The sequence below is a fragment of the Medicago truncatula genome, chromosome 4 (assembly GCF_003473485.1).
Source record: "Medicago truncatula cultivar Jemalong A17 chromosome 4, MtrunA17r5.0-ANR, whole genome shotgun sequence".
NCBI classification, from domain to species: Eukaryota; Viridiplantae; Streptophyta; class Magnoliopsida; order Fabales; family Fabaceae; genus Medicago; species Medicago truncatula.
The window spans coordinates 58,382,243-58,439,920 of record NC_053045.1 but is presented as its reverse complement, the minus strand read 5'-3'; the positions used below and the strand labels follow the sequence as shown (position 1 = coordinate 58,439,920).

Sequence of the window (57,678 nt, the reverse complement as noted above, 5' to 3'; positions counted from 1 at the left end):
CAAACATGGATGTTATTTTATTTCCATCTAATATTCCCAGGACTAAGTTTGGAATCTCCGAAACAAACACCCCCAAGAGATTGAGAGAGAAGGGGGGATTGGCGTTGGTTCTGTTTTTAAAAATTTGTCATTTATTACTATTTAACCTCATAAATTTAAAAAATTGTCATTTAATTACTTATTTAACATCATAAATTTATGCATTACAAATTTCCAACAAAATAACTATAAGGGTTGCATTCAATTTTAAACTATTAGACTTAACCAATAACCATCACATTTTCTTCCTTTATGATATATTAACCAATAATCGCCCAAATAAAGGAAACTCCAATTATAGACGGAAGCAAATGATATGATATTGTATCAAAACCTACCAAGTTCTTTTTTGATTCTTGAGAGGTTGTGGGAGATTTTAACCTAGCAAACAACTCCTGGATAAATGTATTGTCATCCTTCAACATAGCAATAACCTAGAAAAGGGAAGGAAAAAAAAAACAGATCACTCAACAATAAAAGACAAAACTAAATTAAATGATGTAATTTCTTTATCTGATAATCATAGCTTACAAAGGCATTGTTTGCATGTATTATGGAGTTAACGGTTGCACAAGTAGCGTCATCTAAGACTCTGGCCAAAACAACATCCTGAAAATGAGAAAAGAAAGTTAGTTCACATTGAAGAAAAGGGGTCAGCAATCGAAGTCTCAAAAAGGAGTCAAACCTTCAAATAACCAACTCTATATGTCTGATGTATCTTCGCTAGTGCATTGGGATCTTTTATAGGTATAGCCTACAAGAGAAAATAGACAATATACAAATAAGGTAAAAAAATCTTCCACATCTTTAGATCTACACACAGAGTGATAAATGGAACATAGAGTGATAAATACCTCCTTAAAAACAACATGGTCCTTTAAGAATTTACGATGATGCTGAACACAAGTAATGTCCGGATCATCTGCATATTGCTAAAACAGGCGGTTCAGCAATCCAAATAAGAAGCGGAAAAAGAATGAAGACATTAAAATGAAACCATCTAAATCAGTGATATCACCTTAACTGAAACCACTATGAGCAGTTAAGGACTGTTATAACACAATAAAGATATATTTTAAATTTAAAAGAAAAACAGGCAGAGAACAGAAATATATTATCATGGATGATCACTGAATGAGAAAAAGTATAACTCATTGGGAAATTAATTTCGGAAGAATGCACTTACACTCAAGGGCACCGATGATGTCCACTATAAACTCTTCCTTAAAAATTCTCTCAAGAATTGTTGGACTATTAAGTAAAACTGCAAGAGTACAGATTACAGGAATAAATAAAAACGATAACGATAAAATGGGATTCAAAATTAATATCATGCAAAAATTAATACTGACTGATCCCTTTGACGATTTTGAAAATCATGTGAAGGCCATCCATGTTTTCCAAGTCTTCACAGACTCTAAATAACCCCATCAGCTTTCGAAAAAATTCTTGCTACAATATAAAACACAGACGAAAAAGGATGAATATTAAAATATATATACACAGAGAGTACCTATTATGCATAGTCATACAGATGATTGATGTGATATAGACTTTAAAACACAGACAAAAAAGAAAACACAAAGCACTATGTAACCAAACGTATGATGCACATACAATAGACATTAGCAATCCACAGTAAGGCTTCAGGCTTATAATGCCATATGCCCCAAGTGCTATGCCATATAAAGCCGTGGCATGACCAGACACAACATCTTCAGGAAATATGATTCTTTTCCTAACACCTTATATTTTCTATGATAACAGGTAACAACTTCATCCGTAATTATTTGTAGATAAGAATTTCTTACAGCACAAAATCAAAAATCAACATCTTATACAAAGAAATCTGGAACTCTTTAGCCTTAGATCACTTGCATACAATACCATCATACAAAGATAACTGAAAACTTTACTGCATGCATTTAATGCCCTCCATGCAAAGAACAGAGAGTGAGTTTGCCAATACACGAGAAACTGAGATGAAAAAAGTCATATCCTAGTTTACCATATGAATCACTATAGCATAGCATACTCAAGAGCAAAGAATGTTAACAAATATTGCCATCATTACTATAACAGGGGAAGGTTTGCAATCAAAAAATATAAACTTAAATGACTAACAAATATATAGCAACAGTGAGGCAACAACAAATTATGCAGTGAAAGGTATAAAGACGTATGCACAAATACCCAAAGTTAACGGCAGCTTACATTACTTGATAGTAGCTCTGTTAGTCGTATTTGATCTGAAATGCTGCTGTCAACAACGGTCTGCAAACAAAACCAAAAATGATCAAAATGAAATTGAAGTTTCATTGATAAAAGCAAATTGTTACTTGCACAAAAAAAATCTTAAATAAGGAGCACGGTATTCAAATTAAAATCACTCCCTGGCTGCTGTATTACAATCAACAGTACAAAGACTATGATTATTATTGGATAAGAATGAAGAGAAAATCAGTATCTCAGAAGCAACAGCATGGTGTTAAAATCCCTGTGCAGAGTCACCAACAAACCTTTTTGATAACACCATACTATAGAAGTCATGGTAGTCAAAATCGGGATTTTAATTGTATGATCGTACGACTGTACGATTATCGTAGCCCTGAAGGATCACGACTACGCCCAGAATTGTAATTTAGTGAAATCGTGTATAATCAATTCTGTTAATCGTAAAATCCACAATCTTTGAATGGATTCTGCGATTCTGTTTCCAGTGGTAGAACTCGCGACCACACTCTAGGGTTGGGAAAATGGAGTGTTTTCAATCGTGGGTCAGAGGAACATGTTTCAGTAACTCAGGTTAAGATGACCCTTTTAGTAGGATTAGAAACAATGTATTCTAGAAAGTAAACAAACACATATAAAGCAGAGCTCATCTTTGAGATTGATAGAAGTGTGTAATCCCTTTCGTATGTCTCACACAAAGCTGAGCACTATAGCTTTGCTTAGCTCACAGTTTGTAAGGCCGGTTATAATTCAATTAGAAGCAGTTGCATGCTTGCAGCTGCCGGTAACTGCCTTCATCGAACAGTGTCACTATATATACATGTACTATATATCTCTGTTGTCAAAGCGGAAACGTGTCGCGGCCACCGCGGCGCGACGCGGGCGCTATTACATGACGCGGACACTAAAACTAAAAATTATATTATTAATAAAGGACTACTAAAATATGGAAAAAAAATGTATTTAGTATTAGTATAAATGAAAGATTAAAGATTATTAATTGTTTTTAGTATTAAATACTATTATACTTAAATACTTTTAATTTTAAAATATCATATTGTTCAAAAAGAAATATTAAAATACCTTAAATAACATGCTTAAACATTATACTTAAATACCATAATGCTAAAAAAAAAATACTAAAATACCTTAAACAATATAGTTAAGAAACAAATTAATTGTATATACTTAATAATTTAATAAATATACTATATTTTTTTGATAAAGACAAAGGTAATATATCATGCCATAATTTAAAAACAATATACTATACTATGTATTATTTACTATTCCTTTAAAAAAAGTTTTATTACTATTAATTTAGTAAAACAAATTATTATTATATGAGTATGACTTTTTTAAATCACATTAGTAATTAAATTAATATTTAATAGGGAGTGGTGCCTTCTCAAAAGACAAACAGGGAGTAGAGTAGTGGCTAGTGGGTTACAGCTGTCCTCTGTCCAGCCACTCACATGCTAAAACGTGTGTTTTTTCAAATAGGGAGTCAAAAATAAAACTAAAGAGATAAACAAAAGGTGGGTTACAGCTGCTCTCTTCAGCCATTCATGTGCTAAAACGTGTCTTTTTTCAAAATAATAAACAAAAAACTGCATCTTCTTCCTCTTGTCTCTCTCTCTCCTCCAACTCGCCGCAAAACAACCTCGAAAATACCAAAACTCGCCGGAAACAACCTTCAAACACCAAAACTTGGAGAAAGCGGACGCTTTGACCCGCTCCGCCTCACAGAAACGCGGCCGCGAAACCCGCATTTCACAAACGCGTGACTCGGTGGCGTTGTGACGTGGTACCTTGATTTTGGCCGCGATAGCGCCGGGAGCGGACGCTATTGACAACAGAGCTATATATAATTTTCATTTCATAATGTCAGGGCACAAATATTCAGATCTATTCCTCGCTTCAGTTTTCAGAGTTTCCGAAACTTCGATAAAGATAGTTTTTTAAATTTAATAATTAATATTTATTCAGATCTATTTCTCCCTTCAGTTTTCTGAGTTTCTGAAACTCTGATAGAGATAGTTTTCTGAGTTTCTGAAGCATGCATTACAGACCAAGTTGATGGATTGTAATAGGAGGGACGGAGGGCATGGAGATATTGCTGCTATAAGAAAATGTTGGTCGAGAAATCAAGTCTCTTTGGGAACTTAAGAAACTAAGGGCTTGTTTGGTTTGGGAAAACATCATAATGTTTTCTGTTTCTATCTTCATTAATGAAACCACCATTTGTTTTCACTTAAGTTTCCCAATTTTCAAATATCTATGCAAGAAATAAGAAATGGTTTCTCCAACCAAATAGACTCTAAATCAATTGAACTCTTAATTAGAAAAATACCACCTTGTTTTCCCTTTGTTTCCAGTTTTCAAAGATTTATTCAAGAAACACGATGAGATAAGATATAGTTTAGCAAAACAAACAGGTCATAAATCAACGGAATTCCCAATGTTGCTTCAGATTTCATGTATGGTAGGCTAAAAGCAAACAAAGCCAATCTTGACTAAAATAATTGTTGGTAATGAAAAGACAAATTGAAGAGAGATGTGATGGACATGACATTTAGTATTAAAAATCCACAAAAATAAACAAGGAGAATAAAACAAAGCCCAAACCTTAAGAATCAATGGGAGTGTTGTTAGTTCAACAGCAGGCAACTCCCTTAACTCACTGTTGGTGCTCTGAAATGACTCATCTGATAAACAACAGAAAATTACAGTCACTACAGTTAGATATAGGCTATAAATAGTAAATAATCTGATTTGGCAAATAAAGCAAAACCAACAGTAAAACACTATAGGAACAATGGTAAATTCTTCAACATAACTTTTTTGGTCGAAGAAGCAGCAATACCAAAAAATATGTAACATAAAATAGTTCTTTTCGGAAGACAGACACACGAGCACATCCTACCAACAGAGCTAGTAATGAAATTACAAATCTACATCACTTACTATTTAAAGTATTGAATTGCATATTCCTCTGCACATTGCAAATATGGTCCCTGAATGAAACAAGCATAGTAAGTAAGCTCAACCCACAGCAGTGACAAACAAAACCCAAAGAAAAAAGGTTAAAATCACCAGTTACTCTGTTACCATATGTAAGAGCATCCGCTAGGCTCTTGAAAGCTGAGTGCCAATTCTGTGGCATATTCGGGATCTCTCCATGAGATAATTGAATCTGAAGAGCAAAAGCATCCAATAACAGATAAATGCAATGAAGTATAAATGTACACATGCATAAATGAATTGCAATAGGCATTATTGGTGTGTGTGTGTAAGAGAGAGAGAGCATATAAAGTAGCAAATTACCTTCTTGCTTCCTATAAATATCATCAGCACTGATGCGATGCAAAAGTATGGTCTCGTTGTCTTCTTCGTCATAAACAAATAAGCCCAGATCCTCTGATCGCTGCATTAATATATGATATTTTATATAGTTTGAATGCAGGAAATCTCAAGGTTGTCCATTTGAAAAATAAAAACCAGCTACTCAATCATGTCAAAATCAATTTTACGTTTCTTGAAACACTTTTTCCTCTCACGAAATGGATTCCAAACTATTAGAGTTTTAGTAACAATAGTTAATTTTCCAGCTCTTAATTAGCTTTTCACAGCTGTTATATGTTACAGCTCTTAGTTAGCTTTTCACAGCTGTTATACATCAGCTGCTCTGCTATAAGCCTCTTGCCTATATATAAGCAAGAGCCTCTATTGTAACCAAGTGAAGAATATTAAATACAACATCAGAAACAATATTTCTTCTCTTTCAATTTTCCTTTTCTGTTTTCAATACAAACATGCACAGAAACAAACATTGTAGTGTGTTTTTTCCAGACATGTAAAACTATTCTTATAAAATTGAGATAAAGAATGTAAGGCCCCATTTACTTTGTAAATACATTATCTATTTTCATTTTCTAAAGTCTATGTTAATTTTACTTGCTAACAAGGCGACAAGTTAAAAGAAATTAACACTTTAAGAGTCTCAAATCATCTTATTAGAGACTTAAAATGAACACACATGTAACGTAACATATTATAAAAAAACTCGTCGAGTCTATGAAGCACGGACTCTGACACGGACACTTCGACACTGCTAGTGTAAAAAACATAGGACGCCGACACCAATCATATGTGTGTATACATATATATTATAAGTATAACTTAATAAAATAAAAATAAGAACATCATTTGTAAAATATCTCAATCTAAATTGAGAACGAAAATTTATATATACATCTAAATTGAGCAATTTTCTTAATTACAAAAAGAAAATAAAACAAGATACGCTAGTATTCATGCTTGTGGAATGTAATAAAAGATTAAGATGATTGTATGTGAATGAGTCGTCCGACACGTGCCGTACGGGTGTCATATGTGTGTTGGATACCAATGTGTGTACAACACCGGACACGCCTAATCCGAAGATTATATGTGCTTCATAGGCATTATTGACTCCCAAAAATGTTTTTTTACATCACACTACCAAAAATGTTTTTTTACATCAGACTACCAAAAATGTTATTTACCCATGTTTTTCTCATTTTTACTCCCATGTTAAAGGATGAGAATCTTACATTCCCATGAGAATAAAATATACTTTGTAATTAAACCATTACAACTTCCCAGTCCTACCTCATTCTACCACAATTTTTGTATTTTGTACTTTGTATATTTTAAAATGGGTTAATTAAGTTTTTAGTCCCTATAAATATTCACAGTTTTGTTTTTAGTCCCTACAAAATAAAATCACACTTTAGTCCCTATAAAAGTTTCCGTTAGCATTTTTAGTCCCTATAAATTTTTCCATCAGCACTTTTTAATCCCTGTAAAAAAAAATTATCAACAGTTTTGGTCCCTAAAATGCTTAAGGAAAATGTCACAGGGACTAAAAAGTGTGATTTTATTTTGTAGGGACTAAAAATAAAACTGTGAATATTTGTAAGGACTAAAAATTTAATTAACCCTTTTAAAATTAAATTAATATTCCTGGGATTACTAAGTACTTACTAAACACTGTGAACTATAACTACAAATGATTTTACACCTTGAAACAAACACTTCCAAAGGGAAAGCCAAGCGTATACATTAAGTACTCATGTTAGGAACAGATGAAAACTACAACCATAGAAACTGTTCTCTGCTAAATAAATCAAATGGCATCACTGTATTTTGTGGGTTCCATCATAAACTGATTAACTAAGTCATTATGTCACATATGAAAGTACGCTAAAAAAGATTTACAAACCTCCAAATAATCAATAGTTACATGCCCTGTACCCTGGTCATCCCATTTTCCATCATCATTCAGACGGTACACCTTGACACGCTGAAATCCAATTAGAAGAGAGACTAAGTAAACAGTATTCTTTGATATATAAGCCTCTCAACCACAGAAAATACTTATTCGCATATATCTATCAAACACTGACAATATCAATATAGAAGCAATAAAAACATACTCCATGTAAGAAATTCAAAACACCTAAAATTGTAATATTGGGAATGTGATCAGACTAACTGCTTACTCTTGTCAAGACAGCTGAAATCTAAATCATGATGACTTTGCTAAGCCATCTTTTCTTTTTACTTCAAAAAAACAACTAAGAGGAACAGGACAACGAAACTAGCAGTTGCAAACAAAAACAAAAGAGAAAAAGATAAAGGATTATATGAGCCAAATTGAACAAGAATGTCCTAACTTCTAATTTCTCTTACAATATCATAGGTGGAAACAAAACCAAGGGTACAAAAATACAAAAAGAAAAATAAACAGAATTTACACAGCAGAAAAAAGAAAAGTTAATTGATAAACAGGAAAAAATGAGAAACGGAACTACATAATTATCATGCATCCTCAAGACAAAATTATTCTGGTCCTTTCACTTTCAGTTATGAATACCATACAGAACCTGTCTAGTGAGGGGATACTGACACCAGATAGGATAACTACTACCCTTACTTGTAATTACATATTTACGGATGTTTTAGTGCAAATGCTTAGTATTGCTTAGTATTGAATAGATACCAAGTCCCACATAGAAAAGAGATGAGGCCTGAAATGAATTTATATAGAGAGATACGGATACCCCTCACCTTACAAGCCAGCTTTGTAAGGATGAGTTAAGCTCAATATAAAAACCCAATATGATATCAAAGCCTATCAATCCGGGTCACCCGCCATTTATGTCCACGCATCAAACCCGATAGTGATGGGGGTAACCTGTTATGGAATCAAAGCTTATCGATTTGGACCACCCACCATTCATATCCGCGCACCAAGATCAATAGTGATGGGTGTGAAGGTGAATTGTAATTCGCTTAATTTGCAGTATGTGAATTTTGACTACTGATAAATGGTTAAAAACAATAAATGACCAGCCTATACAAGAAGTAAGGACGGTTAAAAAGGTGGTGACAAATGAGGCAAAAAGTACAATTTAATCCTTAAGAGTGTTGGCAAATGTAGCCCATATAGTGGAAAACAGTCAATTAAGGACAATAAGTAAATAAGACATCCTATCGTTCAAGTAACGCAAAATATAACATGATACTCGCCACAAAACAAGAAAAGAAAATGGTGTGTACATTAAGTTACCGCCAAGCCTTACAGTATGGTAAGACTATAAATTGAACAATAACTGGTGCATGCCAAACATCAACAGTAACAGATAAAAGTTTCAAAAAGAGATCAAATCTCGAGTATTTTCCAACCAAATTGAATTGATGTGTTGGGATATGTCATCGAGAAATTCATCTATAGCTCAAACGGACTGTTTATCCAAAATTCACAAACTAAATGTTCAATATTTGAAGTGAATGTGGGGTAAAATTTCCACAAAATCAAATACATCTACCACAACAATAAGCATGTTTATCAATGTCCTAGATTCTATGGCGTAAGCATACCAACGCAATTGCCACTCAAACTTTTAAAGAAACAAACAGGCTCATTATGAATGTTGCAATTAACACATGTTGAAATTTGGGGCCTAACTCATGATACTCATCCTTACAAAACTGGTTCATAAGGTGAGGAGTGCCTCCGCTTTATAAACTCTTGTCAAGAGTCTTATCTATCCGATGTGGGACTTGGGTTTTTCCTGATAATTCAGAAGTTGGTTAAGTACTAGTGACTTAGTCCTTGAATTTTAAGTTAATTCCTATCATATACCAAGCAACAAATGATGGAAGTACCCTTATTAAAGGGTATGTGCATGTGCCGCTACTGGGAATGGAGGGAACAATACTATATATGTGACTGACTTATTACCACAAAATCTAAGCGGGTTCTTTTTTTGACAAAAGCAAAGCAAACTCAACTCATTTCATTAATAAGAATATCATCAATACAAGTGGAAGGAAAATAAAAAAAACTGGTTACTAGCCCGATAATTGGCTGCCCTTGCTAAAGTATGAGCAACTGAATTCGCTTACTGACTAGTAAGCTCTACCACAAAGTTTGAACTAATTGGCCGCCCTTACTAAAGTTTGAACTGGCATTAATAAGCACACTTGAGACAATTTCAAAAGAGCGATGCTAAACGGTGCGAATAGTATTAAATTTGCCGAACAAAGAAAACAACTTACAATAAATGGACAATGTTATGGTATAAAAAATGGCAAAGGGTAAAATTGACAATCTGAAACAATGAGCATATAAATATGTGAGCTTCTTCATTTTTAGTCAAAAAAAATTTGCACAATCCATTTCAAAATACATAAAATTTTCTCAGGTGGAATGAAATTATTTTGCCTCTACGATTCTACATATTTATGGGACCAACATCACTGAATAGAAAACAGAGAAATTACACACACAAAGTTTAACAAACCACGTAATCAAACTATAACAATATACATGTGAGAGTCAAAGTAAAATAAACAACTCCTAATGAATATTAACTACATCAAAATCATTCAACAAACAAAATTGAAGTTCGAACTTGAAACAAAATCGAATAGTAAAAATAAGCATCAATTATAAATTAGGGCAAGGTTGAAGGTTTGGAATTAGAATAGAAGTAACTTGCCTGCATGGAACTAGCGTTGGTTTGAGATTAAAAATAAAAATAAAAAACTGGTGACTGGCCCGATAATTGGCTGCCCTTACTAAAGTATGAGCAACTGAATTCCCTTATTGCCTAGTAAGCTCTACCACAAAGTTTGAACTAATTGGCAGCCCTTGCTAAAGTTTGAACTGACATTAATAAGCACACTTGATATCACAATTTCAAAAGAGCGATGCTAAACGGTGCAAATAGTATTAAATTTGCCGAACAAAGAAAACAACTTACAATACAAATGGCAGAGAGTAAAATTGACAATCTCAAACAATGAGCATATAAATATGTGAGCTTGTTCATTTTTTATCAAAAAAATTTCGCACAATCCATTTCAAAATACATCAAATTTTCTCAGGTGGAATAAAATTATTTGCCTCCACAATTCTACATATTTGCGGGACCTCCATCACTGAATAGAAAACATAGAAATTACACACACAAGTTTAACAAACCACGCAATCAAACTATAACAATATACATGTGAAAGTCAAAGTAAAGTAAACAACTCCTAATGAATATTAACTACATCAAAATCATTCAACAAACAAAATTGAAGTTCGAACTTGAAACAAAATCGAATAGTAAGAATAAGCATCAATTATAACTTAGGGCAAGGTTGAAGGTTTGGAATTAGAATAAAAGTAACTTGCCTGCATGGAACTAGCGTTGGTTTGAGATTTCTCTGGCGCTCCCATCACAGCTCCTCAAAATTGAAAGCAATAAAAAGCATACCCAATATCGGAGAAAGTAAATTAGGGTTTTGAGAGGAAGAGGAATGAAGGAGAAAACAATTGGAGTGAAGGGATTGAGTTTCGTTGGATCAATTAGAAACCCTAAACGGCCATTGACGTAACAGCGCGAAGCTTCTCTTCTATTCTCTCTCTCCTCTTTTGATATTTTTCTCTCTCTCTCTGCGCAAGTCTCAACCCGACCTACGCGATTAGCACAAAATGAAGTAGAAATTACTTAGCACAGGTGTATTAATATGTGGAATGTCGTTGCTACCCTTTGGTTTCGGTTCAAATTATGAAATGGCCATTTACACTCGCCTGATCCATGCATGCCACACAGCGACACAACACATTATTGTCTGTTTTTTAATAAATAAAGTATTTATACAACTATTTTTCTGTAAAAATAATTTTACAACTATTTTATGACAATTTTGAAAATAATTTCTTGCTTTTTATTAAAAAAATAATAATAATCTCTTACTTTCTTCTTCCTGTTTTAGAACATAAACAATTGAAAGGAAAGGAAAAAGTAAGAACACAGTGAGGTGATAAATGATATTCATATATCTATTTTGTGATAATATTTTGCACATTTTTTTTTTATACTTTCATTGTATTTTTACTCTCTTTTACTATCTTTATTGTTTTTGTCCAAAAAAATAGATATAAAGAAGATTGTCTCAGAAGTTGTCATGAAATAGTTGTACAAATATCATTACACAATGAGACAGAGAGAGTTGTTCCAAAATAATTGTACAAATTTCATTTTTTTTTTAGGTTATCATTATTGATATCGTTCCTTTGATGTCGCGTGAAAGTTTAAAAAAAATAAGAAAAGAAAAAAATGGAGAATGAAATTTGTTGATTAATTAAAGTTGCACAGCTCTTTTGTACTTGCCCGTGTACAAAATGGATGTACTTTCTAAATAAGGGTGATTCTCCTCTGACGGTGGTTGGAGCCACTGTGACTGGTCATACACTTCTTCTTCAAACGGAGTCGTGTGTTTGCAAAAGGCACTTCGACGTCAAAGTAAGTATACGTACAAGCATGTAGTAAAACGATTGATCAATAAGATTGTTGGGTTATTAGGCGAGCATACCTGGTGGATCTCCATGTGTAATGGTTGTGGATTCAGTGATAAGTTTCCTTGTTGTTGTTATATTCTCCCCTCCGATTTAATGTGGTTAGTACAAGGTGCTCTAGTCATTTTAGGGCAGCCGTATCTGAAATAGGTGGAAACATGTATTTGATTCAAGTGAGCCCCGTGTAAGTATGAATGACTTAGTGCATATGTGATAGTCTATTTAGTATGATTGGACCCAAGATATGTGAGGGGTCTATCCATTTCAGACGAGGTCCCTGTAAATAGAAAGGGTTGGGTAATTATTCGAAAGTTGGTTATGTTTCAGTCCAATGAAGCCCCATATGCATTACTCTAACACACATAATAGAACGAGGTGGTTCCTAAGATGTCGTGGAATGATATATCATGTTCTGCATGTCGTTATGGTATGAAGTATTTCATGAGGTGGTATAGCAGGTCATCTCATAGGTTACACGCACTTGCTGAGGTGGTCACCTTGGTAGATCTTGACTTGACTCACCTATTGGGCCCTGCCATGTTCTTATAATGGGTTTTGATAGCCTAAATACCACAACGTTTAGATTCGATCTAAATAACAATTGGTCATACAATGAGCAATGTGTCTAAGTATAGGAGTATTAAAGTCAAAAGATTTTGACAATTAATGCTTCAAGGAAATTTGAAAGAACAAAAAAAATAATGATGTTGATGTGTCGATCTCGAGGTGGTAGCTCATTTACACGCGATATCCCCTGATCCCTCTAGACTTCAAGCTCAAACTCGAGGTGGAAGTCTAAACAGTTTTTGGGACAAGTATTTAGGGGTTACATCACTCAGGGTGTGTTTGGATGGAGAATGAAAGTGAAGGGAAAGATAGGGAAAGGAATTCTTGTATGAAGAAAGAAAAAGAGTAGAAAGTGAGGGGATTGTTTTGGTTGTTTGGTATAAAGGAAAGTAAAATAGAAAGGTTAAAGAAAGAAAGATCTATATTTAATAATTGACAAAAATACCCTTGAGGAAAAATTACATAATGTATTATGTATGCGTGTGTGTCTATATATATATATATATATAGGGGATGTATCAAATGAGAGGAGTTTTAAAATGAGAGATGAGAGCATCAAAGGACAACCGTTGGATTAAAATAAACTCTTCAGATTGAACCTTACAATTCTCACCCACGCGCATCCTCTTTCTTTCGTTTTTTTCCCTGTTCTTTTTTCTTTCACTATTATCTTCCCATCTATTTTCAAATCTCTTCAGAATCATCCATTAAATAATTGTTCAGGTTTTTCAATTAAAAACAAAAAAACAAATCATGTTAATGGTCGTTTTTTAATCTCAAAATTTGGAAAATTAAATAGGGTATTTTGCAGATTGATGATGACGAAGGTGCAAAAAAAATTCAAATGTGGTTTTGAGGGATCAGAGACGACGGCGGCGTAATCGTATTGCAAAATTAAAGATGAAAGTTTCAGAATAATTTTACATATTGAATTTATATTTTATTATTCCGATTTCTTCACAAATTGGAAGAAAGAAACACTGAGAAATAATTGCTGATAGACTTTTCAGTTTCAAGAAATTAAATGAACGGCAAGTAATCAATTGCAAGAGGTTCCAAAATTAAAGGTAGCTTGTGAATCGAAGCCCTTATAAAATTAAAGGAGTATAATTTAACTTTTTTTTCTTCTTAATTTTTAATTGTTGTTAAACAAGAAAGGAGAAGTAGCTTGTTCTTAATTTTAACTTTTTATAATTCTTAATATGTAAGTAGCCATAGTTTGCAAAGGATCATGAGAAGAAGAAAGGAGTTGCAGAGTGAGAAAAATGACAGAGAAAGCTATAATCAAAATGAGAAAGGAGAAGTAATTGCTGGAAACATATGTGAGTTACACGCGCGCATACAATAAGAAAATGAGACAAAATATATAGTTTCAAGGAAACTTCAGATCTGAACCGTTAATTTTGATCTAATGGTTAATATTCAATGCTCTCATCTCTCATTTTAAAACTCCTCTCATTTGAAACATCCCCATTTAAAACTCCTCTCATTTTCAAGGAAGTCTAAACAGTTTTTGGGACAAGTATTCAGGGGTTACATCACTCAGGGTGTGTTTGGATGGAGAATGAAAGTGAAGGGAAAGATAGGGAAAGGAAATCTTGTATGAAGAAAGAAAAAGAGTAGAAAGTGAGGGGATTGTTTTGGTTGTTTGGTATAAAGGAAAGTAAAATAGAAAGGTTAAAGAAAGAAATATCTATATTTAATAATTGACAAAAATACCCTTGAGGAAAAATTACATAATGTATTATGTATGCGTGTGTGTGTGTGTGTGTCTATATATATATATAGGGTCCCCCTAATATGGACCTCTTTTTAAAAGGTCCAAACATGGTCCTCTCCAATACAACCGGCTATAGCCTGTTTCAAATTTGTTAGCTTAGTTTTTTTTTTCTTCTGCTCCTTTACATCGCTTCTTCTTCATGTAGTGCGTCATCTACTCATCTTCGATGTAATCGCAGATACAAACACTTCTGATTTTGATAACCTGTTTTTTCTTAATAATTATTATCTCACTTTTTGTTGCCGAAGCTGTCGTGTATCAGTTAATAGTATTACCCTATATTTGCAAGATCATATTCAAACACTTAAATTTAATCAGATCGAAGCACTTAAATTTAATAAGATCCAACCACTTTCCGGATTATGATAACCTAATTTCTGCTAAAAGCTTTGCAAAATTAGATTCAGTGAAAGCTCACAAAACTGATTTAGTACCTACAATCCTAAATTAAATAAATGTGCTATAAACCTCTTCAACCATGTCAAAACAAGATGAAAACTCATTTTAATCCCCTTCAAGCTTTAAAGTTGGAAAAGGCGAAGTATTTATTTATTTTTTTTTAGGGAAGAAAAGGCGAAGTAATGACTGGAGTGGAAATAGTGATGCAGAGTAAATAGTGTGAAAGTAATCTACACATCTTCATAAAAAATGATTTTTCATAAATGTGAATATTAAAGCTTGAATCTCTTGGCATATTTAAAATGTGCATGCGTTAGGATAATGACGAAGGGAGATAGAGGCGGTTGTGAAAGGGGTGTTCACTGTTCACCTATATGAAGCAAAGGGCCAACTTTTTATTTTATTTTTTTATCAGCAGGTTAATTACCTAGTGTAGTAGGTTGAACTAAAAGGTCAATGGCTGAGCCTTTTTTCAAAGGGTGCATATTAGGGGCTCCCATATATATATATATATATATATATATATATATATAGACACACACGTCCCCACTGTTTCAATGGAAAAAAGAATGCGCACTTAGCTGTGAGTATTAAACAAAGCCGTAAATTTAGAAAAACAAAGAAAGAAAGAGACAAGTGAAAAAATATAAACAACATGGGATTATTTTGGACTTTTCAATCTAATATTGGTGTTTCCTCAAACTTTATGTCCAGTTGAGCATGGAAAGTTTTTTAAGGTGAACCCCACTAAAATCTTTCTTTCCTTGGCCTTTTTAGCGAGTCCCAAACAAAAGAAAGTGTTTCTTTCCCTCATCTTTCTCTCCTCTCCACTATCTTTCCTTAGAAACAAACACACCCTTAGTGTTTTACATGTGTGTCTGTTGCGAGGTTTGATTAACGTAGCGACATGACAATTATTTTTGGAGATGCAATTTGAATTGTTGGATCTGATGGCTCCGTTCAAGGTTGTTAAACTCGTGAGTCTATACAGACTCGAAAAAGGTTTGTAGACTCAATTCGTATACTCGACTCGTAAAACTTGTACGAGTTTATGAAAAATTAAAATTGACATTAAAAAACCTATATGTGGAACATAAATGACAAATATATACATAAAAAAAATAAAAATACCAATTAACATTAAAATTCAAACTCCATACCCAACTTGTTAACAAAAAATCTCTATAATCATTTAGAAGGTTGCTGATATGTGGATCTTGATACCGTGTTGGTGGTCGATCCATTCGCCAATTCTAAACTTTTTTTTGATTCTATGAATGTCCACTCATCAAAGTTATTAGTCTAATAAACTTTTATTTTTGAGAGGATGCTAGTTCAAGAAGTTGACCACTTTGTATTTTTCTCTTTTGACACTTGTCTAGCCAACATACTAAAAAAATTAAAGCGTTTGATAAAATTATTTGTCGAGCTAAGTGATTGAAACATAAATTTGTAATGAAAACATAAAATATAAATTTGTATTGAAAAGATAAATTATAGATTCTCAATCTTATATTTGACTTTTAACTTGTGCTCCAAATGGACAAGTTAACAACTTCTTTTTTTGGTGAATAGTCAACAATTACTTTAAAAAAATAGAAAACTAATTTTATAATCTAAAAATACCAACTTGATTATAAACTTGTAACGTCAAAAAAAACAAAGTGGAAAATGATTATAAAACATACATCAGTATCACTTTAATTGATAACAATTATTTCATCCTCTCTTTTTGTTTTCTCTAAAATTATAAACTAAATTATCTCTTTTTGTTTTCTCTAAAATAAAATTACATACAAACAATATTATAAACTAAATTATCACCCTTACAAAAAACAAAAGTCATTTTGCAAAATATTGTATGTTTTAAAATATTTTTGGAAAATATTTTTATTAAACGGTTAAATATGTTTTTAATTTTTTTGTAAAAGTTCAAATTTCAGATTTTAATCCCTATAAAAATTTGTGGGACTAAAATTTGATAAATTTGTTTATAGAGATTAAAGTTGGAAAAAGTGGTTTGTTGTTGGGTTTATGGTTTATCCGCCACTGTTTCTTTGTTTTCTCCGCATTCTCATTTTCCTCCTAACTCCCAACGGACTCATCGAGGTTCATTTCTCTTTTTAATTCTTTCTCTTCTTCAGATCTCTCTTTCTTTCTCTACATCTCCATTTTCAATCTCTCTTCTTCAAAATGCAATCCTCTCTCTCACTCTCTTTCTCTCCCACTTCCTCTGCCGCCAGATCACATCACTCTTTTCCAGTATCCACCGGCAAACCTCTCAACCTCCGTTTCTGCGGTTTGAGACGCGAGGCTTTGGGTTTAGGTTTTAAAACTTCTATCAATCGCAATATCCGACAGCTTCCTTGCCGTCAACACTCCGCCACAGTATCAGCTGCTCGCTCTGATAATGGCAGCACTACTGGATCGTTTGATTATGATTTGTTGATTATTGGTGCTGGTGTTGGTGGTCACGGTGCTGCTCTTCACGCTGTCGAGAAGGTTTGTTTCATCTCACCAATCCAGATTCATAATTTTATTTCAATTCTGTAGCTAAACCAGTAAACTCTTCGCACTGATGCTTCTGATCAATGACGTGTCTGGTGTTGTTTGACTGTCATTGTCTCACACATGTGATTATATTCAATTATGTTATTTTCTCTTACATGCGGCGATTATTACTAGTGTCAATGTGTTGGTGTTAAGTGATGGTAACAGTATGCACTAGAAATTGATATGCAAATGATTATTATTATCTATATGATAAATGAAGTAATTGCTATTGTTGAATGCTGATTATTATGCGATAAAGTAATGTGGATCATGTAACATTTTTTTTTGCGGGAGAGAATTTTGATAAAGTAGTGATTGCAGGGATTGAAAACAGCTATAGTGGAGGGAGATGTGGTGGGAGGGACATGTGTAAACAGAGGCTGCGTTCCTTCAAAAGCTCTTTTGGCTGTTAGCGGTCGTATGCGGGAACTAAAGAGTGATCATCACTTGAAGTCCTTGGGTTTACATGTAAGAATGTTACGTTATAAGGCTCTCTCAAGTCTATTGTTGTGATTATAATTACGGCTGTATGAATTGATTTATTTTAGCTTATCTACTGACATAAGCACTTGTGAGACTGTTTGGAAAAACTTATAAAATAGCTTATGACATGTTCATAAGCTGTTTTCATAAGTTTTCCAAGATGGCTTATGAAAACTGATTATAGCTTATGTGAAAACAATTTAACTTTATTATCTTGTTATGGAAACAACTTATACATAAGCATTTATCATGATAAGTGTTTATGCTATAAGCTTCAAATTAAGTTGTTTATCCAAACATGGCCTTAGAATTAGAAAACTATACATGATGTAGAGAGAGCGGCTGCATGATTATGACGTTATGTTGCCTTATTCTGTTTTATTTGTTTCAGGTTTCTTCTTCCGGGTATGACAGACAAGGAGTTGCTGATCATGCTAATAATCTTGCTTCCAAAATCCGTAGTAATTTGACAAACTCCCTAAAAGCGATAGGAGTAGACATACTTACTGGTTTTGGTACTATATTGGTAAGTGGCATATTATATTATGGAATCTTTGTTTTGTGAACTCTCTAGCATCAAGAATAAATATTAATGCGATCAGTTAAACTGTGTTTGGAATACTTAAAAATAAGAACTGATTTGGATTAATTTGGTCTGAAAATCAGATTCTACGATCATTTTAAACAACAGAATTTGAATTGATTTAGAAATCAAATTTCGGATATCCTTCAAAAAATTAGAATTGATTTGATTTTGTAAATTGAGCTATTTAGTAAGGATAAAACGGTTAATCTATATAATCTACCTCCTACTGTAAAAAAAAGGAAATTATCTACCTCCTATATAATAAATAGAGTCCTCGCTATTAACTATTAAGGGGTAATATTATTTCTTATTTAACTTAAGGCAAATGCTAACTTGTGCCCTCAAGGGCACATGTTAAGATACTCATTATAGAAATACACATATCAAAAGGCGTGCATTCAACTTCTTAAAAGTTGTCATATTGTGTTTTCCAATGCAAAATTACTCTTTTTTGGTTGCTTAACATGTGCCCTAAGGGCACAAGTTAACATGACCCTTAACTTAATTCATTCTCAAGACACTTGACTTTACTGTTATTTAATATATAGTATTTTTTTTTTTCTTTCCAATTATCAAATTACTAGATGCCTTGAATATTCCTAAATGGCTTTAAAATTTATTCATTTTCGTAACTCTCTGATTAGTTCATTCTAACCCCCCTTTTGCATTAAAATTTGCTCTATTTAGCTGTTTGAATATTATGGTCCACACTAATTGATGGTACATGCAATGTGAATCGACCAATATTTTTGAAAAAAATTACTATGAAAAATATTGTACAATGTTTTGATCTTCATAATGGCAGTGAAGACGAGAAACTCATGAACAATCGATGCATATCTATGCGTCTCTGCTAAACGAATCGAATTGGGAGGAACTATGTGAAAAACATAATTTTTATGTCTTCGATTTAGGTTCTAAGAGATGCTAAGAAGAAGAATAAATGAAATTTGAAAACAAGTTAATTTACCCTCGTACACTAAATTAGAGTACCCACTCTTGAAAGTGAGATAAACCTTGATATGCTCTTCCCCCGCAAGCACACTGCTACTTCTTTGAAACCCACATTTTTTTGGGCCTCATTGGTTGTCATTTTCTGTTTTAAATTTGAACTGTAAAAAGGCCCATCTTGTTTCCAATTTGTTTCCTATTTGTAATGTTTGTGTATAGAAAATGGCGAAAGCAACTTTTTACTGCTATCCCTCTCTCCTTTTTTAATAGATTTATTCATTTATAATGTTTCAAGCACATTCTTAATGAATGGAACTGTCTGGTTATTAGCTGTGGCTACCTTGAAATCACAGAATTTTTATTTTTTTTACATTTTCATTTGCTATCATGCATGAATCTGTGCAGGGTCCTCAAAAGGTGAAAATTGGCTCTTCAAACAACGTAGTAACTGCAAAAGATATCATCATTGCCACTGGTTCTGTTCCTTTCGTTCCTAAGGGTGTTGAAGTTGATGGTACACATCTGTCTTTTCCTTTCATGCCGTTGATATTTGATAATCCTTAATCCAGTTTTACTTATTTTAGATGACTTCTTGTCCTTTTGACAAAAAGACTAAAGTCCTATATGCAAGGAAAAAAGGGATCAATTTTCCATGATTTTTTGTTGGTTTAATGACAGGGTTATGAACCGTAAAAACAATACAGTTTCTAAGAAGATCGATAGAGATCTATTCTAGGAAACAATGCCGGAGAAAATTTATTGCTTTGGGAAAGGCATGGTTAGTGGAGAGGTTTTGTGGATGGTTTTAGAGAAGAAAAGAATTCATATTGCCTTGCCTACACTCGACCAATTAAAAATATGTATTGTAGGGTAAAGGGGTTATAACAAGTGCAAGAACTGGGTAGACCACATATGACATAATACCACACGTGGTAGTCAAATCGGGATACATATTGTGTATCGTTCAACCACTTTTTTGAATCGTGTATCATATCGTATCCCACGGCACGTATCCAATTATCCGCTGAGTCCCAATCTTTTTAAATTGGTCTTGGATGTGCTTGTTAACCATATATGGGACTTGCTAACAAGTGCCTTAAGGGCACATGGTATAGAATCAAAAAATAGAAATATTGTCTTGGAAGTAGGTGTATTTAATTCATTGAAAGTTTAAAAATTGTTCTTTTCAAGACAATATTCATATATTTGATTTCTTAACACATGCCCTTAGGACTCTTGTTAGCAAGACCCTAAATGTATTTAAGAGCCAATGACACAATGAGTACCTTTTTAGACACTACAGTACGACCTGGAGAGTTGAGAGAGGCAATGTTGTCAAATTACCGCCATAGTGTTATGGCGTGGCAGATGTTTTGTCAGCTTCCATAAGCTGCTATTTTAATATATAGGATTATAGACTCCAATGAAAAGTATAAAAGGGATCTTAGTTCAGTATAGGTCAGATCTTCTATTTTACGGTTCTCATATTCATATCTGTACCAATATTTAGAGGAAGGGTCGGATCCACCTTGGCCTTTTACAGTCCATGTGGTTAAGAGACATCAGGTATACAGAAATAGTCATGATCTCTTTAGCAATTGAAAATTTCAGAAAAATTCTTTATATCCTAAGTTGTACTTTTTCCGTTAAGTACCGATATTCAATGTATGATTTACCTTCCATTTAATTCAAATTTTAAAAACTCTATCTGGTCCTAGATTTATGTCACAAGGAAATCTTTTTTCTTCTCTATGACCTAAATTTGATATTCATTTATAAATGTTGTATCATTTTTTCCCCATCTCTTGATTTCTTTTCATGTTTTATTGGCCGTGATAATTTGTTAATAAAAAATTCCAATTCTCGCTTCCAGGGAAGACTGTGATTACCAGTGACCATGCACTCAAACTGGAATCTGTTCCCGATTGGATAGCAATTGTAGGGAGTGGGTATATTGGCCTTGAATTCAGTGATGTATATACGGCACTTGGAAGTGAGGTGACCCATATTTGTGATACTTTTACTTTCTTTTTCCACTATCTTTTGTTCATAAAAAATATTTGCAATGAATTGACTGTTATCCAATCTATTAGTTATAGAAAGTAATTTAGGCAATAGACTTTACTTGTTATTGAGATTGCATAAATTAATATCTTTCTTAATATGCATAATTTAGTCAAATTTTGCTAATATTTCATTTCGGAGGGAATATTGTGCTTGCTATACTTTTTATCAGTTCTAGAAGCTAACAAATATATAACCTTTATATCATTTCCTTATTCTAAAATTTAGGTCCTAGTTCATTGTAAGTTAAGTAGTCATTGGTATCATGCAGGTTACTTTTGTTGAAGCTTTAGATCAGCTTATGCCTGGATTTGATCCCGAAATCAGCAAGCTGGCTCAAAGGGTTCTTGTAAATCCCCGTAATATTGATTATCATACTGGAGTTTTTGCATCCAAGGTAACTAATCTTGGAATTTCTTGATCAGTTTTTGTTGATCGGCTACTTTGATATTCCACTGTTCTCATGTTTTCCTTATAGATCACACCTGCAAGGGATGGAAAACCTGTCTTGATCGAACTTATTGATGCAAAAACTAAGGAGCCAAAGGACACTTTGGAGGTAACTCAATCATTTATTAGAAAAATTTCAAATAAACTCATTATTCTTAATTGTTATGATTTCTTCGATGGGAAAATATTTATCAAGTGTTAATGTGTTGAACTTAACTACCGAAGCTTTTGGTTATTGATTCAATAAACTCATATCCCATTTTCAAAGGCCATAAGTGCTTGATGTACTGGCTATCTATTTAGCACATGAGTTCATGAAGCTGCACTGAGGCAGACAATCTAAGACTTATTCACAATTAGATTACACTTCTTTCTCTTTTCCCTTTTTTCTATGTATAGTTTCAGAGATAACAGCTTCTGTACTCTGTTAGTTCACCTCTTGTTTACTTGCATATTTTTTTTTGGATTTACTACAAGCTCTTGTCTTTACTTGTTACAGGTTGATGCTGCACTAATAGCAACTGGAAGGGCTCCATTCACACAAGGTCTAGGACTGGAGAATGTATGTATTTCTAGCAGAAATGTGTTTAGGATAGGAAGTTTTCCTGAAGGAAATGAATGTATATTTTTGCATATTGTTCCTACAGGTTGATGTGGCAACACAGCGAGGCTTTGTTCCTGTGGACGAGCGCATGCGTGTAATTGATGCAAATGGAAAGCTGGTTTGTCTCTATTTCTCTTGCACTAACTACCTTTGTCCGAGTTATTGTTACTGATATAGGATGATGTGGAATGATAGGTACCTCATCTATACTGTATTGGAGATGCAAATGGAAAGATGATGCTTGCTCATGCCGCCAGTGCACAAGGAATTTCAGGTAGGTGGAAACCGATGAATTTTTCCCCTTTTCTTTTTTTGCTTCAGTATTACTGATTAAAAAGTTTCCAACAGTGGTTGAACAAGTCACTGGAAGAGATCACGTGCTCAATCATTTAAGTATCCCAGCTGCATGTTTCACTCATCCTGAAATCAGCATGGTTGGATTGACAGAGGTATATCAGAACTTTCATTGCAATGAGTATTGTAATGAACCAGTTCTCTTTCATATGTGTGGTCGGCAATCTTCGTTTTTCAGCTCTGCTACCTCTTTGAAACTATGTTATTCATACAATAAAATTACTTCTTGCTGTCCTTCAGTTGAAGTTGTTATGTGTTATGACCAAACTTAAAATTTGCAGCCTCAAGCAAGGGAGAAAGGTGAAAAGGAGGGATTTGACGTTAGTGTTGCTAAAACGAGTTTTAAAGCTAACACGAAAGCCCTAGCAGAAAATGAAGGGGAGGGACTTGCCAAGGTTATCTTTTTATATCTTCCTTTGTCAATGCTATTCTGACACGGCTTCTGAAATTGTTAAATGTCTTTAATGAATTCTGTGCTAAAAGAACTACTTTGGTGGTACCAAAATTATTCTGTCATGACAGTTGCTCTACACTCCTATCCATTTTTTATCTGCATGCATTAGTTGCTCTACTCTTTCATGCTTGACATTGCTAACTGTCGTATACACTTTCATGCAGTTGATATACAGACCTGACAATGGAGAGATTCTAGGAGTTCATATTTTTGGTTTGCATGCAGCAGATCTCATCCATGAAGCATCTAATGCTATAGCATTAGGAACACGTATTCAGGTAATTTATACCCAGTTATGCGCCTGGGATTTAGACTATTAATAGTCACGAATGTCATTTATTCTCTTATCCTGTCTTTCTGCTAAGTTCACCATTTTGTGGTACAATGCAGGACATAAAATTTGCAGTTCATGCACATCCAACTCTATCCGAGGTTCTTGATGAGCTATTTAAATCAGCAAAGGTGAGATAATCCTTAATGTACTTTCAACATCTTATTGAGTATAACTATTCTGGTATAATTTTACACCCATAGAGCTAGTCCTTTGTAACACCTGCATTTATACGCACCATCTTCTATTACTGATGCAGGTTAAAGAACACGCATCTATCCCAGTAAGTGAACCAGTTGCAGTCTAATCTTCCCAAACAAAAGTATAAATTTTTGAAGAAATTTGCTTGTATTAGGGACTTCCAAAATATTACGCATCTTCAGGCGGAAGAGACGAGCACATTCAGAAACCTGTGAAAGAAGGGAACCGTTTTAAGGAGTTCATCATTGACCTGATAATGGATACCCGACGAATATTACTCGTGCTGATATATTTTATTCTTGATGTTTTTAGTGTCTGTCAAAGATACTTATATTTATTACTGTTGTTTTTTTTAACTTAGTTTGGTTTTCCTAGTTGTAGATAATCGAGAATGCCTTTGAAAGTGGCCCAGTTTATCACCGGTTTAGTTTTGCACTCAATACACATTTTTCCGAAATTTATAATGATATATAGAGTAGAGATCCTCTCCATTTCTTAAAATAAATAGACATCTCAATTACTTACAGTTTTGGCAACTTATTCTTTCTTTCAACTCATTGAACTAATGATTCAAGATTATTTAATTAATTGTTTATTAAATACTAATATGTGGGATATTTTTCCCCCTAATATTATTATTATTATTTATTTATTTATTATTTTTTTTCAAATAGTTTAGTTGTCAGAACTACACCATTTGAGGTGAATAAGTGGGGAATATTCGGTTCGAAGTCCGAAACATATCCCATGCATATTGCAATATTTCTACCGATTGGTCTATATTCAATGGAGTAAATTACACTCCCCTTTTCTGAAAAGATGCTTGAATTACAACCCCCTCCCTTAATAATTGAAAATGCTCTACACTTTAATCTATTTAACATATAAATAAATATTTTTATGATATATTTTAATTTTGAACCACCATTTAAAAAAAAAATCATTTCTTTATAATTTAAATATTAATGATAATTAAATTTTAATATTTTTCTATTGATTTTATAATATAGAGCATAAATTTAACTTTTAAATAACCCTAATTTAATGTCTTTAGTCCTTTTAAATAATCCCTTATTTATATAATATATTTTGCCACTCAAAAAAAATCTTATCTAATCACTTAGTACTTGCCATTAGTAGGAGTTGTTATTGTTGAAAAGTCATAAGTTTATGGGTCACAGTAGAACTGATACATCACAACCATCTTATCTTCACTTACTGACCATTAGTAATTGTTATTTTTGCAAAGAGTAGTGTTATTTGAACAACTCTTTTGGTACAACTTTTGGGACAACCTTGTTGTGTTCTCTTCTTATTGGTCAAAAACAATAGAGAGAGAAAAAGGAAAAAAGAGAATAAGAAGATAATGTGAGTATGAGAGAGAAGGTTGTATAAAAGTTGTACAAAAATGATTGTACAAATATCATTTCTCTTTTGCAAAGTCATGTATTTTCTTCAATTGTCATTGGGAAGAGTTGTTGTTGCAAAATCATTACTATTTATTGATGTTTACTCCATTGATTCCTTATCATCAAAACATCTAACTAAAATCATTCGTATTAAGAAAAGTAGTTTACGTAATAAATTTGTTTGAAATGTTTACATATCTATTGGTAATATTAAATAAATCATTTTTGTAGAGTGTTTACTTTATTCAATGGTATATTTAACAGGGGCATTTTTGTAAACAAATCATTTTGGTAGAGTGTTTACGTTATTCAATGGTATATTTAAGAACATAAAATTGTTTGTAAATAACGATATGATGCAACAGGAAAAAACCAAGAACTTGGGTCCTTGGCTACGCACGAATTACATACAAAAACTGGGAAATAATTGCTTCAAACTTTCAAAATATTTCCTACAAGGTAAACAAATTCATCAGAAGTGGAGTTTAAATTATGACAGATGCATTGACTCGAGTAAACTGTTTCCACAATTACATTATATTTCGCCAAATTGACTTAAATATAGTAATTTTTTTTTGTTGAAATGTGTGCATTGAATTTAATTTTTAAATTTGTAATAAATAGAATTCACAAATCTTAAAAAGAGTATTTCTTCCGCAGCATAACCCTAATTTCATAAATTCTTTTTAAAAATAAAATAAAGAAAAAGCAACGAGGGTCATTAAAACTTAACATGTACTTTAGTATAAAAATGGCTTCTATAATGTAAGAGTCGAGTTCAAACTTCATATAAACAGTGTATAAACTATAGGCTGAGTTACAGGAGACGTCTTTTAAGTTTGAGGTTTGTAATAAATTGATCATTTAAGTTATTTTGGTCACACATAAGTTTTTTAAGTTTGAGGTTTGTGATGATTGGTCCTTCAAATTATTTTGGTCACGCATGAGTTTTTAAGTTTGTAAACGTTTTCAAACTTTTATTTATTCATTATGTTAACCAAATATTACAAAAATGATGATGTGACAGAATGACTAAATCAAAAATATTTAAAAACTTAAAAGTATTTATGTGTGACCAAAATAACTTAAAACCAATTTGTAACAAACCTCAAACTTAAAGGACTCCCGGTGTAATTTAAACTAAACTATATAATGGAGCTTATACAAGCTAAAAGGCAAAAACCAGCTTACAAACATAATAATTTATTTCATAAACTCATTCAAACAGGCTTTTCAAAAAATCCCTGAAATATGCCTTTCAACAACATATAGCAGTATTAGCTCAGCTTTAAATTGTCACCAAGATCAATGTATGTACCATCATCAGCTACTGATTAAAAACACTATAATACAATCATTAAAAAAAATAAACACCAGTAGTGAGAGCCCATAGACCGCAGACAGATGGGAACGACAAATGTGAAGCATAATATTGTTCAAAACTTTCTTTTGTTTTTGAATTGCAAATGTTCATAGTTAATTTATTAATAGAATACTCCTTTGTCCGGGTTTGAACCTAGGACCTCCAACTTCTTTTGCCTTAGTTCAAACCACTTAAGCTACCAAACCCCTTAATATTATTCAAAATTGACCAACTTTAATAACAAAATAAATGCAACATACACTAAAACCGTTGACAGTTCAAAATGAAAGTCTGCTACAAAGGTAACAATGAAGAATACGGTTATTTCATTATTTGAGATGATTCCGGGTAACATGTTAAATTGTGCGAAGAATGAAACATACATGTATCTCAATATATGCATATAACCGTCACTCACAAGAGATGAGGGGACTGTATGGACAATGAGGAGCAAAATAAGGAAAGGAATAGGGTTTCACCTAAAAAAACAAGGGAAGGAGAAAGCTAGGTCTCTCACTTTCATTTGAAATTATTTTTCTCCATAGGAATACCCCAATTTGAAAGAACACAAAGAATGTACTAAAAGAGAACTCCGAAGAGGTTTAGAAGGTAGTTTTTCTCCATAATAATGATAAATTGCTAATCAAACTAAATCAAGCCCTACAGGTTATGTTTTGGCCAAACTAAATCAAATCACAAGTCTTTCCCCTCCACTCCAACCTCAAACAAACACTTAAGCAATCACAATTATCGGAATATAATCACACAGCTCACATTATGCATCAACATCATAAACAGCAGAATTGATATACTTAATTCTATAGCAGTTTTAATATTCATAAATAAAAACCCAAAAATGCTAACAGAGTACTGCATTTTCACTTAATTAAATAATCCATCAAAATAGAATTGAAATAAACCATACATAGCACGAATTAGAAATCTATCTAAGATTCAAAATACAAAAAGCCCCATTAGAGAGAGATCGACACTTTACTCTTCTTCGGTGGCGATTTCACCATTTTTCTTGTTATGCTTCCTTGCGTACCTCTGGTTCCTCAAAAACTTTGGATCCATCTACAGCAATTAAAAACAATGAACAATTAATTAAAATCTCATTACAAAATAGATCAATCGTTTGAAAAATCAGAGGAGAATGATGAATACATACCCCTTTGGTGGAAGTGTGGCGATGCCTCTTTGGCTTCTTGATGCCATTTTTGTGGGCCTTGTAAGACTGGTTGTGAGCGGTGTGATTCTTCGACTTTGCCATCTCTGAAATTCAACAAATACAAACCTAATTCTGAAGATGCAGTGGCTCTAGGGTTTTGTTCAGCGGATATATATATATGTGTGTTGGGGACAGGCTCCTCTGCATTTTCACCCTCGCTTTGGATGGTATTAACATCATCTCAGCCGTTTAAAACTTTAAAGATCTGGATTATTCCTTGTTCAATTAATTGCTTTATTATAAAATAATAATAATAATCATTTTAAAAAAACATAAGAATAAACTTTTATTTTAGTTGCTACTCTTTTGTATTTAGTCCTTGAATTATCAAAACATTTTTTCTTAGGGGAGTCCTTGTAAAACTTGTTGATATTAAAATGGTCATTGTAATATTCAGTTTAGTTCATACTTTGTGGGACTAAAAACAACAATTATAAGCTCGTTAATCTTTAAAAAAAAAAGATTAAAAGAAAAATGATTTATTTGTAAAAGACTAAAAAAATTCATTAACAAAAAGCATATCTTGCAAGGATTAAAAACATATAAAAACTAGTAATTGTTTTGTGTGTTCATCTACCTACCAAAAATATATCATCCTTTGTTTTCTTTATGGTAGAGGAAGACTTAGAAAAACTATAAGATAAATTATTAAAAAAGATTTAGAGGTCAATGAATTGAATGCAAATATGTTTTATGATATAATACTATGTCGTAATTTAATCCTTGCAGCAAACCCTACTTAATGGGATAAAACTTGATTGTTACTGTTTTCTTTATACGTAAAATTTGTGTCTTGATAGACACGAACGTGTTTAGCTTTCCTCATTTGACGGTTAAAATATATAAATTTTGAAATTTTATTCAATTATGTATAAAATCAAGTTATTTGACTAGTAAAGAATATTAAAATAATAAAATAAGCATGATCTAATGGTAAAATTGAAAGAAAAACTATTATACATAAAGTAATTTTTTATACACAAATATAGATATTTGAAAATTTATTAATTCAATTAAATAAACAAGGGTTAAATTACAAAAATAATTTATGTAAATTTTACGGTGTTGGTTTAAAACCTTGAAATGTGTTTATGGTCTAAGGTTCAATTCTCTAGAATCATTTTTGGTGGACAAGTCATAATGTGTTTTGTTTTAATAAGTAGTCAAACATTCAACTTCATTCAAGCAACAAATGCCTTTTTCTATTGTTCACGAAAATACTATTCGCTATACACAACATTTAAGCATTCTCCAAACATCATGAACTACCCACAAAATGCCTTACCATAGAAAGATTTAAGAATTGCAAGGTTTACATATTGACAGTGATTTACGACGTAGAAAACAAGCAATGTGGAAAATACGTTGGATATACCAAACACAAAACCAGAACAACAATATTCGCAAGTAAACGAAAGCATGAGTTACTTTGAACTCCTCATCTTAGTAAGCATCAACAACAACAACAACCAAATCTTATCCCACTAAGTAAGTAAGTGGGGTCGACTACATGGATCAAATGGCCCATAGTGTTCTATCATACATCAAATTTAGATCCAACTCATTGACCTCTAAATCCTTTATAATGATTACTCTAATAGTTTTCATAGGTCTTCTTCTACCTCTTTTAACTTGACTCTCCTCCATTCGATCTACTCTTCTTACCACGGCATCTACGGGTCTTCTCTCTACATGCCCAAACCATCCAAGTCTATTTTCTACCAACTTTTCTACTATAGGTCCCCTCTCTCTAATGGTGTCATTCCTAATCCTATCATGTCTAGTCTTACCACTCATCCAACGCAACTTCCTCATCTCTGCTACACTTACTTGATTCTCATGTTGACTCTTAACCGCCCAACACTCCGTATCATACAACAACGTCGATCTGACGGTTGTCCGATAGAACTTTCCTTTCAACTTAAATGGTACTTTCTTATCGCACAAAACACATGTGACTCTTCTTCATTTCAACCACCCAGCTTGAATACGATGGCTTACATCTGCTTCTATTTCTCCGTCATTTTGTACGAAGGACACAATATATTTAAACCGTGTAACTTGGGGTATGATATGATCTCCAACTCATACCCCAAGTTACACGGTTTAAGAATTTGACGTTCAGTGCATGCAAAAGAAAAACGTGCTACAAGCCTGTTTTGGAGTTTCAGATAAAACACTGAACCAGTTTTCCCGGTTCTGGTTTTAGTGCAATCCAGTTTTGAACTGGTCACTGGTCAAATTCCCATTCATTGAACGCTGACCCTGTCCAGATTTTATTACCCTGAAACACTCGTCATGGATTGTGTGATGAAGAAATGCTATGAGGCATTTGGGAAATGTGCTAAAAACCGATGCCAGCATTTTGAAAGATTTTAAAGCTTGCATGTATTATTATGAATGAATATGAATCAACTTTTGTGAGGCTTGGTATCCTTGCTTTATGAATACAAGTTGATGAAACACTTAATTATATAAAAACTTGGACGAATGTGTAATACTAGTGAAATTTACAAAATAGCATGCAGAACGCACACAAAAGCAACACTAAAACCTAACAACTGATCCCCTAAAAAAAACACCAACAGTTGGTTATAAGATAATATAGTTCTCATATAAAAAATTCAAACTATTGATTCTTGTAAAATTGGTAGAAACAGTAATTGTTGGATGATTCTTGTAAAATATGTCGAAAGAGCAACAGTTGGAGATTGTAGATTACAAAACTAGTTTGCAGATTGCAGAAACTCACATTTCGGTAAATTAAATCAGACCATCTATATATAGAGTAAATAATATCATTCGCGAAAATTGAAAACTGTGGATACCACCCAGGAACAAAATATCCTCATCCTCATATCTTGGGTATATAGTGCCCAAGAAATTGTGGGTATTCATTTCCCAAGAATATTTATATAAGCTAAAGAACTTACTGCACGGTATAAAGGAAAAAAAACAGCTTACAAACATCAAAATTTATTTCATAGTGTCAAAATCATAGTTTTAAAATGTCAAGATCAATTTTCTATAATCAGCAGCTATTGACTAACTAACTGAGAGCAAAAAAAATCTGCACTTAGATGGATGAAATGCGTTCATAACAAGACAAGGGCCATATACTAAAACACATGGCAGGTCAAAATGAATGTCTACTACAAATGTAGATAAGAAAAACTGTTGTTTGTAATGCTTGATAACATGTTCACAACCTGTTAACAGTGCTAAGAATGAAATTAATTTAAAAAAAACAAGTACCTATATGCATAACACTGTCACTAGGAAGGTAGAAGATGGACTTAAGGAGCAAAGTAATAAAAAACCAGAATTAGAAGGCAAAAACGTACTTCAAAAATAATAGATTGGACATTTTTTTTCTGCATAATAACAATAATAAACTGTTCTTTCAAGCTCTCCTGCAACCCATTACCTAAAACAAGGATGACACTTTGGCTTTGTGTGCGAGTTTTGAGCGAAAGGAGGGTTTTGGAAAAAGGATAGAGTAAGGAGAGTGTTTTGGGGTTCATTTTTCTCCATGATAAAGAATCCTACTAATAATATGGATCTTAAACATCTATTGATTGTGGATTTTGGAGGTTAACATAGCTCTTGAAATTCTTAAATCATAAGCATCAAGTAATCGCTCTCTAGAAAAATACTATTTCAAAACTTGTGGTGAAAGATTATTCCGTTTTCTCTTACACTCCCCTCAACTCCCAAACACAGTTTCAGGGATCATAACATACAATCCAGTTTCTATTTCATACGAGCTAAATAGGGGTCTACACACATGCTAAATTGATCATAGTAATAAGAACCAGAGTAAAGAACAAAGATAAAATCAGTGAGTTCTGGTCCAAACATTTTTTTGTAAGAACAATTATGATTGCAAAAATTGAAAAACACAAGCAACTAAATATTCATTAATAAAACTTCATTAGTCTTAAACAAAAACCAGCAAAAATGGTAACAGGGTATCACAATATCACTAAATAAATCAAAACACTATCAAAGATAGTCAACATAACATATAGAGCTCAAAGTCGAAAACTAAGATGCAAATTACAAAAAAGCCCCATTAGAGATCAACACTTTACTCTTCAGCAGAAGCGACTTCCCCATTTTTCTTGTTGTGCTTCCTTGCATACCTCTGGTTCCTCAAAAACTTTGGATCCATCTAAAGATATCAACAAAAATAAATCAAATCATTAATAAATAGAAATCATTGGGCATCAATGGAAAACAATAATTTCAAAATCAATAAAAGAATTGAAAACTGAGAATACATACCCCCTTGGTGGAAGTGTGGCGATGCCTCTTTGGCTTTTTGATGCCATTCTTGTGAGCCTTGTAAGACTGGTTGTGAGCAGTGTGATTCTTCGACTTCGCCATTTCTGAAATTCAATACATGCAGAGTTAATTAAAGATACAAGGGAAAACGAATTGAAAAATGAAGAAATTGAAGAAGGCGAAACCTAATTCTGAAGATGCGGTTGAACTAGGGTTTTTCTGGGCGGAACAAGATGACAGAGAAGAATAGAGTGAGTTTATATATGTGTGACTCTGAAAGAAATGGACCGGGTGGAGAGTGAGATGGGCTTGCCCATTAGGCTGTAACTTAGAGAAGCCCAAATAGTTTATTCTCTTTTCCCCTCTTATTTCAAAACATACACGACCATGACTTCAAAGACGTTGGTTGAGTCATATACATTTTAATCCAAAATTAATATTTTTGTTAACTTTTTAGAAAGAAAAAAACCTTATTAGGGCATGCACTTGTGCCCCATGAAATTTTAAAAACATGAAATCATTTTTATTTTTATATTTTTACTCATCCCTGCTCATTTTTGCATTACACGCTTCCCTCTAAACCTAAATGCTCTCGAATTATAATACTATTTTCACCACCACTAATCACCAATGGCAGCCTACAGGGGGTCGTTGCCACTTACTACAGTGATCATCTGACTCGTCTCCCTCTTTCTTCTCTCTCACGTGACCTCCCTCCTATAGGCTATATTGCGAGCATGTTACATCTCTTACCACCGCTCTACACGTGACCGTCATACATCTCTTTGTGCCTATATGTCCTTCTTCACTCACCACGACACAAACCAATCCACCAATACCTTCTAGTTCTACCTTCAACAATTGTGAACAACTGACAACTTGGTAAGGTAAAATCTCCTCCATAGATGTTTTATCAAATAGTATTAGTTCAATAGCAACAAAGTTTGACTCCATGGTCCATGGACACAGCTCAAATCCCACGCGAGACAGTTGTAAAATGGTCGTTAATAACATTGTTATTTATATTAATTTTCTTTCCCAATTTTTTTTTGACCCATGTTTTTCCATCCATCAACAATTTATATTTATTGTTTAATTAAAAAAAAAACTGACCCCACCCATGTTTTCCACTGTATCGTGGGTTTCCTGGTTTTAGTTGTCGTAGGATATCAACCATGGCTACATTTTCGAGGACAGAACAACCAAGCAGAAACGAACATAAAATACTATTGTATGCAGTCTAGTAATTTTGTATGAACTAGATTTTGTAAAATAATACTACTTTTTTTTCCTTCAGAAAAAAAAAACTCTTTGTTTTTTTAAGTACGAATTTAACGGCTATTTCTATTTAATTGTCGTATTTGATAATTTAAAGATATTTTTTTTATCAATTATACTATTTTTCAACTGGTTCTTTTACTTACTTTTTTTTTTGGCTAAAATGTTCTTTTGGTCCCTTAAGTATTTATTTGGTATCGCTTTGGTCCCTTAACTAAAAAAAATTGTTTAAGTACTTTATCTTTATCTCTGTTACCTGTTTTGGTCCCTTCCGTTAAAAAAATTCAAAAAAATGTTAGGGTTTATATTATTGATCTTCTTCCTTCTCCTTCCATCATCTTCTTCATGATCTTCATCATCAACAACACACCAACCCAGAAAAAAAAAATATTTTCATCATCATCTTCATCAAATCTATAAACATAATCAATTTCATAACTCAATCAACAACCAATTTGTTCATAAAAAAAGTCACTTTAATTTACCAAACAACTTTTTTTTTAAATCCAAATCCAAAACCACAACAACTAGACATAACAACAACTGCTATGCTTCTCTAAAAATATCAATAAACTAATACCTTCACCTTATAACTACTCATCAAATTGTAAAATTTCAACTTTCAAATGTTCAATCTTAAGATCCATAGATCTCCGCAAATAACCTTTCTTCTTTCTCCTTCTACTACTTGACCCATTAATGCAATTTCTTAGATTTGGCTTGGGTTGAGTAAAGAGGAACTGATATTGGGGATTCACCTTGAAATTATAATTAAAATTTTCTTTAATAATTCTAATTAATTCCTTAAAAATTATCAAATAGATCTTGAGAGTTGAGACAGTTGTAATCTTATTAATTCACTGTCTTTATAATGAAAATTAACAATTAAAAGGAGAGAGTGAGATGAGATAGTGAGTGAGACTTTGTTGTTGTTGGAATAGAAATGAGGAAGAAGGAATCACTGATGTGGAGAGGTAAAGGGGTGTTTGTGCTTGTTGGTGGCTCTTAGGTGGAGAGGTCACAGAAAAATAATAATGTTAGGATTCCTTCAAAATTATCACCGTAGATTTTGGATTTAAAAAAATTGTGGTGAGTAGATATGAAGATTTTGGTTGATTTGGTCTAGGGAGATTGAGAAATTGTATTGTTTAGATTGAAAGGGATGTAATTTAATGGAAAAATTGATTATTGATTGAGTTATGAAATGGATTATATGTTTATAGATTTGATGAAAAAAAATTATGGGTTGGTGTGTTGTTGATGATGAAGATCATGAAGAAGATGATGGAAGGAGAAGGAAGAAGATGAATAATATAAACCCTAAAGTTTTTTTTTAATTTTTTTAACAGAAAGGACCAAAACAGATAACGGAGATAAAGATAAAGTACTCAAAGAATCTTTTACTTAAAGGACCAAAATAGTATTTAAGCTTTTTTTTTTAATAAAACTAGTCAATGCTATTGTAAAACTGATTTTTCATTTTGATGCCTTATTTTACTTTGTCAGGGTTATAATTTGAGAAAATCTGCAACAAAAAAATAAAATTGAGAAAATCCTGTACCGTTTCTTTTAAGTAAAAAATTAGAGTTTTGTTTTGTTTTTTTTAAAGAAGTTATTAATAATTAGAGTAAATCTGTGGGTTTGTTTTTTGACGTGACTGTGGTCTTTGGTTTTAATTTGAACAATTACTATATTATTACACCCGATGACGCGTACCAACCAATCAAACCCCTACAACTGGAATTTCTTCGCAATAACCGGCTACTCAAAGTTACCATTCCACACGGCCCTCGCATAATTTACCGGCTACACCCGTAACAAGTATTGAATCACCCTCCACTATATATACGCTGAAGACAAAAACTATTGTGCAACATAAAAAAGAAAGAAAAAGTGTTTGTTTTTGTCTCTGAAATTTCCGGTTGAATAAAATGTTTGTTTTTGATTGGTTTTATGGAATTCTTGCTACCCTTGGTCTGTGGCAAAAAGAGGCCAAAATTTTATTTTTAGGGTTGGATAATGCTGGCAAAACGACTTTGCTTCACATGCTTAAAGACGAGGTATTTTTTTATTTTATGATGATGTTTTTTTGATCATGCAATTATTCATTGCTCAAGAAGTATTAGTTAATTGTAATCTATGAAGCACGGACGCTATTAGGATTAAACATGTCCCGGTGTCAGACACGTGTCCGACACGACACGACACCGGCACTTGTAATTACACACTTAATTATGTGAATTTTTCAAATTATTAGCTGTGTCGGCGTGTCCGTGTCGTGTTAGTGTCCGTATCCGTGTTTCATAGATTGTAATTGAAATATTTTGCAGAGATTAGTTCAGCATCAACCAACACAACATCCGACTTCGGAAGAATTGAGTATTGGGAGGATAAAGTTTAAAGCTTTTGATTTGGGTGGTCACCAAATTGCTCGTAGGGTCTGGAGGGACTATTACGCTCAGGTAATTAATTCAGTGAATTGTTACTGAAATTGTTGGCTGATGCAATTTGGTTATTGAAATTAATGAAATTCTGAATTTTAAAATTCTCAACCGCATGTTTTGTATCATGGCTAGTATGCCATAATAACCGTGGGTCGCCGTCATTCTGACATTCCCACCGTGATATCAAACATACACTTTAATTGAGTGGTCCAAAACTACTAACATAATTGAATATTTTTAATTTCATAGAATATTTTAAAATACAATAGCTAGCGAATCAAGGTGATTCCTAGTTAAGGAGAGTAACCCATATTTAGTGTCTGATATCCTTCAAATAGGAACATATTGTATTTGTTTTTAAAAACACTTATGCTTGGTTTCATGGCTACTTGTTGTATACTGTCAGTGTTCTATAGGTGCATTGTAACTGCGCTATGAATAACCGACACACGTATACACCAATAATAGTTTTAAGAAAATGAAAGTGATTAAATGTAACCGATGTGTTGGAAACCTAACACATCTGTACTCTGAATTTTCAGTCTTGAATGGAATCATGTATGTGTTTGGTTTTGTACAAGTGTCCTTAATGTAATCATATGTATTTTTTGTTTTGAACAAGCGTAATCATATGTACTATGTCGTGTGAGTGTGGATGTAATCATATATGTCGGTAGATTATGGCTTTCATGTTAATTGTAGATTTTATATGGTACAGGTGGATGCTGTAGTCTACCTGGTTGATGCATTTGACAAGGAGAGATTTCCAGAATCAAAGAAGGAGCTGGATGCTCTTCTTGCTGATGAATCACTAGGAAATGTACCTTTCCTTATCTTAGGAAACAAGATAGACATTACTTATGCTGCATCAGAGGATGAGTTACGTTATCATTTGGGCTTGACTAACTTCACTACAGGCAAGGGCAAAATTAATCTTTCTGACTCCAATGTCCGTCCTTTGGAGGTGTTCATGTGTAGTATTGTTCGCAAGATGGGATATGGTGAAGGCTTTCAGTGGCTTTCTCAGTATATTAAATAGGGATACGGTTCAAGTTTGCTCGTAGTACTCGATTATATCATTGTGCTGATACAGTTTCGACATTAGCATTGTAGTTTTATACTTTGCTCATGTAAATTGGATAATAATAGTTAAATGGCAGTTTTGTTAGTTCTGAAACACGCATGTAGGAGGTGAAAATTTGTGTTGCAGTCTATATCGGTTATTAAAATTGCAGAATTAATAATAGTGGCTTGAATGTTACAAATGCTTTGTGTTTGTTGGGCAGTGTTTTTTCCTTTGGTTAACAATCTTCAGGACATTTATTCATAATCTTCGTTCAGAAGCCAAATACTTTGGTTGCAGTGATGTTTTTTTTTTAATAGGAGGCTGCAGTAATGTTAGGACACTTGGTATCAATGATGTTGAATATGATAGTTGTCCCTCTTTGTCAAGATGGTATGGTATAAGTACAACACGATTGGCTGACAATTAGGTCTCTTAAATATATAGTTTTCTTTCTACAGTACCCTTGAGTATGTATTAGTTAGAAATTCGATTTCGAGCGTGTATAGAAAAATACTCATATCGTTCCCGCGAGCTTAGCTCAGTTGGTAGGGACATTGCATAATTTATGCAAGGGCTGGGGTCCGAACACTCCACTTCTCCACATTTAATAGTGTGAGCTCCAGCCACTAGACCATTAAAAAAAAAAAAAAAATACTCCTACCAACTTTTTCTCTTCAGCCTCCGCCCAATTTTCTAAGAGAATTGTTGTTCCCACATTTGATAAGGTTGTGGCACACGAGTAATTTACGTTTTTGTCCCCTCGACAGTTAACTGTCGATGAATTAGAAATCCGGCTGCAGTTAACTGCCGAGGAAAACAAATTATGCAGACAGTGAGCTCTGCATGATTCTAAAATATTTTCAAGCCATTTTTTCGATCAGTTTTTACCTGTAATTAAAACAGAGCATTTCGAAAGGCAAAATAATCTATACAACATTGAAACTCGGACATAAACAAGAAAAATACAATATCTTTTACAATTATTCATAATTAAATCAAACCGACATTTGGTTGAAATTACACAAACGTTTGAAATTCATCATAACGGTTCAAATCACAAAAAAATATTGGCGCAAATGCACAACTTAATTAAACCAACATTTTTATACATTAAACAAAGTAAAAAATCCCATGAAATTAAAAGTAATGTCATTAAAGTACAAATATACAAATCAATGTCATGAAAACACCAAAACTAAAAAACAAGTCCTAAAAAACAAAGTACTACTACTGGTCCTGGTCCTGGTCTTGCTGATGGTGCCTCCTCCTCGGCCTCTGGCCCCGCCTCCTGGTCAAAATCGGCTCGATCTGCTCCCTCATATGGCTCATGGCCTGAAACCACTGTAGAGGGCTCATGACCTCCTGGCCCATCTGTGCATCAGCGGCACTAACCATGTCATAGGTGTCAGGCGAGCTTCTCGCCTCATACCGCTCCCACTGCTGTGCAATGATCTGCTCTTCATTTGCTGGCCTCGGAAGATCTCCTGGAAGAGGTGACAAAATATGAGGGTGAGACACCCTAGTGTGCCATAACACATAGCCATCCGCCATCCGCCATGTCTGCTCTCCTGCCTGCTCACCCCAATCGGCTGCCTTAAGCGTGTGAGTGCGGAAGTCGACGAACGCCTGCACAATATGAGGCGGTGGCAACTCTACAACATCCGTCGGATGTCTGGGGACGGTCTGGACGTATCCGTACTGCCTCAAAACCCTCTCGGGCAAGTGACGGTACACCCTACAAACACCGCACATAATCCAGCCAGAATACCAGAAAACCTCCTCAAAATCCTGGATCTCTCTGTGCTCTTCGTACGGCCTCCAGCATACGTCATCAAACTGTATACGATCAAGTAGTGACCGATACGTGACCCCCTCTCCGTGACCCTTCTAAAGCTTCCACTTCGCTGCAACCGGATAGTTTTCCATGTAGTCAGTGTTGGGATCAACACTGTAAAGGCCAGGAAAATGCACCAAAAACCATGCCTGCACAAACCAAACAAATCACATTTATAAATTATTACGCACGAAAAAATATAACAAAAAATTAAAAGTTAAGGTTCACGTTTATAAGTTTCTTACAATGAGCAGTGTCACGCTCCCCCCAAGAGCTATGTCTCCATGCCTACACGCCTCAGCTAACTCATCGTATAGGTATGCGAGTGTCATTCCTCCCCAGGAATAATTACGCATCCATGCGTAGCCGTCCTCCATGGTCGTCAGATAGACCAACTCAATGCGTTTGTTGCTTCTATCGTCAAACAACAAGCATCCAACCAAGTAGAGAAGGTAACACCTCACGCAATAAGTCCTAACCCTCTCCAGCTCCTCCGTATCAGCCAATACGTTGGCCCTACCAAGGTACCTCGTATATAAGTCCCTCAGCCTCGGGTAGCTAATGTACCCACCGTACTCCTACCCACAAATTTTGTCCGCCTCCTGCTGCGACACACCCAAGTGCCTCATAAGTAGTGCCGCTCCCTCATGTTTCAGCATCTTCTTCCCATGGCTCAACATCCGCCCTCCAATTTGAAGATGCGTCAGACATGCGACATCATCCAAGGTCACAGTCATCTCCCTCAAGGGAATGTGAAATGTGCTGGTCTCGAGATACCACCTCTCGCATAGAGTCATCAGCAGGGCATGAGACACAGTGGCGTAGCCCAGGTAAACCAAGTCATGCAACCCGCTCTCCCTAAGCGGATCCCAAAACCAATCCTGATTCCTGTTTGGGCATCTGAGACTCAAGATCTTAGCCCCATGATTAATCAGTTTTACCACACGGAGCTTACGAACCTGAAATAATAGAAAAATAAACAAAGTTTAAACAAATACACATATAAAGAAAATAATTAAACATAAATAAAAGAATTAAAAAAAACATATAAATAAAAGTGGATATAATAATTAAACAAACACACATATAAAGAAAATAATTAAACATAAAGAAAAAGCATTTAAAAAAAACACATATAAAAGTGGATATAATAATTAAACAAACACACATATAAAGAAAATAATTAAACATAAAGAAAAAGCATTTAAAAAAAACACATATAAAAGTGGATATAATAATTAAACAAACACACATATAAAGAAAATAATTAAACATAAAGAAAAAACATTTAAAAAAAACACATATAAAAGTGGATATAATAATTAAACAAACACACATATTAGGTCAAATGCATCTAAAGGTCCTTTAAGTTTTTCGTTTTTTCCAAAGTCGTCCTTTAAGTTTTAAAAGTCTCAAAGTGGTCCTTTAAGTTTTAAAAGTCTCAAACAAGTCCTTTTAGTTTTTGAATCATTTCAAACAAGTCCTTTTAAAGGATGATGGTGATGATTCAGATGATAGTAACAAATAGCATTATCCACCGTTTGCCATGCCTAAAAAGACTAATTTTAAGTGGGTGTTAGGAATCAGATTTGGTACCAAAGATGAGTTCAAGGAAGCAATTACCAACTATGCTATCTACAATAGGACTTGTTTGAAACGATTCAAAAACTAAAAGGACTTGTTTGGGACTTTTGAAACTTACAGGACCACTTTGGGAAAAATGAAAAACTTAAAGGACATTTAGATGCATTTGACCAAGAAAATAATTAAACATAAAGAAAAAACATTTAAAAAAATTACACTTACGTTATCTGAATTATATCGAAGCGGCAACGCCACATGATTGGCATAAGAGTGCAGCAAAGATAAGTCTGCCGGTCCTGCAGGAAAGGGAGGGTCCACAGGTAACACCTCCGGGGCAGCAGTTGCTGCAATGTCTTCATCATCTCCTACATGCTGCTGCTGTGGTATATGATCCTGGTCATACCTACCATCAGTCACATCGTGGTGTACCTGATCCTGATAATTCAGGCACTCCAACTCAGACTGGTCGACAAACTGTGACGGGTCAACAACCTGTGACGCTTCAGGCTGTGTAGCATGAGAACTCCCTGAACCATCTCCCCTCCGACCTCTACCCCTCTTTGGGATGTGGCCGCTCTGCCTCTCCCTCCAATGGCTTTGGGTCATCGCACGCCAACCACCAATCATTTTAGATGGATCAATGGGGTCCTGATCGGCCATATCTACACAAAAAATAATAAAATTAACATCATTTCCATAACCTAATCAAACACGTTAAACCTAAACTAAACATGAACATAATCAAACTCATTAAAAGTACAACAATGAACATCATTTCCATAACCTAAAATCATTTAATATAATCAACATTACAATAAAATTTATGTCCATCATTTCCATAATAACCTAAACATCATTCATTATTTAACATACACTTAATCATTTGTGTCCATCATAATTCTCGTAACCTACACTAACTAAAAAATCAATATACATTTAACCAAACTATAATTAACATCATTTCTATCATTTCCATAACCTAAACTAACTACATAATCAATAAAATTGTCATTGAGGCATTTTATCAAACACTTTGTGTGCAAAGCATAAAACATATTCAAATTGTGTTCATTTGCCACCATTCAAAGCCACATTCTGATTTAAACAACATAGGCAACAACTACATTCATTTATCAATTCCTAAACTACACATGCAATCATCAAATTGTCAATTTTAAAATTAACCCTAACCACATGCAAACTACTCTAATTTTTTTTTAAAAATTAACCTAAACAAATTAACATTATCATTAAAATGATTGACACAACTTACTTGTGATAATGTGCAGTTGATTTGCTTGCAATTCGTGAAAATGGATTTGGTGAAGATTGGAGAGAAATTGTGAATTTTGAAGATGTTTTGGAAATGGAAAGGTTCTGGTTCTGCGTATGATTATGTTCAGATTTCCTCGGCAGTTAACTGCAGCCGGATTTCTAATTCCTCGGCAGTTAACTGCCGAGGGGGCAAAAACGTAAATTACTCGTGTGCCACAGCCCTATCAAATGTGGGAACAACAATTCTCATTTTCTAAACATATGTTTCTCATTCATCCACTAAAGAAGTGATGATTTAATGTTAACTTTTACTTGAAATCTCCCAAATATCAATTTAAATAAGTGATTTTCACGTATATTAATTTTTTTTATGAAATTTGTCATGTTAGTGCGATGTTGTTTTGTTCGCCGTTGTGTGACATTTTACTTTCGCGTCTTGTTACGGTGTTTTATGCAATTTAGATGAATGTTGTGAGTTTGTTCGCATATATATATGTTTTTTAGCTAATTTATATTGTATCAATGTACTTTATTAATTTAAATGAATAAATATCGTTTATTTTTTTAAAAATAAAATAAAAGAAAAATAGTACTATATGTTTAAAGATCTTTATATTTTTTTTGCCTAATGTTTAGAGATATTTATATTTATTTTTCCATAAAAACAGATATTTATTTCTTTTGGATCAGATATACTTAAATGAGTAATCAAAATTAATATTATTTTAAAAGAAAATGCTAACGTGCTCCTTTATTTTGGAATTTGCATAATCAATCTCTTAAAAGTTAAAAAACGATCTTTCCCATACAAAATTCACTTTTTTTTTCCTTAAAAGAAATTCACTTTTTTTTTTTAAATTTCTTTGTCTCTTGCTTGATACCATCCCTCTTACCGACCATTCTAGTGTAACTCGTGTAAGATTTGGTTAGTTAGCTTATAAGTATAACAATAAACAAACCAATAATAACCGGCACTATAATGTCATTAAAAAAACAAAACAATTGTTCGTCCTCCCTTTTATGTTAAAGATAGTAAACATCTGATCAAATATTAAGTGGATCCGACCTCCATCCAATGTTTTCAAGCTTAACACAAATGACTCATATATTGGTCACTCTGCCACTCCAGAATGCAGAGGTCTCATCCGAGACACCAAGGGTGGTTATATTCATGGTTTTACTTGTAATCTTGGCCGTTTTCCTTCGGCTATGGCAGATTCACGAGGTCTTGTTCATGGATTAAAGTTGGCTAATAAAGGTGCTTGGATTGGAAGGGGATGAAAACTTCTTCCATTATATTAGGGAATCAACCAATTGTTCGCATCACCATTGCTCATATCGTAAATGACATTCATTTTAAAACATCTTTTTTTGTTAAAGTGACATTTATTTTAAAACGGAGGAAGTAAACACTTTTTCTAAAACGAAGAAAGTACTTGCACTTACTTGGACTACCAACTGTATTATGTGCTTACTTCTTTATGAAGTGTGGAGCATCTTACAAATAAAAATTCATTGTTTTGGAGTATCCTGTCTCATATGTCTTCACAAAATTCATTGTTTTGGAGTATCCCGTCTCATCTGTCTTCACCTCTGCTCTCAGATGTTACGAAGACCATTTTTGGGGGAAGGATTCTCTACCTTTACTATTTAGTACCTTTTTTTTTAGTTATGGCCGGGGTTTGAACTCCAGATCTTGCATATTATGTCTTGTCTCTACCAACTGAACTAAACTCACGAGGACACTATTTGGTACCTTTAGTGCATTTTATAGATATGTTGATGATTATAATAAATTATTCGAGAAATGATATTTGAACATCCATTTAATGACAACTTTTGCAACAACTTTCTCTCACATACCCACATTATTTTTGTCTCTCTATTGCTATGGTTTCCGTGCCAATACCACTTTTTTCTTTGTAAAATATGGTTGTCAAATAAGTTGTCACCAAATTGGTTGTTCAAATAATACTCCTCAAATTATTCAGATGTGTGAGAAAGTTAAGTTAAGAGAGAGGGGCAAAGTCACCAAAGATAGCCCCATTTTCCTGCAATTTAGTCTCCCTTTTCCTTTTTTTTTTTTTTTGAGAGAAGTCTCCCTTTTCCTGCTTTTAGCTTTTTTTCCAATGTACCATAACAACAAACATTAGAGATAACTGATCATGTGTACCAAGTAAAAATGTCTTTATACATGTTAATTATTTAAGACATGCTGGCACATAATAGCTAAAATCAATACAAATATGATAATTTTCTCAGCCAGGGTGCTTAAAGCTCCGGTTTTCGAGGTCCAACTTTGGGACGGCATATAGAGGCCAATCACCAATGGAAGGATATTAAAGAAGGGAATTTACAGTCTATTTGATATACAAAAACAACACCAACCTCCCTTCATTCACATTCTGCTGAGTGTGCATCCTAACAATAACAACATTTTTAAGAACTTCGGCTAAACTACCTCTTCATTTTCATGTCAACTTCATTACTGAGCATTTTTTCATATTCCCGTTCCAGCTGTACAAAGGAATATTCTACAAGTAAGAACACATAGGGCACAAAAGCAAATTCTCCAATTCCTAGGAATAATAATCAAATTAAAATTAGCTGTTACTACCTTTGCTTGATTAAGGGCCAACTTCATCCTCCTGTAATCTTCTTGCGCTTTCTTAGAACGGAACATAGCCTGCACTCGAATTACACTTCTCTCGACACGTTCTTCGGCTTGTTTCCTACCAGTCCGAAAGAATTCCTCCTCTGCATCACTTTGCTGATTCTGATCTCCCGATTCTTCCTCGGTATTAAGCCGGAGCCCACGGAAGCCCTTTCTCTTTAAACGCCAACGCAACACTGCTTTCTCAACCACGCCAACTGACCAAATGATTTTACAATATTGTTTCCGTTGTTGAAAGCACCTGAAAGCAGCCTGCATTGTATCAATTGATTTGTTAAAGCTTAGTTGCTGAACTGACGAATAAAGGATCAATTGAAATCAATCTTAATTCACTTGATCAGTTTAAAAATGATATAAATAACGTGTCTCGCTACAAAATATCGGCAATGATGAAGGCAGTAAGTGTAGCTCTTACTTGAATCTTGATAGCTTGACGGCGCATGTTGAGAAAATCTCTACGAATCTTCCATGTACGGAATCTATGTTGTATTCGAGCAGCAGCAGCCATCACTTTCTTTGTCTCAAAATTGCGGAAGGCATGCTGAATCTTCATTGCTGCAACTATTTTGCGCGCTTCAGCTTCTGGGCTGGAAAACTCAACCGCCTCTGTTTGTAACTTTAAGGAATGCTGCCTATATGCTTCTTGTATGCGTGCTGCTGCATCGGCAGCTGTCCGGTAAGCTGCCAGTGTATCTTTCACATAGAGCTGCTCCTCGGTAAGGTTCTCGGAATTTACTGGATCATCCGTGCTAGTTTCCAGTGAGCCACTGATATTTCCAGCTAAGCTCATGTCATTGAACTGCTCAACTAGAGACTTTTCCGAAAGATAAGCTGCTAAGCCATGATAACCCCTCGTATAAGCAAGATCAGCGGCAGTACATCCACCAGGGTTTTGGTGAGTTGGATCCGTGACCAAGTTTGGCTTTGCCCCAGCTGACAACAAAGTTGCAACCATTTTCTCCCTGAAGACACAATGTTTAAATCAAATATAGAACAAAATATTTCATTCAGAGTTCCATGACCCTATTTTACTTAAATTCATTCTACATTCATATAGGTTATTATAATCTCTAGTTATCTATAAACAGAAAGGAACTCGGATGCTGGAACCATGTAAGAAATGGATTCTTAGGCCAATGTTTACATTAGAACTAATGGTGTTGTCATGAACCAAGTCAACCAACTACTCGAAAGGCTTAAAAATCCATTACGTGAAGATATGAATGGTTTTTAAATTATATATAATACACCCCCTTGCACATGAGTCATTTGGACTTGAAGCGTGGACAATGCACCGGCTCACTTACCTTGGATTAAAAGTTAACATTTTATTAGAAGAAAGAGGCCGGAAAGAATTTAAATTTAGACAAACATGGTCAGCAAGTCATGTTGTGCGCCTACTATTACATAAACATACACAATTAGGTAAAGGCATATGAATCATTTTTATATTATATAACTAACATGTTTGAACAAGCATGGTGTTTATGTATTATACCTGCCGTAATATGCTGCCCAATGAAGAGCAGTCCATCCGAATTTATCCCGGAAATCTAGTGATAAGCCTGACCATGAAAATAAAGTAATTGCCCATGTATATTCCAAAATTGCACACAAATGGATGACACTTTGTCCTTGCGCATCGTATTCAGTAGTCTTGCATCCTAAAACAATTTTTTCTGAAAGCCATTCCTTTAATCTGTTTTTCAATGCAATTCCAAACAGAGCATCTTTAGCTTGCGAAAATGGAATTTTGTTGTCTAAAGTTGACTTCATTAAGTATTGCCAAGTATTGGAAATAAATGATGTCTTTAAGGAGAATTCCCTTGCCTCCTTTAGTCTACTAAGTGATACTTTACTAGAGATGACATCAAGACTCTGTTGTTTAGCAAAGAGCAAATAAGAAAGCCTCATTTGAAGTTGAAACTCGTCCCAGTTGTTCTTCTCTTCCATAGAAGCTACTGGATCATGCAAAACAGGAGTACGATACTCAAAAGTAACAACTTGGCTGATAGGGTTATGGCCATCAAAGCTCAAGTAGAGATTCACAAATCCTGGAGAATGCGGTGGCACCCAGCAACGGTATACCCCATCCTGAACAATTTCTGCAGGAACACTTGCATCACCACATACACATATTAGATTGGACTTTGGGAGGTGCAGATAGTCTTTATGAAAGAGTCCGGTCACTAGGATCTGCACGAAGTAAAGGAACCTAGAAAGTTTAGTGAAAATTGTAAAATAACATGTAATAAGTAAATTGAAGGCACTGACACTTCAAATTATGATTTATACACCTATGCAGCATTGGCACTTCAAATTGAAGGCATATCCGGTATTCAATATGTGTCGGTGTCTGACACATGTGGGTACATTCAATAATTCAATTTTCTCAAATTATTACCGGTGCTGAATGCGGTGTCCGTGTCAGTGCTTCAAAGTATACACATTAAGATGTGCATATTCTTCACGGAGTTTATATTCCACAGTTTACAGCTTTGGAATTCTACGGTTAAGATTGAATGAAAAGACCGAGAAATTAACTAGTCATAACTGTTAAAAAAGATATAATTGCTACTAAGTAGATACACGAACAAAGGAAAAGGAAACCTTTGATTTCTCTGTGGAAGACACCCACGCAGGGGACACATCGGTAAGATTAAATACTTGTTCTGGAAGGGAAAGTTGCTGATTGTCCACTACCAGAGATGAATACGGTTCATTAACGGATGAAACTGAGGATCCAAGAGCAGAATCATCAACTGAACAAGGGGAATCAGACATGAATTGGTTCACCCACATTCCAAAGCTGTCCTGACTTTGCAATCTGTCATTGACCAAAGTGTTTAAGGAATCAACACCACTTGAAGAGACAGGATGGTTCCTCTGCTCATTTTGATATCCTTGATTGCTAATTGTCTGAAGAGTAACACTTTCTGAAAAATTGTATGGAATACTATTGCTCACTGCAATTGGCTGGGTTAAATTATTGAACGTACGAATTTCTGCAGATGCATTGTTGACTACCTGGTGAGATAATCATATGTAGATTACAACAGCAGCTATTACAAATCAAGTATCTCCAGAAAATGGAAGAAAAAAAGAAAAGAAGCAAAGGAAAAGTGTATAAATTGAAAAAGAAACAAGCTAATCTTACATTGCTAAAACTGTCATTCAGTAAAATTTGATTTTGTTGATCAAAATAGGGAACTTTTCCTGCAAAACAATAATACAAAATTATAATAACTATGGTGCTTTTCAGACATGTAACTGGTAGTGTTAAAGCATAATCAATCACCATTTACCTCCATTAGGCACAACAGAGGTGTTAAGATCGTTTGCTACGACTAGGTCATCCCATTCAAGTGTATTAAGCTCGTGAAGCCTCAGTTCATGGCTTTTGACTGTTATATTTTCATTAATCTCTGTCCATTTCCAAAACATAACGGATGAAAATATATACTGTGTCTAGTAAATCCAACAATGTTGCCATATTTTTCAAAAAAGTTAGGCTGTCAACACTTTTTTTCATATAATCAAGGCATCAACAATTTGACCATATATGTATATCGCCATGTGAGCCAAAAAAGAAACTCTTATCTTATATTTCCTTTGGATGGAAATATGAGCAGAACAAAATGAGTTGGAAGGAATTTATGTGCAATTATCTTACATAGAGGCACATATTTTTAATAACATTTTTATTAAAATATAATTGTACTGATAGAAGATCCCACAGGACAGAGAGTAGGGGAAGACTCCCAGCTCCCATCCCACCCCATTGACATCTATACTTCCAGTAGCATGATTTGTAAGTAGAAAGCTGCAAAAAAGAATATTTATAAAAATTATTACTCACCACCAGCATATGCAGTTTTGGTCCCTGAATCTATTTCTTCTGACAAAAGCCATGGTGCAGATGGGTCAGAAGCAGTAGTAGAGTTTGAATTTACGGGAGTGATGGGAGAACCCTGAAACTGTATCATGAGCCACGAGTCAAAGAAAGTTATAAAGCCATGTTTTGTTCATTCTCATATCGAACTTTAAAGCATAAATATCCCTTCAAGCATGGATTTACATCTGATTATAACTATGGATTTTAAGTGTCTTGCACAAATAGAAACTACATAACATCCTAGCACTGATGAGTTACGTAGGAATCATTCCAAAAGTATGTTTTATGTTTATAGAGAAAACAGAAGAGCTATATTGTTCAAATTTCCAAAAGAAGACTGGACGGTGAAATTGGTACAGCTTTCAACATAATGAAACAATGAGTGGGATATACATAATTATACATCCTTTTTTAATATTGTAGCAAGAAACAACCTTCACATAAAACTATACTTAGCAATCTTAATGCAAATTAATAACCGCAATGAACTAATGGTGGTTGTGTCAACATTTAGAAATAGTTTGAATACAATTCCCTAGAAGAACTTATAGGATAAAAAAAATAGCAATGATCACAAGTTTTATATATAATAGCCTGTGGCAAAAGTTAAATTAGCTTAAGCATCTCAATTTCTCAAAGGCCCTCTCATTTGATATATTCATATACAACTATAAGCTCATAAATACTTTTCGTAATGTAGACTTATTTTAATTGAGAAACTATCATCAACAAATGAAATAAGACAAACTTGAAACCTAAAATAGAATGGTTATTCCACTTGTAGTACTATTCAACTGTTAAAGCTCTAATCAATCATCATATCTGTTATGCCTACAGATTCATTGTTGGACTTGGATTCTACCTTCACATGCAAGTAATGGTAAATGGAGCTATACAAGCTGCTTCTTAACACCCAATAACAAAAGAGACTGCACACTACACACGGACAACAAATAAAATCTCCAACCAGACCAATCGAAAAGACATTTTTGCTGCAAGGAAATTTTTTATGGAGTTGATCGTGGTGTAGTTGAGACATGTTCAAACGGCTAAACCTACATTATATACCCGAGGATCAGTGAATTTCAAACTGACCAATGGCAGCATACATATATGGTCCTTATTTCGGCTAAAACAATACACATGTGGCACAGATAAATTATGATTTGTGTTGTGAGGCAAAATTAAGCTTTTTGTAAGGAACAAAAATAGTTCAAGTGATTTACACAGACCTCTTGTGTTTCACGATAATGAACAAGGACGATGTGTTCCAGGCTCCTGAAAAGATACAAGAATTATAATCTCTTACCAATAGATACAAGAATTTGAGAAGTACAGTTACTAAAACATCAAAATTATTCAAAAATATAGTTAACGGTTGGTTTACATACTTGTCAAGCAGCCAATAACATCTACGAACAAAATTTGGGTTATCTAGACCATGTGCATAATATACATGGATCCTTTCTTCATTACCAACCTGATTGGTGGAGAAAAGAAAGATAAAAAATCAGATATGATATTAATCACTTGATCTATAACCAGAACCAATAATAACAATAACACAAACGTAAACATCCACAAAAATGAAAATCCTCACTTTTAAGTGCTCATGAGCTTCTTTAACAGTTTTTCCATCCTTTTTCTTTTTCCAGTTGTGCCCATCTTTTCTAAAGTTCCGAAGCTTCTTGCGGTCAAACAATACAATAGTACCACCTGTTTATACACAAAAAATTAGTAGTAATAATAAGATGACACTGACAGTGGAGATTTGACATCATCTAACTGTTTATAGAAAAAACCTATTACTTAGATGAAAAATAACTAATAAAAAATCTATAATACTGTCCAAAACAAGCTACGAATCACAAAATGCTCTGGTTCAAAATTCTAACGGACTACTTTCTATTATCAGCAGGTAAGCTGCATTATGGAAATTAAGAAATACAGAATAAAAAGACAAAAACAAATACGATTAGATGACAAACAGTCTACGAGAAAATGAATGGCAGGGAAGAATAAAAATGCTGCATTTCTTCTTCACAAACATCAGGATACTATTAATAGCAACAGATAATTACTTTTAGGCAAATTCATTGGCTTGACATTGATGGTAAAATACTTGTGATTAGAAAGCATGGCATGAATTTCATTGGGACGAAGCCATCTTGTTCTTGCTTCCTCCGTAATGCTCGCAACATCCAGGTCTGAGGCATATAAAATAAAAAGTTCAAAACAAGTAAACGGGGGTGATTTAATATTGATCAATGACAGGGTAATAAGTAATACATGTAAGATTTGCAGTGCGAAGAAGAAAAAGGGAACAACATACTTCGAACCCGATATTAAAAACAATGGATTTCTACTACACCATTCTACTACCATGTTGAAAATAAATTTAGACAGAGCCACTTCCTCATATTCCAATACTGAAATTTAATTTTTTACCCGTTTTCTATTCATATGCCCTAAAAAAAATTAAAATTAATGCAATATTGCACTTTCCATATGATTTAATTATTGGATCAAGGGACCAACCCACTAAACGTTGGGACATTGTGTTTGACAATCTTTTTTTAGTATCAACCCTCCAGTTCTCATGGGAAGCGAACTCTACTAATCCAGAGTTAGGATGGGAGAGGACTGTTCCAGCCAAGATTCAAACTCGTGTTCTCCTAAACGATTTGACAATAACAACTCGTCTTAAAATTGTGTATGAGAATCTATTATCTAGTAATATTGACATCATTGATATACTTGGCACTAATTACTATATCTTTATATACATTAAAATTGAAACTGGAAAAAACATTTGAAGCTGGAGTGAAGTAGGAAGCTTACCTTGCAATGTGTGGAATCCATGTATCTCTGATCCAACAAGTTGACCCGGTAAGTTATTTGCCATCATCATCGCATAAACCTCTGAAGATTATGATCAACGTTACGCTGTACCCAAAAAAAAAAATCGATAAAAAAAAATGATGAAATATGAAAAGGGTGGTGAGAGATAACAGAAAAGATGAAGAATTTACATGATTATAGAGAAGGGTTTGCTTTGTTTGGATTTGTTGGAAGAAACTGAGAAATATGATCGCGTCGTCGTCGTCGCAGCAGCTATCTCGATCACAGTACTCCTTTCTGTCCTTCTATTGTCTTGTCTTATCTGACACTATCACTAATTTAGCTAAATTAAATATTAAATATAAAAATATTTACAATTATGTCTGATTTTTTGTTTTGATGAAATGATGTCTAAATTCTTCTATCTTTTCTTAAAATGTTTGAATTACACTATAGTCTTATGTTAAACTATACATTTTCCTCACATCTTATTCAAAATATATTAAAAGATATTTCACTCCCTTCACTTGATAAATGTTTAAATTACATTATTTTTCTCTCTTATGTTAAAATCTACGTTTTAGTCCCTCAATAATTTTTTTATTTCTAATAAACTAGCAAATTTTTTTATCTAACACACTTCAAAGAAAAATAACATTGCGAGTTCATTATAATGTAATCAAATTTTGAATGCATATCTTTCTCTATTTCTTATTCACAATTTCATTAACATATAGTTTTAAACTTTATTATAAAATACGAAACAATCCAAAATAAAATTAAAAAGCGTGAAAAATTACTAAAATAGATTAAGTATGATTATTTACAAGTGAATTTTATACTCTAAATTATAAAATTAATAACAAAATATTTAAATTTAATTGTCATTGAGATTTAGGTTATAAAGAAACGAATTTATATTTTTTAAATGGTGATTCTAAATTAATATATATTAAAAAAATATTTATTTATGTTAAAATAGATTAAAGTGTAGTCCGTATTTAATTATTAAGGGAGTGAGTTGTAATTCAAGCATCTTATAGAAGAGGGAAGTATAAATTTAACATTTCAAGGGAGGGAAGTGTATATTTTAATATCAGAGGGGAGGGGTATAATTTAAGCATTTTTGAGGGAAGGGGAGTGTAATTTACTCTTTAGTTTAATAACAAACTAGAGAATTAGGGGCCTTTTAGCCCCTTTATTTTTATTTTTATTTTAAAAAAACTACTTATCCGACTCATAGTAATTGTATCTTTAACATTTTTTTTTATAAATAATTGTTACTTAAAAATATCAATGCAATATTTTTTTTCCATTATTATACCCTTATTTATTGAATTTCATTCAACTTAAATATTTCACTAACTACAATTAATAAGAGTATTTTAGTAAATGATGTTAATTTTAACATTGAAATCAACACAATTGTCCCGTAAGTGTAACTCAGTTGGTAGCTACAGGGATAATTTGTGCAGGGGCCGGGGCTCGAAACCCGGATTCCCCACTTCTCCACACATGATGTGTGTGAATCTAGCCACTAGGCTACTTGACAAAAAAAAAAAAATCAACACAGTGAATCATTTTCTTAATAATCGTGCACAAACCTTAAACGACTATAATTTAGAAACGTATGGAGTAGAGAATTTGAAAGTTAGAATCGAATCGTGGTTGTGATAAGAGATGTTTGTGAATTGGATCGATTTTAAAGTAAAAATCAACTAATCAATAGATAAAATTACGCAACTTTCGATTTGAATAATTTTATTTTATTTTAAATAAAGTAACATACTTCAATTTTCTAAATCAACGCTACTAGACCAACCGAGATGGATTAAAAGACTATTAATATTAATTTTATATACACGGTAAGATGACAAGTTTGATGTAACATACAATTATAATATACTAAAAATTAACATGACAAAATAGCAAATAAGTAGTATTATTCCTTAAAAAATACCTAGTATTAAAAACCAATAAAGAATACCTGAAGAAGAAAAAAAACTGACATATTTAAGTGTATGTATGCAGTTCTGTTGAGATGTGACTCAAAAATGGATTTTGAGAAAGTTGCAAATCGTGACACGATTTGCTAAGCATGTCACGATTTTGAGAAAGTTGCAAATACCTAAGCATGTCACGATTTTTTGGGAAAACGTAACACGATTTTCGGCTTGGTGGGTAAGTTTTCAGAATAAGGTTGGTCGTACCTTGGTCGTACGCACCAAATGTGTCACGGTTTGGGAAATCGTGACACGATTTTGTCTGGATCTGAACACATTATAAGCACTCTTTGACCCATTTGTTGAAAAAGTTTGGTGAATCTCATGAAAACCAAAGGAGGGAACTTTTAGGGTTTTAGACACTAAAGGTTGAGAGTCTTTGGGTGAGGTTCAAAGCTTCAAGATGTGAATCTTGGAGAACCAAAAGAGGGGGCTCTTGGAAAAAGGGTTGGTGCCTTTTGGGGAAGATTCATGGGGTTGGGAAACACATGAGTGGAGAGTCTTTTGTGAGCAACCTCGGTGACTCTTGTGAAACCAAAAGAGAAGACCCTTAGTGAAATCAAAGGCTAATGGTTGGTTCTCTTTTGGGGGTTAGATTCTAGAGTTGGGAAACAATTGTAAATACCTTGGGAGAGTGAAAATCATGAGTGTCTTGTTTATTGAGATTGGGAAAATGGATCGAAATTACGGTTGTTCTTTGTGAGCTTGTTGAAGCTAATTTCTTGTAACCCATTTGTATCTCTTTGTAAGAACTCATTGATAGTTGATTGGAGATATCAATCTTTCCTCCAGAGTAGGTCATTGTTGGACCGAACTGGGTGAACAATCTCTTGGTGTTGTTGTCTATTTTTCTCTACTCTTTTTATCTTGTTTATTCCTTACTTGGATTGTGGTTTTGCCATGCACTTGATTACATACTAGGTCTATATATTGTTGTTGTTGCTTGTGGTTAATTTTTTTTGCTTGTTGGTTGTCATTGATACTTGCTCCACACATCATAGTTTGTATTGGTGTGAAATTTGAGTCTGAATTCACAACAAGTTCAATTCAGTTTGGTTCAATTTTAAAGTGCTTACGACATCAAAAACGTTTATACTTTTGCACGTTTTTTTCTTCTTTCCAAATTCAAAATTTGACAATTCTTTTTTTACTATAGGTCAATAAATTGGTTCACATGAAATATTATTCTTAACATTCAACATGGAAGGACCTGAACACTGGGTCTACCAAGAAAAATAAGTATCATTATTAGGAACATGCGAGGTGTAAGTAGCCTTAGTGGAGTTCCAGAACTTAAGTTTTTTTTCTTCTTCTTCTTCATACACAATATTTAATATGCGTGTGTGAAAATTACACATAAATGAAAGACAACGGAGAACAATGTGTGTCGTTAAGCTTTTTTTAATGACAAAACTTAAGTGCCTTGTCCACTAGTCAAAACCAATAAAATTGAGGAATTTCGTTACTTGTTGGATTTTGATAATTGTCTTGTTGTTGATCGGGAAGGAAGGGGAAGTGGCTTGGCATTGTTTCATAATAAGTCCTTTAAATATCAACTTTTGAGTTATTCTCAAATCACATTGTTGTAGAAGTTGGCGATATTAGTCAAGGTGAGTCGAAATTTACTTGTTATTGTGACTACCAAAATGGTGGCAGCACGTGTGATGCTAGGAATTTTATCAGTCAAATGTCTTAGCTTTTTGATAGTCTTTGGTGTACAATGGATGATTTTGATGATATTATGGATGCAAATGGAAAGGGAGGTTGAATGTCCTTTGTGGCTAATAAATGAGTTTTGAAAGGTTGTTTTGGACATTGGTTTATCAAACATCCACACGAAGGGTGTACGATTTCACTTGGTTGAAGAACCTAGGTACACATGTTATCGAGGAAAAACTTGATCGAGGATTGACTAATGAAACATGGTTTCATTTATTCCCTATAGACAAGCTTGAATATTGGCTGGCTCCAACATCGTATAATTATCCTATTTAACTTGACCGCGGCCCAATTACTCGACTTTGTCTGACATGTCACAAGTTCAGATTTGAGAATGAGTAGTGTATGGAACATGGTTTTGATGTTCTTATGCATGATTATTGTCAAACAAAACAACCAAATGATCACTCCAAGACAAACAAGATGGGGGTAAACATTTACAAGAAAACTGTTATTAATAATAAAGTTGGAGTCGTTCTTGATCTCTCCCATTCTTATAACTCCAACTAATGAATGAATTGTCAGTGGTCTTTAGTGTAAAGATACATTTGTCTAGAGAATAATAGACGGTGAGATTTAGTATGAGAAAGGGGAATTCTTTCCCTTTATGGGAAAGTATAAGTACAACCATAGATTTATTACTTCTTTATTTGGATGGCCTAGATTTATGATCCGGTAAGGGGGGAAACTTTTTGATGGTCACATGGTGGACCATGAAAACCGACCTCACCAATCATTAAATAACATTTTATCATTTGTTTGATTTATATATATTTTTTGTAGCAAACGATGGGCCTGATATTTTTCTTGGGCTTGTTGTTTGTAAGCCATAACTTTCTGGTTGTAGACATTGCTCTTCTTTAATTTTTGCTGTCTGCACCTTATAATGCTGCAACATTAAATTAAATTAGTGAGGGAATTAAGTTTTTAAAATTCTATTAAAAAGATAAATAATACGTGACATAAAATTAAATTATGTGGACTATTTACTATGACATAAAAATAATTTTGTTAACATTTATTAAGTGTGACTTTAACTTATTTATTTATTTATTAAAATGACTTACTAAAATGACTATCACATTTGAAATAACATGATGATCAATTATGTCGTTGAAAATATTACTTACTAATAATTAAACTAGGTATGAGATTCTTTCATTTGGAGAGTTTGAACGGTTGCTCAACAATTATATAATTGGTTTAGGTCTAAAAATCTTTTCTTTTTGGTGAGACCTTGGATTTTGAACAATCACTAAACAATCTTATAAGTGGTTTAGGTCTAAAAATCTTTCAATTCTGAAGAGACCTTGGAGTTTGAACATTCAATGAACAATATTACAAGTGGTTTATGTCTAAGAATATTTCATTTCCGACGAGACCTTGGAGTTTGAACAGTCTTACAAGTGGTTTATGTCTAAGAATCTTTCTTTTCCGGTGAGACCTTAGAGTTTGGGCATTCAATGAACAATCTTACAGGTGGTTTAGGTTAAAGAATATTTTATTTCCGGTGAGACCTTGGAGTTTGAACAATAACAGTCTTGTAAGTGGTTTATGTCTAAGAATATTTCATTTTCGGCGAGACCAACGAGTTTGAACAGTCTTACAATTGGTTTATGTCTAAGAATCTTTCCTTTATAGTGAGACATTGGAGTTTGAACAATCACTGAACAGTCTCAGCAGTGGTTTAAGTCTAAGAATATTTCCTTTCGGGTGAGACCTTAGAACAATCAATGAACAATCTTACAAGTGGTATTTAAAAAAATAAGATTTTAAATCATATTTTTTTGTCATATTGTTGGTGTCCTTGAAATTGATAATCATGTTATAATTTGAAAACAAAAAACATTTATATTTTTACTTTTTTCAAAATTTCATAAAAAAAAACATTGTTCATAATTTTCAAACGTTAACACTGTTAATAAAGCGGAAAGACAAGCACGTGAGTGTCCGTCATTTCGCTAATTACCTATTATTAATGTTAGCATATTTTAAAAATAATAAAGGTGGTCTATTAGAATTATTTTCATGTAAAGAATAATAACGGGAGTACTTAATTGATCTTGAAATTTTGTTGATTATATTTGATTAACTGATTATCATTGAAATTATTGAACTATTTTGATTTTTTTTTATGCTATTGCATTATTTCGAATTAATTAAAAATACTCAATCCTATAGTTTGTATAATACACAAAAGCATTTCCACCGATGGATTCTTTTGTCATGTGGTTCTGGGTAAATCTTTGCCTGTGCATAAATCACCTCCAACGAAATCAATCTCTAGTGGCTCAGTTTGAAAATTTTCCATAATCTCTTCTATATCCATTCTGCAAATAGTAATACAGATGCACCTGTAACAAGAAAATTACAATTTCGTTATCTTCATTCATTACAACATTTTGATAATAAAAAAACCAAAACTTCAATTTTCATAAAATTTATAATTTCAATTTTAGGTTAAAAAATTAGAACGATAAAATTCGCATCCCAATCATCATCATTTATGTTTGAGATGCAACTTTATAACTACTTGATTCCAGATAAATGTAAAAGCTTTACTTTTCTTTGATTTAGAATGATACAGATCTGATTTGTTTTGTGTGTTAGAACACCAAACTTTAAAGTGATAATTATATTGCCATTGCCGAAAATATCAGTGAACAAAAGCAAGATTGTTGTTATGAGGGAAGCTTTAGAAGAATATTCTATTTTTTTGTCTTTTGCTGGGTTTTTACCATGAACAACTTGAACTGAGATATAACTCACTAAATCTGAAATGTTATTCAAACAGTGGTGTATATTGTTATTGAAAAGTAATTTCTA

General features: G+C 33.5%; 6 protein-coding genes across 9 annotated transcripts in view; 2 read left to right on the top strand and 4 right to left on the bottom strand.

Annotated features, from left to right (window-relative positions):
• LOC11415143 (serine/threonine-protein phosphatase 4 regulatory subunit 3) overlaps positions 1–11,303 on the bottom strand; it is a 17,895-nt gene extending 6,592 nt beyond the window's left edge. The window contains exons 1-13 of one of the 3 annotated variants that reach the window (XM_003609707.4): positions 11,006–11,303; positions 7,538–7,618; positions 5,599–5,698; positions 5,383–5,467; positions 5,239–5,288; positions 4,900–4,979; positions 2,254–2,313; positions 1,392–1,491; positions 1,226–1,303; positions 894–961; positions 725–793; positions 571–648; positions 378–473 (exon numbers count right to left, since the gene is read on the bottom strand). In XM_003609707.4, the coding sequence (XP_003609755.1) occupies positions 378–473; positions 571–648; positions 725–793; positions 894–961; positions 1,226–1,303; positions 1,392–1,491; positions 2,254–2,313; positions 4,900–4,979; positions 5,239–5,288; positions 5,383–5,467; positions 5,599–5,698; positions 7,538–7,618; positions 11,006–11,050 (990 nt within the window). In that variant the 5' untranslated portion in view covers positions 11,051–11,303. Of the gene's footprint in view, positions 1–377; positions 474–570; positions 649–724; positions 794–893; positions 962–1,225; positions 1,304–1,391; positions 1,492–2,253; positions 2,314–4,899; positions 4,980–5,238; positions 5,289–5,382; positions 5,468–5,598; positions 5,699–7,537; positions 7,619–10,322; positions 10,414–11,005 lie in introns of those variants that run through there. The other 2 variants (XM_024781193.2, XM_024781194.2) reach the window with 2 other exon arrangements.
• A 5,627-nt stretch (positions 11,304–16,930) lies between these two features.
• Positions 16,931–24,416, top strand: LOC11422305 (dihydrolipoyl dehydrogenase 1, chloroplastic). Its single transcript, XM_003609706.4, has 15 exons — positions 16,931–17,420; positions 17,793–17,939; positions 18,346–18,480; positions 19,897–20,005; positions 21,365–21,489; positions 21,827–21,952; positions 22,034–22,114; positions 22,505–22,567; positions 22,653–22,727; positions 22,805–22,883; positions 22,958–23,058; positions 23,245–23,358; positions 23,582–23,695; positions 23,808–23,879; positions 24,008–24,416. The coding sequence occupies exons 1-15, from the start codon at positions 17,112–17,114 to the stop codon at positions 24,053–24,055; spliced, it is 1,698 nt and encodes a 565-aa protein (XP_003609754.1). The 5' UTR covers positions 16,931–17,111; the 3' UTR covers positions 24,056–24,416.
• A 3,093-nt stretch (positions 24,417–27,509) lies between these two features.
• LOC25494114 (60S ribosomal protein L29-1) lies at positions 27,510–28,055 on the bottom strand. The gene is made up of 2 exons (XM_013602855.3): positions 27,893–28,055; positions 27,510–27,798 (listed from the first exon to the last, which is right to left on the bottom strand). Exons 1-2 carry the CDS (start codon positions 27,992–27,994, stop codon positions 27,715–27,717), a joined length of 186 nt encoding a protein of 61 aa, XP_013458309.1. The 5' UTR covers positions 27,995–28,055; the 3' UTR covers positions 27,510–27,714.
• A 3,789-nt stretch (positions 28,056–31,844) lies between these two features.
• On the bottom strand, positions 31,845–32,585 carry LOC11427897 (60S ribosomal protein L29-1). The gene is made up of 3 exons (XM_024781357.2): positions 32,425–32,585; positions 32,240–32,343; positions 31,845–32,126 (listed from the first exon to the last, which is right to left on the bottom strand). Exons 2-3 carry the CDS (start codon positions 32,339–32,341, stop codon positions 32,043–32,045), a joined length of 186 nt encoding a protein of 61 aa, XP_024637125.1. The 5' UTR covers positions 32,342–32,343; positions 32,425–32,585; the 3' UTR covers positions 31,845–32,042.
• Positions 32,586–35,380: 2,795 nt separating this feature from the next.
• Positions 35,381–37,246, top strand: LOC11427896 (GTP-binding protein SAR1A). Its single transcript, XM_003609704.4, has 3 exons — positions 35,381–35,577; positions 35,848–35,979; positions 36,680–37,246. Exons 1-3 carry the CDS (start codon positions 35,449–35,451, stop codon positions 36,998–37,000), a joined length of 582 nt encoding a protein of 193 aa, XP_003609752.1. The 5' UTR covers positions 35,381–35,448; the 3' UTR covers positions 37,001–37,246.
• Positions 37,247–43,869: 6,623 nt separating this feature from the next.
• LOC11427895 (calmodulin-binding transcription activator 5) lies at positions 43,870–51,474 on the bottom strand. 2 transcript variants are annotated; one of them, XM_024782127.2, is made up of 14 exons: positions 51,322–51,474; positions 51,131–51,235; positions 50,371–50,496; positions 49,890–50,005; positions 49,681–49,769; positions 49,522–49,567; positions 48,254–48,371; positions 47,700–47,819; positions 47,552–47,610; positions 47,005–47,421; positions 45,893–46,590; positions 44,810–45,356; positions 44,338–44,646; positions 43,870–44,237 (listed from the first exon to the last, which is right to left on the bottom strand). In XM_024782127.2, the coding sequence occupies exons 2-14, from the start codon at positions 51,198–51,200 to the stop codon at positions 44,178–44,180; spliced, it is 2,775 nt and encodes a 924-aa protein (XP_024637895.1). In that variant the 5' UTR covers positions 51,201–51,235; positions 51,322–51,474; the 3' UTR covers positions 43,870–44,177. The 2 variants fall into 2 exon arrangements, with proteins under 2 accessions (XP_024637895.1, XP_003609751.2); XM_003609703.4 differs by having other exon boundaries at positions 51,131–51,211; positions 51,322–51,458.
• Between the last annotated feature and the right edge of the window lie 6,204 nt (positions 51,475–57,678).

Coding starts and splice junctions, on each gene's coding strand:
- LOC11427896 (XM_003609704.4), top strand. CDS start 35,449: ATGTTTGTTTTTGATTGGTTTTATGGAATTCTTGCTACCCTTGGTCTG. Junction 35,578..35,847: donor TTCACATGCTTAAAGACGAG/GTATTTTTTTAT, acceptor AATATTTTGCAG/AGATTAGTTCAGCATCAACC. Junction 35,980..36,679: donor GGAGGGACTATTACGCTCAG/GTAATTAATTCA, acceptor TATATGGTACAG/GTGGATGCTGTAGTCTACCT.
- LOC11427897 (XM_024781357.2), bottom strand. CDS start 32,341: ATGGCGAAGTCGAAGAATCACACTGCTCACAACCAGTCTTACAAGGCT. Junction 32,127..32,239: donor GCCACACTTCCACCAAGGGG/GTATGTATTCTC, acceptor TGATATCTTTAG/ATGGATCCAAAGTTTTTGAG.
- LOC11422305 (XM_003609706.4), top strand. CDS start 17,112: ATGCAATCCTCTCTCTCACTCTCTTTCTCTCCCACTTCCTCTGCCGCC. Junction 17,940..18,345: donor TGAAGTCCTTGGGTTTACAT/GTAAGAATGTTA, acceptor TATTTGTTTCAG/GTTTCTTCTTCCGGGTATGA. Junction 21,490..21,826: donor ATACGGCACTTGGAAGTGAG/GTGACCCATATT, acceptor GGTATCATGCAG/GTTACTTTTGTTGAAGCTTT.
- LOC11427895 (XM_024782127.2), bottom strand. CDS start 51,200: ATGATGATGGCAAATAACTTACCGGGTCAACTTGTTGGATCAGAGATA. Junction 49,568..49,680: donor TGTTATTGGCTGCTTGACAA/GTATGTAAACCA, acceptor GTATCTTTTCAG/GAGCCTGGAACACATCGTCC. Junction 45,357..45,892: donor TGGGCAGCATATTACGGCAG/GTATAATACATA, acceptor TTGTGTCTTCAG/GGAGAAAATGGTTGCAACTT.
- LOC25494114 (XM_013602855.3), bottom strand. CDS start 27,994: ATGGCAAAGTCGAAGAATCACACCGCTCACAACCAGTCTTACAAGGCC. Junction 27,799..27,892: donor GCCACACTTCCACCAAAGGG/GTATGTATTCAT, acceptor TAATTGCTGTAG/ATGGATCCAAAGTTTTTGAG.